The sequence below is a fragment of the Solanum lycopersicum genome, chromosome 2, assembly GCF_036512215.1.
Source record: "Solanum lycopersicum chromosome 2, SLM_r2.1".
Classification (NCBI taxonomy): domain Eukaryota; kingdom Viridiplantae; phylum Streptophyta; class Magnoliopsida; order Solanales; family Solanaceae; genus Solanum; species Solanum lycopersicum.
In genome coordinates, this window is record NC_090801.1 from 51270701 (window position 1) to 51327228 (window position 56528).

Below are 56528 nucleotides of genomic sequence, written 5' to 3' on the forward strand. Positions count from 1 at the left end.
ATATTTTTTATGGTTGTTCTTCAATTTTTACATCCAACGAACTTAATTTGGGTGTATTTTACACATTTTGCCAGGTTAGGATCTGAGTGTTTTTGTTTAAGTTTTGGATAATTAAGTTGTCTACCTGTGCACTAACAAAGTTAAAGGTTGAAGTTATAATTTGTAGCGAAGTCAAGGGTCATATATATATATTATGATATTTAATTATTATAAATAATCCGTATTCCAACGAATAAATATTTTAGCTTGTTAAGCTAAAAACTTAGTTGATTAATAGAGAAGTTAATTTATATGAGTATTACTTCGAGTTGGTCTTATTCTAAGGAAAAAATAATGGATTTTGATTAAGCATCAAATTACAAATTGTTCTAATGTAGCTACATTTTAAACATTTTATTTTGGTTATAATCGAAAACAAAGTGCCATCTTTATTAACCCCAAACCAACCCATTTCTTCGGATTTACCCGGACCAAGACCCGGCTAGCCTAATTGAGAGCCGATCCAACTCCCTCGTTAATCCCAAATCCCAATCCCAATCGGCAATCATCTTCCTTCAAACACAAACCCTAATAACCTCTCTCTTAGCAACTCGACGCCGGCCAAATCGGTAAAGGATTCGAGAAAATATCGCATCGTACCACCATTGTTCGCCGAATCCATCAGCTTGTCGTCTCCCTCAAGCACGAGTTCCAAATGGTAATCTCGCCTATCTTATTTTCCTCCTTTTCTTTCAATTTTAGTACGATCACAAGGACGAATACATCTGGATTTCAAGGTTCTTCTAGAATTTGTTGAATTGAAACATGAATTGCATATCCACATGAATTCCTACATGGATGCAAATCTCAAACCCTAGACATTTGGGATATTGACTCACTCTGCTAAGCATATTATTTTATCCACGAGACTAATCATTTTCTCTTTTCATTCAAGTGCCATTTCTGCTGACTCTACTGTGAGATTCGAAGCATCTTCATCTCTCCCTCGCTTTAGTTGGTTGCCCCCGAGAAAGGTAACATTCTTCCCCTTTTGTTTTTTCAGTATTAGAATAGTTCAAATTTTATCATTTGGTAATCCCCTTTTTTTTCCAGTTCTATGTGGTCTTTGGTATTGCTTAGTTCTGCTTCCTGTTTAATTTCGGCATTGGTGATTCAATCTTTGTTATAAGGCTTTGCTTAGCTTCTGTATGAGTAAAAATACAAGTGGATCTTCTTAAGTAATCTTAAGGCTGTCTCTTAGACTTCTTTCTGTTTGTCCAAAATCACGAATTAGTTTTGTTTGTTCGACAGTCATAAGATTTTGTGTGTAAAACATGATGTTCTCTTCCAGTAATCTTTTCTTCCTCTTTTACTTCCTGTTGTCTTTCCTTATTTTCTTTAAATTCAGATTGGTAAATATGTGTTAATTTCGACATCAGTTAGTACTACATGCTCATACACCATTTATCATAAAGAATAGAACTCAAATGCCTTACTTTCCTTAGATTTCAAAAGACGTGTTGAGCAAGAAATTCGTATCTACCTTTTAGAATGTATTGGTTTGGTTTCTTACTTAGTAGTAGATTTTGAAGCAAGTGATTTTGTTTTTTTAGTCACAGCGGTTCTGAATATGAAACTTGTGCCTATGCTCCTTGTCTATAATTAAAGGTTCTCTAAACTGGATGCACTCTCTAGTCATCTTACACTAAGTAAAAAAGGGAACTCCCAGATATTTTCCTTACACTTAATAGAAAATGTTGTTCCGGTAATATTGGACGATCTTTGGCTGCACAGAACCACTTTTCAATGTGTTGTGTTCTCAATCCTTATATTGATACTTTGTAGTTTTTCTTAAATCTAGGGTTTCGACGTGGCTTCAATCTCATCTGTTCCTTCTTCCAATGGCTTCTAGCTCTCATAGAGGTGGTGATTTCTACGGTGCTGCTTCCCACAGATCCAGGTATTTACCGAATAAAATATCATCATCTTCTAAATTTCAATTCGTTATGGTTCTAATTGCTTTCACAAAATGAGTTTTGTAATAGAAAATTACCGGAAGTATCAATCTAATTTGCAGAAAATTAACCGATCTACACCTTTTTTTTTTCTAATTTTTTTTGTTTATTTTTGAGAAATTAAGATGTTTTATGTGTTGGATTTATTAGAGATGGATTGAGTACAAGGGCAGTAGGTGGTTCAGATGAAATACAGTTGCGAATTGATCCCATGCACGGAGACCTGGATGATGAGATCACAGGTCTTCGCAAGCAAGTAAAACAGCTCAAAAATGTATGTTTTTGTAACCACCTTGTTTTGGTTTTCTATTTTGATTAAGTTGGAAAAAAGCTTTTGCATAATTGCTGGCTTTTTAAGGATTTGTGTACACATCAAATTCAGTGACGTGCTATGTCATGGATCCATTTTAGACAAGGTGATCTGTTATTCATTAGAGCGCTGGATAATATTTATTAGAAAACCAATATGAAGCTTACGGTCTTCTTTGAGATAGCTTAAGTCTCTCCCACGGGCAAATAGAAGTTATTTTTCCTCATGATATTAAAGATTGATACTATCACAATGAAATTTAGTGCTTCATTTTGATTCATTTATATCTAAAGACGCAGAATACTTAGTTGTTAACGAAGCAAGACGCCTTAAATTTGTCTTCCATTTGATTTTCTAAAATGGAATCTTGAAATTATATAGAAGATGGGGTTTGACAAAACAAAAAAAGATGTTTTAATACCAATACACTTCTTTTGTGTAATGATCTAAATGTTGATGGTATGTGGAGGGTTCTCTTTTAACTGGCTAAGCAACTGATGGAGAGTGGGGAATGGAAACAAAGATTTATTGTGTTACCTTTAATTGATCAAATCGTAATGGATTAGAAAAATGTTAATTCACTTGTTAATTTTTACATTTTCGCTGGTTAAGACCATTGGACAACGCTGAACTGTCAAGATATTCTGGTTCCCCAGAGGTATTCTTTGCATAAAAGCGCATTGCATTAGAACTCAAAAGCATGTGTTTAAGTGCTTTTTTTGTTCGTTGGTTTCAATTGAATCAATTGCTAGATTAAAAAGATATGAAGTTTGACTGGATATTAAGCAAGTACTGCCTTATTTCTGGTCAGTTATGTCTACCTTCATTTTTGGTATGGGCCTATTATGATGTTCTATCATGCTGACATACTTCAGTCCGGTCTTTGAGTTGGATGCTAGAGAGATATCACCGCATATGTCTAGGTTCTAAATCCATCCCTGTGAAATCTGAAAGTTGGTGTCCAGATGTCGATGTTCTATATCTATGTATGTGTATATATATATATACATAAATATATATATACATACATATAAATATATATATACATACATATATATACATATATATATATATATATATATAGTTATCAAAGGTGAAAAGAGCAAAAAATCTTTAAGGTCTGTGCGGGCTTTAAGCGCAAAGAGCAAATAAAGCGTGGGCTTTAATGGAAAAAGGCGCAAAGGGAGAAAGAAAATATATATATGTTTAGTCCAAGACTAATAATTATAAACATGAATGACAAATATATGACAAATGAAATTGAATATTTTAAATTATAAAGTGAATTGTCAGTTGTTTAGTGTCAATTCTTCATAAGAGGCTCATTGGCAAGGAAAAATTTGTCTTAGAACCTTGATGGTGGCAAATATATGACAAATGAAAATGAATATTTTAAATTAAAAAGTGAATTGTCAGTTGTTTAGTGTCAATTCTTCATAAGAGGCTCATTGGCAAGGAAAAGTTTGTCTTAGAACCTTGATGGTGGCATTGAAGCGCACATGAAGCGAGGTGAAACGCTCAACACGTTTTGAGCCTCACTTCATGGCTTAAGCGCGCCTTTGATATATATATATATATATATTCAAATAGTTTAAAAGACCTACAAAATTTTTTAGGAATAATAAACTACGCTAGACCATTTATTAAACATTTAGATAAACTTGCAAGACCATTATATTCTAAGACAGGATGCAAAGGACAGAAAATTTTTAATATCGAAGATATAAAATTAGTGCAAAAAATAAAAGACAAAATAAAAAATATTCCTGATCTTAATATGCCTTTAAAATCAGATTATTTAATCATTGAAACAGATGGTAGTTCAGAAGGATGGGGGCAATATTAAAAGCTAGACCGCATAAATATAGTCTTAATAAAAAAGAAAGAATATGCGCCTACCAAAGCGGAAAATATAAAGAAAAAAGAAATAAAGCTAGTATAGACATTGAAATCCTAACTGTAATATATGGCTTGAAAAGTTTTAGAATATACATTTTAAACGAACTAGATTTATTAGTAAGGACAGACTGTGAGACCATAGTAAAATTTCATGAGAAATTAAGGAGAAAAGCAGTAGTAGAAGACGATGGTTACTATATCTATTTATCAATCTATAGTATTTGAGCATATAAAAGGAAATGATAATCATATAGCTAATCAATTAAGTAGATTGCTAATAAAAATTTAAATTTTACAAAATGAGACCATTACTACCAAACAAGGGTAAAAGAGTTCAACCTTCAACCCTAGAGTACGCAGACTCTTACAAAGACTACAGTTTGGACAACAAAACTTAATAGCATATGAACCGTCTAACTAGACATTCAGACATTTGCCTAATTGCCAACTAGATAAACCGCAAACATGCCTCATAGATAATATATGGATAACACATAATAAAAAAGACACTAAATATGCAATTGCTGTTAATGTTTTCGAATATTATTTTACTAACAAAAATAAAGAAGATAAATCTAAATATTATGTTGTAATAATGGCAAAACAAACGGTGTTTTCTAGACATGGATAGAAGTTTTAGACTCTATAAAAGGTTTTCAAAAATCTTTTTTTAAAGGTTTTAATGAATTTACAGAAGCTTTAGTCTATGCTAGAGGGATATTAGGACCAAATTACTATATTTCTCTAGCCCTCAGACAAAACCCAGATAAAACTCCAAAATACAACATCCAAAAAGACACAGACAAAGTAATATTCTGCGACCATTGCTCATCTATGATTGAAGCATTTAAAAGGCAAAACCTCAAAAACGAAGCTTTAATGCAATAAAATGCCAAGTTCAGGGAAAAACTTCGAAAAATGGAAAGCAAAGGCCAGACTACACAAGATGTACAAACTCAGACAAAAATACAGGGTTTTCTATCCCTAATAAAAATGGATGAGATGGATGTGCATTCCCTACTGAATGTTAAGAAATCCACTGTATCGGATGAAGATACAGCTATTCCGGTTCAAACGGTAGCCGGTAAAGACTTATCAAATCCGTGTATGGCTGTCATTTTGCCAAAAAGTGAAAATGAAGAAAGTTAATCTTCTTCCCAGAATAGACAAAGACTACCACTCTCTTTCACCCAGACACTGTGATAGAAAACTAAAAAAAACCCAAAAAACTAAAGGCAAAGAATTTTTTCATTACCAAGACAGTAGGAAAATTACTTAAACAAAAGCAGGAACAAGATAAACATATAATTAAAGACCCAAGCCCAATTCGAAGCCAGAGAAGTAGTCTAGATAACTCAGAAAACTAAAGACATAGAATTGCATTGTTTCTAAGAAATCTTGTGAGTTATCTCGACTTCTTCTCTGGCTTGGAATTGGGCTTGGGTCTCTAATTATAATGTTTATCTTGTTTCTGTTTTTGTTTGAGTAATTTTTCTACTGTCTCGGTAATGAGAAATTCTATGTCTTTAGTTTTTTGGGTTTTCTTTTAGTTTTCTGTCACAGTGTCTGGGGTGAAAGAGAGTGGTAGTCTTCGTCTATTCTGGGATGAAGATGAACTTTCTTCATTTTCACTTTTTGGCAAAGTGATGGCCATAAACGGATTTGATAAGTCTTTACCGGCTACCGTTTGAACCGGACTAGCTGTATCTTCATCCGATACAGTGGATTTCTTAACATTCAGTGGGGAATGCACACCCATTTCATCCATTTTTATTAGGGATGGAAAATCATGTATTTCTGTCTGAGTTTGTACATCTTGTGTAGTCTAGCATTTGCTTTCCATTTTTTGAAGTTTTTCCCTGAACTTGGCATTTTATTGCATTAAAGCTTCGTTTTTGAGGTTTAGTCTTTTAAATGCTTCAGTCATAGATGAGCAATGATCGCAGAATATTACTTTGTCTGTGTCTTTTTGAATGCTGTATTTTGGAGTTTTGTCTGAGGGCTGGAGAAATATAGTAATTTTGGTCCTAATATCTCTCTAGCATAGTCTAAAGCTTCTGTAAATTCGTTAAAACCTTTAAAAAAAGATTTTTGAAAACCTTTAATAAAGTCTAAAACTTCTATCCATGTCTGAAAAACACCGTTTGTTTTGCCATGAATTACCACATAATATTTAAATTTATTTTTGTTAGTAAAATAATATCCCAAAGCATTTAAAACAACAATTACATATTTAGTGTCTTTTTTATTATGTGTTATCCATATATTATCTATGAGGCATGTTTGTTGTTTATCTAGTTGGCAATTAGGCAAATGTCTAAATGAATGTCCAGTTAGACGGTTCATATGCTATTAAGTTTTGTTGTCCAAACTGTAGTCTTTTTATTTTGACATCGTCAATTCTGTTTATAGGTCTAAAATGTAAATTTGATAACATTTTCTGTTTATAAGAGTCTGCGTAATCTAGGGTTGAAGGTTGAACTCTTTTACCCTTGTCTGGTAGTTTTGGTCTCATTCTGTAAAATTTAAACTTTTATTAGCAATCCACTTAATTGATCAGTTATACGATTATCATTTTCTTTTATATGCTCAAATACTATTGATTGATAAATATATATAGTATCTAAAAAATTTAACCATCGTCTTCTACTACTGCTTTTATCATTAATTTTCTGATGAAATTTTACTATGGCCTCACAGTCTGTTCTTACTAATAGTTCTGGTTTGTTTAAAATGTATATTCTAAAACTATTCAGGCCATATATTACAGTTAGGATTTCAATGTCTATACTAGCTTTATTTCTTTTTTTCTTTATATTTTCCGCTTTGGTAGGCGCATATTCTTTCTTCTTTATTAGGACTATATTAATTATCTTCTATATTAAAATTTCTTTGTCCTTTGCATCATGTCTTAGAATATAATGGTCCTGCAAGTTTTCATAAATTTTTAATAAATGGTTTAGCGTAGTTTATTATTCCTAAAATTTTTTGTAGGTCTTTTAAACTATTTAATTTATTTGGCATATCTAGGGCTTTTTTTTCTATATGAGGTTGTAGTTTAATTTTTTCTTCTCCTAATGTAATTCCTAAAAAATTTATGTAGTTCTTACATAGTTTCATTTTCTTTTTACTAATTATTATTCCATTATATATATATATATATATATATATGGACCAGTAATCGCAAGACGAAATCCCTTTTCTGGTTTAAATCAACTTGCCCAAAAGAATACTGATTTCTGAACTTGGGCTCAGCTTGGGGTTAAATCTTCTACTTCTGCATTGATGTAATACAACTGTCCATTTGTTTAGTCCACTGCCAACCTATTCCTCTTCATCTCTTTGCTATCTAGTATGTACATTGATATCTGGACCACACTAATAATAAAGAGCTGCAAATGGTACCAAAAAGATATGGCAAGTGCTTTGATCCTTATGTCTCCAGTTCAAGATGGATCCAACGTATGTTTTCACGGTTGCGATTCCCAATGTTGAGGTATTAAGAAGGATCACTTTTTGAGCTGATAATCACTGGTTGTTGGCTTCCTTATGCATCAGAAACAGGACTAAAGTTTTATATTTCTAATTGAACATTGCTTGTGGTGAAAGTCCTGTCGTCGGAGTTCAGGAAGATCTTTATCCCGAATGTCACATTATTCGATGCATCTTTTCCAACCTCTATTCTCTCATTTGTTGGCCCTACTTGTTATATCATATTTGTCACGGTTTCAGATTTCTATTCTTACTTACCCTTTTGCTAGTACTTAAAAATATTTCATGTTGCAGGTAGCACAAGAAATTGAGTCGGAAGCAAAGTATCAGAATGATTTTATTAACCAACTGGTATGTCATGAACTTGTTCTCCCTTTTCCCGCATGTATGACATCCTTTGAGACCCTTTTTTGTCTTTTTTCCGTATATTTCATTTGCTTTGACAATTAAATTTGTATATTTGAGCTTTACTGATATTTATTTTCCTATATATTAATGGATAACTATCTAACATGCGCCAATAAGTTAGGAGATATGGGAAAATGAATCATATTTAATCTAATAAATGAGTAAAAGTTTCCAATTGCTAACTTGTATTTACAGCTCCCACGATCCTCTGTCTTTTATTCCTCTTCCTCTATAATCTGGAAATTGCAATTGTTATTACTGTATATATCTTTTGGAAATGACAGTGTACTTGTTACCTTCCTTTGCCTTTTCTTAGGGATTACCATGCAAGTCTGCCTGAATGCTTTCGTTTTCTCTGTGCTTTCTCATGTTCTTTGAAGATATATGTCCTTGACTCCTTGTCAGATCTCCATCAATTGACTATGATAAGCCCAAACTTGATTGCATTTTTCCTTTGTTCTTGAGGATAATGTGTGCAGAGATATTGGAAAATAAACATTAATGCTTAATCTGAATGATGTATTTCTAAGAGCTATCCATTCTTGTATAACTGAATTAAAGAAGATACTTTAGATTGCTTCAAGCCGTTAGAATTTAGAACTATTAATCTTCCTAGAGTTAACTTGTCATTGTTTTATCAACGTGTTGATTGGTGAGCCTGTCTGGGTTATTCACAATGTATACTTTTTTTATTGTTATGGGATCATTCTTACTTTTAAAGTTACACGACTTCTCCATTTTCTTAATACTCACGACTTCCCTTTTATCACAGCAAATGACGTTGATCAAAGCTCAAGCAGGAGTAAAGAACAACATGAGACGGTTGAACAGGAGTATCATCCGGGAAGGATCTAACCATGTGATGCATGTGGTTCTTTTTGCACTATTTTGCTTCTTTGTGATATATTGGTTGGCCAAGTTCTCAAGGAGATAAGGGCAACCCTATCTTTCTATGCTGGTTTGCTGTTTCCTGACAAAGATCTGATGAAGACGCAATCTATTCAAACCGTCAAACATATGCTTGGCAGGTTTTTAGTGATTGTGGAGTAAGAGTGCAGCTTTAGAAACTCCGAATATTTAGTCTTTATGTAAAGTTTCCTAATATGTAGAAGCACTGTGGGACAAAAAATCCCGGTGAAAGAAGAAATATCATATCTTGTAATATACATTGTTTGCGACCTTGTTAAAAATCTCTATAGATGAACTCAGTGAGACAAAATCTCTCTTAAGTAGAATTTTACTTCTCTGATAAAAACGTCATTTAATATTCCGTAGATGACAATTGACACATTTGGATATTGTATATCAGTTTCTCAAATGTTGGGTTTGACAATGCCTTTAGTTAATAAATTTGCTATACTGTTTATTTGAACTTCTTTTACATCTTTAACCGGTTTTTGAAGATCACATGTGAATAACTTACATTGAAATGTGTTTTACTTTTATTCCATCTTCAACATATCAATTATAATAATTCGAGTTTATTCATTCCGTTTTTTCTTTATGAATTTTGAGAATTTATGGATAAAAGAAACATGATAAAAATCAATATGAATATTATAAAGACAATAAAAAAAATTGTTAGTTCTTTCGTTTACATCCCTTATCAGTGCAAGGACAACTATCTCTTGAGCACAGGTTTAGGTTCGGCTTCAATGGAAAAATAAAATGGAGCACCTAACAACATCTTCACAGACCAAGAACTACGACATCATTCCTTTCATTCTGGGGTGACGGAGGGATCGTACCATTAGCATAAGGTTTGTCTCCTACTACTAAATCATAAGCATCTAGATTTTTTTATTAATATTAACGACGAGATCTGTTATCGCTTTTTGCATGTTCTCTAAAATTTAATGTAGGTGCAAATTCTCCCAATTTGTGGCCTACCATACTATTCGTTATATAAATAGGCAATGCTCTTTTTCATTATGGATAACAATAGTATGACCGATCATTGTGGGTATAATGGTAGATACCAGGGATCAAGTTACTATTATTTATTTTTTTGCTTTTGTGTTAAGCTTATCAATTTTTTTTTAAAAATAAATGATTGGCTACAAAGGGATTTTTTTAAGTGAACATGTTACAAGCTTACTCCTATTTTTTTTGTAAAGTTTTTGTAAAAACGAAGAATTAAATTCTATTTTCTCTCCTATTTACTACGGCAATGAAGAATATTATCACTATATTTATTCTTTGTTATAGTATATATAATCGCTTCCGATTTAGGTGGACAACCTGACAAATATACAGGAATTAGCTTATCGACTCCTCGAACAGTACTATAAGAATCAGTACTGAACATCTCGCTTGTAATTGTACAGACTCCCATAGCAATAACATATTTTGATCCGGGCATTTGCTCATATAATCTCACTAAAGAGGGGGGCCATTTTTATTGTTACTGTTTCGGTTGTTAAAATTAGATCCGATTATCTAAGACTCGATCTTGGTACGAGTCCATAACGATCAAAGTCGAAGCGTGAGCCTATTAGTAAAGCAAATTCAATGAAGCAATAACTGGCTGGTATCATAGAAAAACGACCATAAACAAGAGAGTCTTAACCAATTTGAAAGATCATTTCATATAATTAAAATAACTGAATTTGAGGCTTACAAATAGATTTTTCTAATGATAGAAAATGGGATCAACTCCCCCATTGCATATTGGTACTTATCGAGAATGATGTGGTCTAATCTTATATGCCAATTGTTCAAATGTTGATATTGAAAATGACCAAAAACACATTTATGAAGACGTTGATTTCTTGAGCTCATAATACCAATATATGGTTTGTTTGCTTCATAATTATTATTATCTTTGCATGATTTGCATAATTAGCCAATATTTGATTGTATATACGAGTTGTTTGCTTCATGATTATTATTATCTTGACATGATTTGCATAAATTGCAATTAAAGCGATTGCTTACTAGAATATCACAAGTATAGCGACACTCCCATATGCAAACAAAATGTTGTGTGTGATTGAGCGTTTTGTAAATTGAATATTTTTTCTGAATATGTATAACGAAACAATTCTTTAACAGTATTAATAAAATAATAAATTCATATTAATTATTTGGTTTCCCTCTAGTATCTCTTTAGTAAAGTCAAATTTATCTTAAATGCATATTAATAAATAAAATATCATTTCGCGGATAGTAATAGTATGATATATAAGTATAATAATGTCATTTCGAGCATAAAAAGAACCATCAAAACTTTAAGCCTTGTCTCATAGTGATCAATGCTTATGGTTACATAGGGAGAGGATGCACAAGTGCTCTTAATGAAAATATCAAATCTCTGAGATAATAGGGACATACAATATTTTTACCTATGTATATAAATATAAAAGTGGTATCGCTTTAGCAAGTATTCTTAAGATGTACTCTAGTAAGTATTTATTAATTGAAACCAGTACATCATCTTTCAAGCACCTGAGCAAATTAACATCTTAAATAATTGGATAATATCGTGCGTGTGACATTTTTGATTTAGACAAATTGTGATTCAATTCTTAGTAGTACCCAACTACTTGTCTGAACTTCACAATATTTATACTAATAATACTTGGGTTTTGAAAAAAAAGATACATTTAGTGCTTTTGTATGTTTCGAATCAAATTTAGTAGAAGTTTCTAATAATACTTGGTGGCTTGATGCTGGTGCAACTACTCATGTATCCACTATGTTGCAAGGATTCATTACAATCCAAACCACAAATTCAAATAAGGACTTTGTATTCATGGGAGATCACATGAAGCCTCAAATTGATGGCATAGGGACTTATCGATTGATCTTGGAGACTGGACATCACCTTGATCTATTACGGATTCTTTATGTTCCTTCAGTTTTTAGAAATTTGATTTCCCTTTTAAGACTTGCTGTTTCTGAATTGGGATAATGCCCAAGTACCCCCTCAACCTATGCCCGAAATCTCAGAGACACACTTATACTATACTAAGGTCTTATTACCCCCTGAACTTATTTTATTAATAATTTTTTATCCCTTTTTAGCCTACGTGACACTATCTTGTGGGCCCAACGATGGTTGACTTTTTTTTTCAAACTAGTGCCACATAGGCTTAAAAGGGGTAGAAAATTACTTATAAAATAAGTTAAGGGGAGTAATATGACCTTAGTATAGTATAAGTGTGTCTCTGAGATTTCGAGCATAGGTTGAGGGGGTACTTGTGCATTTTCCCTTTCTGAATTTGATTTTAAGTTTGGACATGGATGTTTCAATATATATAAGAATACTATTTTTTTATGGTTCTGGTGTTCTTATTGATGGTTTATATAGATTGAAACTTGATAATAATTTTTCTAAATCTTTACTTACTATTCATCAACATGTTGGAATTAAATGTAGTTCACTAAATGAAAGTTCTGCTTATTTGTGGCATAAACGTTTGGGTCATGTATCCAAAGAACGATTAAAAGGATTGGTAAAGAATGAATTCTTTCGAATTTTAATTTTGCTGATCTTGATATATGTTTGGATTGCATCAAAGGAAAGCAAACAAAACATACCAAGAAAGGTGCCACAAGGAGCACTCAGCTTCTTGAAATTATACACACTGATATATGCGGACCCTTTGATGTTCCATCTTTAAATAGATTTTATCACCTTTATCGATGAATTTTCACATTATGGACTATCTATTTATTGAAAGAAAAATCTCAAACAGAGGTCGCTCTCAAAGTGTACGTCAATGAGGTTGAAAGACAATTAGATAAAAAGGTGAAAATCATTAGGTCAGATAGAGGTGGTGAATATTATGAAACTTATTACGAATCAGGACAATATCCAGGTCCATTTGCAAAATTTCTTAAAGAACATGGCATATGTGCATAATATACTATGCCACGAACACCTCAACAAAATGGCGTTGCAGAAAGGCGCAATCGAACACCTATGGATATGGTTAGGAGTATGATAAGTAATTTTCTCATTACCCAAATCATTGTAGATGTATGATCTTAAAACCGTTGTATATTTATTAAACATGATCCCTAGTAAGGCAGTTCCAAAGACCCCTTTTGAAATGTGGACGGGAAGGAAGCCTAGTTTAAGACACCTGCATGTTTGGGGTTGTCAAGCGGAAGCTAGAGTTTATAATCCACATGAAAAGAAATTAGATTCTCGAACTGTAAGTGGATACTTTATTGGTTATCCAGAGAAATGGGTATAGGTTTTACTGTCTAAATCATAGTTCGAGAATTATTAAAATTGGTAATGCAAAATTCATTGAGAATGGTGAAGTTAGTGGGAGCGTTAAACGACAAAGTGTGAAAATTAATGAGGTAAGGGTACATATTTCATTACCCATAAATGTACCTACTTCCACATTAACAACAATTATTGTTCCTCCTGTTGAAAACACTTTAACAATGTTGAACAATATTTTTGGTGAAACACTTCAAGAAGGAACTAACTCACAAACATCTGACGCAAATGAACCACAAACAGTGCCATTAAGAAAATCTCAAAGAGAAAGAAAATCGGCATTTCAAATGATTATGTGATTTATTTGCATGAGTCAGATTTTGACATTGGAATTAATAAAGATCTGATTTCATTTTCACAGGTCATAAAAAGCAATGAATCTGACAAATGGATTAATGCAATGAATGAAGAGTTAAAATTCATGGAATACAATAAAGTCTGAAATTTTGTTCAATTACCAGAAAATTATAAAAGAATCGGGTGTAGATGGATTTTCAAGACCAAACGCGATTCTAATGGTAATATTGAACAATACAAAGCAAGATTTGTTGCCAAGGATACACCCAAAAGGAGGCATTGATTATAAAGAGACCTTTTAACCGGTCTCAAAGAAAGACTCATTAAGAATTATTTTGGCTTTGGTAGCTCATTATGATTTAGAGTCACATCAAATGGATGTGAAAACTGTCTTTCTTAATGGAGACCTCGAGGAGGATGTTTATATGGACCAACCAGAGGGTTTTTAAATCTAAGGGAAAGATCAAATGACGTATAAGCTAAAGAAATCAATATATGGACTCAAACAAGCCTCACGACAATGGTATATAAAGTTTAATGATACCATAACATCTTTTGAATTTAAAGAAATTACCGTTGATTGGTGCATATAACAAAAGATCAGTGGGAGTAAGTTTATATTTTTAGTCTTGTATGTTGATGACAATTTACTTGCTGATAATGCTTTAGGCATATTACATGAGACGTAAGATTTTCTCTCTATGAACTTTGAAATGAAAGATATAGGTGAGACATCCAATATGATAGGAATAGAAATATTCCGTGATAGATCACAAGGATTATTTGGACTGTCTCAAAAGGGCTATATCGAAAGAGTTCTAGAGAGATTTAATATGAACAATTGTTCAGCATGAATAGTTCCTATTCAAAAAGGGGACAAATTTAATCTCATGCAATGCCGAAAGAATGATAGAGAACGAAAAGAAATGAAAACGTTTCTTACTCTTCTACTGTTGGAAGTTTGATGTATATTTTTGAACTTGCACAACACCGAATATTAGTTTTGTGGTCGAAATGTTAGGAATATATCAATGTAATCCTGGAATTGATCACTGGAAAGTTGCAAAAAAGTCTTTAAGTACCTGAAAGAAACGAAAAATTATATGCTCATGTATAGGAGATCCAATCACTTAGAAGCTATTGGATATTCGGATTCAAATTTTGCTGGATGTGTTGAAACTAGAAAATCCACATTTGGTTACTTGTTCCTATTAGCTGAATAAGCAATATCATGTATTATGGTTGTGAAACTTTATTTCAGGACTTGGGGTTGTCGACACCATTACCAGCCGTTGAAAATTTATTGTGATAATACTGCAGCAGTATTCTTCTCCAAGAATGATAAGTACTCCAAAGGTGCCAAACATATGGAATTAAAATACTTTACTGTCAAGGATGAATTTCGGAAACAAAGAGTGTTACTTGAGAATATTAGAACTGATCTCATTATTGCAGATCCGTTAACACAAGGCTTACAACCAAAGACATTTAAAGAACATTTTCAATGAATGGGTCTTGGTTGTACTTATGATTGATATATTTATGATGTTTTTACACTCTAAGCTCAAATTATGTGTTCCTTATATACATTAATGAATATCTTGTTTTTCATAATGTTGTATACATTATTGTTCTGAGATATTACAAGATTAGTCTCTATAAGACATTATTGTTGACCGTAATGTTATATGTTTTATATCTTATGGACCTAGTATGATAAATTGCTAATGTAGTAATATTTGGAAGGAAGTATGTAGCTTAAAATTTATGTACAACCGCCATAACTCACATTAGTAGTTTGTTATATTGTGGTATGTATGATGTACATTATATTATATAAGAGATTGTTATACGCGCAACTAATGTTTATTAAATATTAATAACATATGGTCATTGGGCTAAGTAGGAGAATGTAAGAATTATTATTTAGTTATTACTAGTTTCTGGGTACGCGCCACGCGCGTGTGGCCATATAAATAAAAATATTTTTGTGAAAATCGTATATTTTAAAGTTATATTATGTGTTATAAAATAAAAAATACAAATTAATGTTCTTAAAATTGATAAGTATCCTATATGGTGTTTTTGTTTCTAAGATCCAAAATCCAAAAAACTATACAACTACAATATTTAAATGTTATGTGCTTTGTTTATGAAATATGTGTAAAATCAGTAACATATAGAAATATTTTACCGTAAAATTAATGTTGTGCGTTGCACATATTAAGCCCTAGCAAGGAAATTAAATAATAAGTGACATGAGTGTATTCTTCACTAAGAAATTTCTTTGACGAATCCAACAACATCCATATATGAAATTCTTGGACAAATCCAACAACTTTCGTAGCGTATTTGAATAGCCTTTAACTTTGACATTGATTGAGAAAAAACTGCTCAGAGAATTGATATACTCTTCTTTAGAGCCCATAAAAATGGAGAGGGAACTTGAGGAAAGTGAAAACTGTTCTTGGCTTTATATAATACTTTCACTTTAAATGATTAATTAGTCTCTTTAGCTTCTTTCCATGTATTTATTACTGGAAATAACATATATTAATTATGGGATTCATTGTATTGAAATCTACAACTTTTAAGATTCTAGCAATGTAAAGGTAACTGCTTTTATATTTTAGTTAATGTGCAACTTAAATCTCTACCTATTTGCTCTCATTAACCAACATTTGTCTCTTCATTTTCTTTAACATTTAGATTATTTAATTTTCATAAATGTTCAAATATTCTCAATTTATTAATAATAATAAAAAGTTTGCTGCTCAATATTTTTCAAAAATAAAATAATCAAATATGAATAGAACATTTTTATTTAGTATAGGGATAAAATGGTAATTCAACTTTACAACTTGGAGCTTCCCACTTATAATATAATATGATTAATTATTTCTTACTTATAGCACAAGTTTACTTGTAATCCAAGTAATACCATAAATAGTATTTAATAAAGAATAGATCTCGTCCGTACATTGGTTACTTGATCGACGTACTATATTAAATCATAACCTCTATAAATTGGTCTTCCCTCCACCCATTAGGGTTATCACATATTCTCTACATTAATTCCTTCGTTGACGGTTGTGATAACATAAAGTTAGGGTAAGGAGGTAGAAATCCAATTTACAACTAACGATTTCGCTTTTCTCTGTGATGATGTCTTCCTCATCAGGTATGTGCCCTTAACGATCTCTATGTAAGATTATCGTGTTCAAGATCCTGACATTATGTATTCAACTATTTAATCTTACAAGATCCACATGAACGATGAATACTTTAATCGAACTTATTCCACTATAATTATAAATTAACAACAAAAGATTATAAGTTATGAGAGGATGAAAAAGTTCTTTGTAGTTGTAGGAAGATATAAAAAGAAGACACTATTAAATTTCTTAAAAATAAAATAAACTGAAACCAATTTGAAAGGAACTAAATCAATAAATACGTACTTCCTTCCTCTCAAAATAATTTTCACAATTTTCTAAGGGCCCGTTTGCCCATGCGATAAAGTATCATGAGATGAAATTGAAGTTTTGTTTGGACATGCGATATGAAATCTTGGTGTTGTATAATTTCTCACAAACATAAAAATTTCATAAGTTCTAAAACTATTAAAATAGCCCAACTGTTTATTCAATCTTATCAAATAAACAAAAAATTATAAAATCGTATTATAAATTATTATAAAGTTATTTGTTCTCTACTTAAGTAATTGTTTCATCAATATATTTGACTAAAAATGAAATACCTTTCACGGGCTCTTCAAGATTTTATTTTTCAACAATCGTGAAGTGTAAGTTAAAGTGACTATTTGTCGGTGAGAATAATAAATTTTAAAAAGTAATGATTTGATTTTAAATTTTATTTACATGTGAAATAAATAGTTAGTAGATATAAATGTGGGGTTGTTTTAACAAAATATAAACTCGTGAATCAATTTTTGCATTAAAATAACTCAAATCATGATATGATATTCTCATATGATTCCATATCATGATTTTTGGAGAATATAGAATCATATCCCATGATATGAAATCATGAGATGGAGCCAGCGTAAAATCGCATGTCCAAACGCTGATTCCATCTCACGATACCATATCTTGATATGGTATTACATAGTCAAACACCTACTAAGGGCCCGTTTGGCCATGCGATATGGTATCATGATATGAAATCATGAGATGAAATTGAAGTTTTGTTTGGACATGTAATATGAAATTTTTGTGTTGTATATTTTTTCATAAACATAAAAATACCATAAATTCTAAAACTATTAAAATAACTCCAATTGTTTATCCAATATTATCAAATAAATAAAAAATCATAAAATTGTATAATGAATTATAACAAAGTTATTTGTTCTCCACTTAACTAATTATTTCATAAATATATTTGAGTAAAAATGAAACACCTTTCACGGACTCTTTAAGATTTTATTACTCAACGATTGTGAAATGTGAATTAAAGTGATTATATATTGGTGAAAATAATAAATTTTAAAAAGTAATGCTGTGATTATAAATTTTATTTACATGTGAAATAAATGCTTAGTAGATATATATGTGAGGTTGTTTTAACAAAATATAAACTCGTGAATCAATTTTGTATTAAAATAACTCAAATCATGATATGATATTCTAAGATTCCATATTATATTTTTTAGAGAATATGATATCACATCTCATGATATGAAATCAGCGTAAAATCGCATGTCCAAACGCTGATTCCATCTACGATCATATCGTGATATGGTATCACATGGTCAAACGCCCTACTAAGAGTTAAAAAATAAATGATATAAACTTTAATCAATATTTTAAGATGTATTTTATATTATATGATAAAATTTATCAATAATTTTTTATCCAAAATTTAATTTTTAAAATACTAAAATAATTTAATTCAACTTCTCTAAAAAATAAAATCTTAAAAACTATTTTGAAATGAAGAAGATTTTTGACATATTAAATTATAGGGAAAAGGGTCAAATATGCCCCTAAACTATTTGAAAAGGTTTAGATATACCCTCCATTTAAAGTTTGGTCCATTTATACCCTCGCCGTCCAACTTTTGGTCTACATATGCCCTTTTGGCCGTTAGTTGGCCAACTCGGAATATTCAACTCATTTTACTTTTATTTAAATGCCAAATGGATATTCCACGTCATTTTTATGTATTATCCCTTGACATTTATATTCAAGGGAAAAGGATCAAATATGCCCCTAAACTATTCGAAAGGTCTAGATATACCCCGTTTAAAGTTTGGTCCATTTATACCCTCGCGTCCAACTTTTGGTCTACATATGCCCTTATGGATGTTAGTTGGTCAACTCAAAATATCCAACTCAATTTACTTTTCTTTAAATGCCAAATGGAATTTTACATCATTTATATATATTATCACTTGACATTTATATTAAAAGAGAAAGGGGTCACTTATGCCCTAACTATCCGACCCAATTTTAAAACACATATACGACCGTCTTTTAAATGGTTCAATTATGCCCCTAATCCGACTCATATATGTGTGAATTATTTTGTTATTTACATCATCATCGCCTGCTGCAGCTTGCAGTTGTGTCTGTAACGTTGTTGCGGTGAATTCCTCTGCTCTAGCCCTTGCCTGCCAAATTTGCGCCTCCAGCTCTGCGTTGCGCCTAAACGCTTTTCAAACCTCGACTTCCTTTTTCTTTAGTTGTCATGCCATTGATTCCTCGACAGTTCCAATCAGAGCACGATAGTGTTCGCCATTTAAATGGTTCAATTATGCCCTAATCCGACCCATATAGGGTATTTAAAAAAAAGGGTCAGGTTGTATAGATTACTTAAAAGACGGATCATATATGTGTTTTAAAATTAGGTTGGATAGTTAGGGGCATAAAAGGCTCCTTTCTCTTTTAATATAAATGTCAAGTAATAATATATAAAAATGATGTGGAAAATCCATTTGACATTTAAATAAAAGTAAAATGAGTTGGATATATCGATTTGACCAACTAACATCCATAAGGGCATATGTAGACCAAAAGTTTGGACGCGAGGGTATAAATTGACCAAACTTTAAACAGGGGTATATCTAGACCTTTTGAATAGTTTAAGGGCATATTTGACCCTTTTCTCTTGAATATAAATGTCAAGTGATAATAATAAAAATGATGTGGAAAATCCATTTGGCATTTAAATAAAAGTAAAATGAGTTGGATATTTCGAGTTGGCCAACTAACGCTCAAAAGGGCATATGTAGACCAAAAGTTGGACGGCGAGGGTATAAATGGACCAATCTTTAAGCGGAGGGTATATCTAAACCTTTTCAAATAGTTTAGGGGCATATTTGACCCTTCTCCCTAAATTATAATAAATATTTTGGACCAACAATACTTTTAAATGAAAATATTAACATAAAGTCATTACATGAATATTTGTTTTAATCCTTTCCCGGTTTCATTTTTATATAAATTATTAATATTCGGTAAACAAAATACATACAGATTCATAACAAAGTGAGGTTTTAGGGTTTAGGGTGTTGGAGAAGAGAGGAGTTGTGAAGAGTTGAAGTATCAGTTCGTAATGGGATACGTGCAAGAAGCCAGAGAAAATCACGTCAAAAAGAAGGTTGAAGAAGGTATATTCTCTAAACCCTAGATGTCAATTCCTCAATTTCACCATTAAAATTAGGAAAATTGTTCATACTCTCATCTTCATTTTGGAGTTTACTTCTCATTGAACTAATTGAGTGCCTCTTTAGATTGGTGGTTCGTGATTTTAAAATAAAATAGCTTTTATACACTTTTTGTAGTATTTGGGTACAACTACCTTGAATTTTAACCTACATTAGTATTAGAAGTATTGCAGCTTATAGTATTTTTTTTTGTGTAGTTTTAAGAAATCTGTACGAAATAAGTCAAATTGAAATGTGACAAGTAAGGGTGAAGGAGGTAGGACATTTTATTTCTTTATGCAAGGGGAAAAGAGAAGTTTTTACAACTTTCCGTTCATTTCTGAGGTATTAATGATTGTTGGGTAGTTGGTTGAAAGATGGTTAACTTTATTATTGGGAGGAAGAAACTGCGGTTTTAGACAAATGAAGATTTAACAAGATAAGATGTTTCATATTGGATTAGCTTAATGGTGGTGTAGAAACAAGTGCTGGGAAAATTATGGTTCTTCTTGCAAGTCTGTTCGATTATCAGACTTTCATGTCCTGTTTATTGGATTCTTAAGGAAGATATATGATGTCTTCATTTCTAAGGGTTAAAACATGACTATTGGATATGAAAATTATATTTATTATTTTGCCTACGACATGTTATTAAATATTCAGCAAGGACTCATTAAAGAAAATAAAACAAAATGGCATCAATCTCATCCTTTATCCTGTATTTTAGTACTAATTGAATGTGGATTGGTATAATGTATACAATTTGAATTCTTCCTACTCTAAGAGTATTTTTCTGAACAATTGTTTCCTCTATAAACTTCAAGGATGTTTCTGCATTAAGAAGGTCATCACCATTTTGCTTTAGGATTCTTTCTCTTATCTGATTTTCCAGAATGGAGATAGACCAAGGGCTTGTATAGGCGACTGGAAATTATGTGGTATATTCCGATGCCACTTATGTTTTGGCAGTTGAAATGTATAATGAAGGGCTGAATTTAGTAGGTGGATGGGAATTATTTGGTATATTGTGTTGGCTTTTTCGGTTTTGATGTCTAAATGGGAATCAAGGGGTGTATTCCACGGGAAACATTTTGGTTATCAAAAGAATTCCACGTGAAACATTTAGAGATAAGATCAAATAGGTTTTTGTGATTGTTTCGAGGCTGAAAGTTTTTAAGTAACTAGTATATTGAAAAGAAAAAAAAGGGAGCTTCACACCAGCTAGGCAGTACAAGAATCAACAATCCTTCTGAACAAAAATCAAAAGGAGGAGGATATCCGTGATGGTCCTAAACTTGCAAGTAGTCAATGAAGTACTATCTACCTCCTTTACATCCGGTTGATTACACCAAAAAAACAAAAGCAACAGACATCTGTATGTTAAGTAGAAATTTCTTTCCTTCTATAAACACCTGCAAGTAGGCAGGAATGGTATACCAAACCTTCTTAAGAATTTGCTAACAGTAGTCATCTTTAATAAATTTAAACAAAGAGAGCCCAAATCTGGCCAGCCACTGGACATTGCTAAAAGAGATGACTTGATAAGAATCGGGTATCTGAATAAACAAGAAACTAATGCGGAAGCAAAATTATAAAGATTAAAGACCGAAATGAGAAATGTGAAATTCGAGAATAAAATCCCTTAATTTCAAGAGAAGTGCTAAGAACCGTAATTGATCTTAGTATTTCAAGAACTTAGATCAAAAGTGATCTAGACCCGACTACAATTAGTATAAGTATAATTACCTTCAGTAATTTACGAATAAAAAGCAAATATATCAAGTTAAAATTAATCTTTTCTCTTAAGAATCGTTTTTAAAGGTTGTAAGATAAATCCCAAGTAGCCTCACCCAAGGCCCAGGGGTGTAGCCTAATGAAGTGGTTGAGAACCCTGAGGTCTCGGATTCGAAGCTCAGTGGTGACAAAAAACACTAGGTGATTCTTCCCATTTGTCTTAGCCTTGGTGGATAGAGTTACATGGTACCTGTTGTTCATAAGAGGTAGGTATTTTGTGAAGTTAGTCGAGGTGCGCGAGAGTTGGTCCGAACACCATGGTCATCAAAACAAATCAAGTTGCAACACAAAAAGGTGTAAAGGAGAAAAACTCTCAATTAGTAATAATGTTGTTCAAAGTGAAACAATCTGAAATAGAATGGGATTAGAATATATTTTTATGGAAATAATAAAATCTAAGTAGGAAACTTAAACTAGGAAAACATATAAAAATAACACCAAACATTCTTCCCTAAGGAATAAGACAGTTTCCAGCTTAAACCAGAATATGTGGGCCCTTCCCAAGTCATTTGCACATGACTTTTTCCTCCATTTGGATGAGGATTTTAAGCTCCTTTTTTGTTAGCTCATGTGGGCCGCGATCTTCTTTCATTTGGACTTGGACTTGAACCATAATATATGTGTAGCACTTAATTCATTCTTCTCCACAATTTCTGGGCTTTTCTTTCATGATGATATCTTTTTAATTTCCCATTGAAGCGCAACAATCTTGGCTTGTAACTGCTTATCTTGAGACCTGGATGATTGTTTTCTTAGGGCTTCTAAAGCATTATCCTTGATTGTGGAGCGATATCCCTCTCTTCTTGAAAAGAATTCGTCCTCGAATTTGACCCTACATCAAACAAGGACAAGTCGGCAACATGAAAGTAGCACTTACTTAGTACTCATTGGGAAAATTCAATTTGTAAGCATTGTCTCCAATTTGCTCCAGAACTTTGAAGGGTCCATCACCTAAAGGATGCAATTCAGACTTCTTTTTGGAACCGTTCTTTGCACATGTGAATCCAAATTAAGTCCCCAGACTCAAAAATGACTTGTTTTCGCCATTTGTTTCTGCTCAAGGAAACTTGTTTATCCTCAAAGATGGGCATTGAAAGACGAAATAAACAAGTTGCCTTGAGGAAACAAAGGGTGAATTTTGAGTACGGGGAATTAGTTCGGATTCACATGCGCAAACTTCGGTTTTCTTCCAATAGAAAGTCTAAATTGCATCTTAGAGATGATGGATCGTTCAAAGTTCTTGAGCGAATTGGAGATGATGTTTATGAATTGAATCTACCTGATGAGGTATTAAGTAAGTGCTACTTTCATGTTGCTGGGCTTGTCCAATTCTTTTCAAGAAAAGGATGGTGCTATAGAAGCTGTAAGAAGACAATCATCAACGTCTCAAGATAAGGAGTTGCAAGTCAAGATTGTTGGGCTTCAATGGGAAATCAAGAAGAAGCATTGAAGAAAAAACCATTATTGCTAAACATATTTTATAGTCCATGTCTAAATGAAAGAATACGGAGACCCACATGAGGCTGAATTTCTACCAATCCTCGCCCAAATGCTTTCCCAGTTTAAAGTTTTCTCGTTAGATTTTATTATTTCAATCAAAGTAAAATTCTAATCCATTCTATGTGGGATAGTTTTCTCCCTATATAGGGTAGATTTTATTATTTTTGTTAGACAACATTATTAGTAATTGAGAGTTTCTCTTCTTTACACCTTCGTTTGTGGCTACTTGAGATTTATCTTACAACCTTATGAATGATCTTGAAGAGTTAAAAAATTAAATCTTTAACTTGTTATCTGGTTCTTATTTGTAAATTTGATGACCTTACTGCTGAAAAATAAAGGAACAAATACTACTGTTTCACACTAAATTCACTGATATTACAACAATCACGAGTACACTACTAATATAATAAATCACATCCTAAGACAATAATGAACTTACTTATATAATCAAAAAGATCACAACCTTTCTAGACATTCGAGAGGCTAGAAACTCTCCCAGAATTCCCTTTCCTTTATTTTCTGAATAACCTTCTTTTTAACTGCCCTGTCCCTATTTCTACAGGAAAAGCCACCCATTACATGTGTAACTGTCTCATGACAGTTACCAAGTTTCGTAATTGTTTATTTTGGCCTCCTGGAATAAGTTTTTATAACTTGAGGCACATCAAAATTAAACAAGGTAATTAGTCTTATACTAATTGTTGTTTCTAATTTCTTCGAAATAGGGGTCTAGATCACTTATGATCTTAGTTCTTGAATTGACTCTATTAGTATCATAATTTGTTTTAATCCGCTAATTTTGAATACTAAGATCAATTAAGTTTCTTACCACTTTTCTTGAAATTTGGGATGTTATTCTCAAGTTTCACATATGTTTCAATTTTTGTCTTTGTAATATCGCTTCCGCATTTGTTTATTCAAGTAACCCGATTCTTATTATGACTACTGCACTCCACCTTACTAAAGACCAAATGAAAAGACCTCCCATCTTTATTCCCCTCCCATGAAAAAAATTCTCCTTATTGTATCTAGCTTCTTTCACACTTGCAGGCATTGGAAATAGAAACATGAGATAAATGGGTAGCAGTCGAGGACACTATTAATGAGAATAAGTCTACCTCCCAATGATAGATGTTTGCATTAAATTTTTTTGATGAATTTCGCATTTCAACATATATATATGGTGTGCCTCTTTATTATGCCTTTTCCTGTCGCATAGTCTCATGTAAGCGTATTTACTCAGACTTGAAGAGAAGTTCATATCATGCTTTTGTGGAACAGTCCATGTGGATTTGGCTTTTTTGTGTCCGACTGTCTGTTCTCTTCCTTACAAAGTCACTTATGTTTACGTTGTGCAAGTCTTTGTGATCACATATGCTATCTGATATATGTGAATATCTGTCATGAAACTTTGATAAATATCTGTAATGCTTTACTTGTTTCATCAGTTTTGCTTTCAACTTAAGTTTTTTTTTTTTTGTGTCAAATATTTTAGCTCTGCGCAGTAAAATGAAGCAGAAAGCACTCAAAGAATGTGATCGATATACTACAAAATACGCTGAGTGTGCCTCAGGAAGAACAATATCTGTTGTTTGGCAGTGTCGCAAACAAGCCAAGGAATTAAATGAGTGTCTTCATCAGTAGTAAGTCCCTTATCTTGATTTAACTTAACAGTTCTCTGGACTTGTTTATCAGTAAAAAGTTTCTTTATCCTTGAGGTTGTCATGGTAATTTTTTTCTTATACGTTCTTGGTTATTTACTCACAAAATAGGATGCTTTTGTTATTTTTCTTTTGATTGCTGAAAGTGGACAACAAATGATAAGAACAGCAATGTAGGCTAAAGAGAAACTGTGGGGGCGAAATGAAATCATGGACTGCAGTTTGGGGATGCTTTTGTTATTTTACAGGCTTACATGCAGTTGTTTTGCAGAAACCTTCTCATTCACAGCTCCTGCTACAAGGAGTAAGATAGGAAGTTACTACTGTTGAATTTTCTTGAACAATTTTACCACGGAATAAAGTTTTTTTTTTATAACCGAGAAATCCGTCTGTGACCCGCCCTTTGGACCAATCACAACATTCTAAACTCGGTGGATAATGATCTTTAAAGTATGATCTTAAAAGTGCCATGCCGTCCTCCAGCTACCTAATTGCTTCCGCCTTCCACCTTCCACCTTCCACCTTCAAGTGTTTATGTGGCAAGTTCCCACCATTTATTATCCTTTTCTTTTTCTTGACCTTATCATCTTCCGTACTCACCCCACCCCCAAATTCTTTCTCCTATTCCACTGCCACCTCTCCCTCCTCCAAAAAAAATCTTCCTCCTTCCACCAATCTTTCCGCCTAGCAGCAGGAGCTCCACCTCATCCTCATCCTCCTTTACCTTCTGCCTTGCCCTTACTCTGATTTTACTTCTCCTTTACGGGTTAGCCACCACTCTTCTCAACGCCGCCCATACCGTCCTTCTTCTCCCCTCTTGCTCTTTTTCTACTACTTCATTCTCAACTTCTCAATCACATCACCACCTCTCCCTCCTCCTTCCCACCCATTTCCTCTTATGCGAGCCACTAATGCTATTCCCTCTTCTCCTTTCCTATTTTTTTACCTTTTTTCTACAATTAGGGGTATTTTATTAAGTATTGAAGTAGATAGATGGAAAACTTGCCATAAATAATTGAAAGGGGACTACAAATCAATTACTTGGAGGGGCATTAACAATACTTTGACACTCGATCCTCTTAACAGAAGATTCTAATTAATAGTACAAGCTACACTGTAAATGCATTGAAAACCGGTGATCTCTTGTTTGTTCTTGCTTAGTTTGGCTTTTAGAAGTGTCATAAAAGGTGTCCTTCTAATGACATGTAGGTATCAGAAGGTGGTATCTGTTGAACTTATACCCAATACAACCAACCCCTTGCAAAAATGAATTTTAAATTTCTTGCTGATGAGCCCAATTATCTGGTTTGGTGGCTCTTTATTTTACTGACCTTTAAAGTGTGGTTCAACTATTTTTTCTCACACTCTAGTGAGAAATTCTCTCAACTAGTCCTCCAGAGAAACTGGCTAAACTGCAAGTTTCAAATACTCGAGGTACTAGAAAGTATACAAATATATGGATGCTGTCAGCTGTATACTAATTTACAGTTGGTGATGGGTGAACTGTCAATCCTAAATATTTTTTGGCTGTCGAGGTTGTAGTGGTTTTATCATATTTTACTTTGGTATCTAGTTATGGGCTAGTTGTCCAGGAAATTTCTGGCAGATAAGCTGTTGTTATTGTTCCTTATTTGCGAGCAAAGGTGAAATTTGTCAAGTCCTTATCATATGATCATTTGATCATATACAATGCGTTTTGATGTATAAATATCATCCATAACATAAAAATCAGGGGCCGATTCAGGGTGTTGGGCGAAGGTTCACAGAGTCCAGTAACTTTTGCATAGATCCTATTTAAGAACTACGAGTTGGAACCCATACACAGTATTTTGTTTATCTACTGGTAGAAAAGGATTTTTTAAAGCTCTACTACCCTCTTTGATTGGGGCTTGAACCTGTAGGCTTTTATTTGCCTCTTTTTGTTTTTTCTTTTCTAATTTGAGATGGATGGGAACCCATAAATTTCAATCGTGGATCCGCCTCTTCCTAAAAGGAATATGGGTTGAGCAATTATAGTCCCTTCTTCTCTTAGAAAAAGGTTATGCATCCAGGGGGATAAAATTGCACATGCAAGTTCTGCTTTTTTCTCACCAAACGTCCATCTAATTCGACCTCTTTAGACACAAACCAAATGTAGGATAAATGAATATGGGGACTGTAACCTTATTCATCCTTTGTTGTGCCTGTGAACAAAATAACCACTTTTGACTGAAATTCCCAGTACTATAAATTTTATGACGTCCTCTAAAGCTGCATTGTTTTTCTCTGTCCTTTCGTGCAGCACGAATGACTCTGTTTTGGAAGAAATGAAGAAAGCATACACGCTCCAACAGAATGAACAGGGATCACTTAGAGTTTGAGTATGCCTTTCATGGTTCTTCGAGTTAAGTTGTCTCCACATTGTCTGCAGTTCAGAAGGCCTTCACTTTCTTATCAGGATTTGGCTGTGATTTGTGATCGAGCAGTACGTTTTTGCCTTGTTGGGTGCATTTAGTTCTTGGTGGAACTCACAGAAAATTGAATAAATTTGTGGTTCTCAAGTTATACATGCTACACTTGGTCACTAATTTTCAAATTGGGTGAGGAGTGAACTTCTTTTTCCCCTTGTTTCAGTTATGCAAGTCATTTTGAGACGAGTTCATTTATTTTCTGAAGTCTGTTGGTACTCTATATTGCGATATTAGAGGTGAGAGGTATCTTGTGGAATTAGTCAAGGTACGAACAAGCTGATCCGGATATCCAAATTATGGAAAAAAAAAAGAGGAAAAAGGACTTATTTGTCAATAGATAACATAGTTTTCCAAAAAAACAGTTTTTATTCCGTCTTCAAATATAATATGAGATAAGTCTTCTTTACACTTTACAGTGAAGAATATTAAGACAATTTAGTTTTTCAAATCAGAACGCAAGGGGTGGGGGGATCTAATGGAAAGAAACCCATTTTTGTTTGTTTGGTAAACCGGCACCAAAAGTAATTGAACTGAATTAACACAAAATTATCCCCTAACAGTGAACTTGAAAAACACACACTATATTTATGAAAGTTAATATTCATAAACAATTCTAACTATTCAATTAAAGCTTCATTGGCACATTGACTATAAAGTCCATATATAACCTGAGTCAATTTTGCCATAATAATATTTGTCTACGTATTTGTTCGCAAAAAGGAATTGTTTAAACAAACATATCAATCGATTTTTACAGAGAAAATGCATCTATATGGAGCTTAATATGGATATCAAATTCAAATTTTAACTTTGATATGAAGTATGTTTAGTATCATCTACTTTATTTTCTTTTGTCATCAAGTATCTTCTCACCTTTTTATCTTTTTGTTCACTTGCTTAGTGTTTACGTATTATATTTTTATCGTTTTATCTCTGCCTCTTGCTTCATATATATATATATATATGTGTGTGTGTTACAATAGTAAAAAATATATTTTTGATTTAAACGTTCAAAACATTTTATTACGTATATGTTTGCTTGTTAATTCAGGGCGGACCGTTTTAAAATCTTAAACCGGGCGGCCCGGTCGAGTTATTTAGCTCACTCCAAAGAAAAATAAGAACCCTTCCACTTCCACAAAGCCCTTAAACCCTCAGTTCAAAAACTTGTTCGTTTTCTCTGTAAACTCTCCATTATCGATCTGGGATCTGGTGTAGCTTCCATTTCTTTTGGCGAAGATGTCTGTTAAGGTTCTGAATCCAAATGCAGAGGTGCTCAATAAATCTGCGGCGCTTCACATGAACATCAACGCCGCCAAGGGTTTACAGGATGTTCTAAAGACAAATCTTGGTCCTAAAGGAACCATCAAGATGTAAGTTTCGCTAATTGATGGTTATACTTTGTTTCGAAGTCTTCGATTCTAATTTTACTAATAATTGACAGGCTTGTTGGTGGTGCTGGTGACATTAAGCTTACCAAGGATGGTAATACATTGTTGAAAGAGATGGTCAGTTCTTCCTACGCTCAACAATTTATAATATTATTTTTGTCCTCGGTATATGCTGCAAATGACGAAAATGATGCATACATTAGGGGTGCAGAATGAGAACAAGTTAAAAATTCACGAGTTGTAATATATGGTCTTGAGAATTACTTACCTTCTAGCTAGTGATAGGCCCAAGGTGTATCTTTTCCACATAGTATAGCTACGAAACTTAATTGTGGTGTTTCAATATTCAATGTTGGGTTACCCATGTTAACTCGAAGCTCCATATGTCTAGTCCCTGACATGCGAGGACAGTTGGAAGTCTGCATCGGTTAAGTGTATGAGCTTTTGTATCCTTATATGATCAACGGCAGTTCTCACCAGTTTAGCTAATTTCGTGGTCGGCTTAGGCCTATAGTAACTTTTTCCAACAAGAACTCTACCTGTTTTATCTATTTTATTTCTAGTTTCGTGGATGTTGCTTCTTGATTTTACCTTTTGTTATCGAACGTGTTGGGTTGATGTTGATTGTGGAATCAGATTCTGTGTTGATGTTTGTCACTTGGCAGTGTCCTGCAAACTTGGCTACACATTTAGATGCAGGGATAAGTCTGAAATTTAGGGAATTCCAAATTTTAGAGGACTCCTAGTTTTTTTTAGGAGAAAAATGATTGCGTAGTGAGTACTGTAGCGAAATGGGCTCAAAAGGATATAGAGGATTTGTATAGCCAACCTCAACCAGTTTGGTATTAAGGTGTCTATGTTCCTATTTTGTGTTTTCAGAAATCAAGTACACGAATTGACCTTTTCAAGGAAGTGGAAATTGTCTTGTAACAAAATTTATGTACTTCTTAATAACCTAAGCTTGTCTTAATCTCATGAGCATATCACAAATGACTTAGTTAATTCTTCTAATTTAAGAATATCTATCTGAAGATCAGATTTTGTCCTTGTGGAGGATAAATGGAAAATAAATCTTGTTGCTCTGAGGTAATTGATTTATTTTTCTTTGAACCTAAAAACTGCAGCAAATTCAGAACCCAACTGCAGTAATGATTGCTAGGACTGCTGTAGCTCAAGATGATACTAGTGGGGATGGTACTACGTCTACTGTGCTTTTCATTGGGGAGCTCATGAAACAATCTGAACGATGCATAGATGAAGGTTTGACACATATATATGTATATACTTTCTTCAAGCAACTTTATTGCCTTATATTTTGGTGCACTCTACATCCATGACACTAGAAAAGAAAAGCAAAACAAGGAACTGTGCCGCTCTTGTTCATAAAAGTAGCCCTCGAGCTTATGGGTTTAAGCATTCCCTTGGAAAAATAGATAGAACTATAATTGGAAGAGAACTCTCACGAAAGCAAAAACATTCAATGAAAAATTTCACTCTTTTTTACTTACTATTTCAGTGTGTTAAGTATGCGATCCTTAAAAAAAATCTTATGCATAAGTATCTCCTTTGGGTTAAATTAGGTAATCATTTCTTGTTCCTTTCTTGCAGGGATGCATCCTCGTGTGCTAGTGGATGGTTTTGAAATTGCAAAAAGAGCAACTCTACAATTTCTTGAAAAATTTAAGACTCCTGTAGTAATGGGTAACGAGCCAGATAAAGAGATATTGAAGATGGTTGCAAGAACGACATTGAGAACAAAGGTTTCTTCTGCAATATTTATTAAATAAAGATTTTGATTCTGCTGTTGATATGTTCTTCCTTTCCTACTGGTGCTAATGCAAATTTATTGTTTTGGTGCAGTTGTATGAGTCACTGGCTGATCAGCTGACTGACATTGTTGCAAATTCTGTGAGCACCCACTCTTATTAGTTCTTATTATTTGGCTAGTTCATTTTTTTCTCTTTGTGACATGGTGTTCTGGGGAAGGAGGGAGTAGGGACCAGCTGATGCTGATCTTTATTGTGTTTGAAAGTTTTAGATATATCAGCAGTCTCCTCTGAAAGGAGAGAATTTTTTCATTGATCTATTCAGACACAAGTCCGACCTTTTTTGTTTTGGAGAAATGATGCATGATGAACTATATTGGTTGTTTTGTGGCATCATCATTCATTACATACTTTGCAATTTGTCTATGGGGGTTTTTATGACCAATCTGGCAATAAATTCATTATTTACAACTTTGTACCACAGGTGCTCTGCATTCGCAAGCCTGATGAAGCTATTGATCTTTTTATGGTTGAGATAATGCACATGCGTCACAAATTCGATGTAGACACTCGTTTGGTATGTGGAATGCTATTCTTGGCCTTTCTACATTTTGGTTAACATTTTTTTAATAAAATGACTGGTATTGAAGATAGTTGTCAGCTACTGACAATGACCACATAGAATAACGAATATCCTATTCTGATCTGTCAACTTCTGGACTGGAGAATACAATTTTACAAATTTCAAAATTGTTGGCGATTCTGGAGCAGATACTACTTTTCACATAAAATTTTAAATGCATGAAAATCAGTTCAATGTAACCTCATTATAAGTTTAGGCGATAGTAAAATAAAGAATGCTGTCTACCGAAAATATTTCACTCTTGAGGTACACTTGTAGATTTTTTCTCCTTCCAGGTTTTATTTAGGATGGTGTAGAAGGAAAGTATGATTGGACTGATTTAAAAAATGAAAAAAGAGAAAGTAGTTCAGTGCTTAGGGTAAAGAGTGAAAAATTAACCTTACAATACACAGTGAAAGATGCCTATAATTCTGACCATGTTGGAGGTCTTGAAGATATATTATCATGTGGGTTTAGAAACCTTCATGCAAATTTTAATGTGTCACCTCATTAATTCTTACTGCTGTTAGGTGGAGGGCCTTGTACTTGATCATGGTTCAAGACATCCAGACATGAAAAGGCGAGCAGAGAACTGTTACATTTTGACTGCTAACGTCTCTCTTGAATATGAGAAGAGGTAATAGTGTTAATCCAGATTCACATTGCTTAGATTTGCTTGGTCGTGATAAGTTCTTACCATTGATCAATCTTCTCCTTTCTCAGTGAAGTGAATGCAGGTTTTTTCTACTCAAATGCAGAGCAGAGAGAGGCGATGGTTGCTGCAGAACGGCGTTCTGTTGATGAGAGGGTGCAAAAGATAATTGACCTAAAGAACCAGGTATGCTGTGCAGGTGGTTGTTTCCCATTACTCTTGTAGTGTAAGAAATCATTATAATGTTCAATGCTGCTGGTTCTTTGTAGGTCTGCGCTGGAAATGACAAGAATTTTGTTGTTATCAATCAGAAGGGGATTGATCCTCCATCTCTAGATCAACTTGCTCGGGCAGGAGTAAGTTGTTGCTCTCTTTATTCAGTTTCTAGTAGCTGAATGGTTCAACAGCCAAGCTTGCACCTTTTGCATTTTGGTTTCTTTGGTTGCTGTGTTAGCAACTTTTGAACTAATTAGTCTGATTATGGCTAAAACTTGGGTTTGTCTTGGTAAAATAGAAAGAACTGCATAGAACCCATGTAATCCCCCCTCTCTTTGTTCTTTAATTAGTACAAGAGAAAGGCTGGGGGGACAGGAGCTTAATGGTGATAAAATGCACAAATGGATCCTGAAGATTCCAAATATCTTCATGAAAAGATCAACAGACACATTTTGGAACTTGTGAAACTCATCATAAACTGCTTAGTACAACGGATCAGTTGGATGGAGCCTTCTTGTCTCTTCTATTGTTCTTAGTTAGAACTCAGAACTAGTTTATTCCATAAGCTCTGTGCCTTTTCAAATCACTTGTTTACAACACTCAAAAAAGTTTCTTTGAGACCATATGCGGATGAACTTTCTTTATTGCACAAGTTCTCTGCCTTTTGAATAATTTGTTTTCAGCACTTAGTCAAAGTCCGCCGATCCCAGCTTGTTTGGGACTAAGGTGTAGTAGTTGTTGTAGCACTCAATCAAGGATCCATGAGAACATATGCGATAAGCTGTCTCTCCATATTATCATGTGCAAGAGCTCGAGTTGGTAGAAATATTGAGGAAAGAAAATGTGATGTATAGTAACCTTTCATCTAAGGTTCTTGTTTCCTGAAGTACACTGCTGAAGTACCTGAATGCTTTTACACCTTAACCTCTTACGATTAACAATTCCTCTTTTGGTTTAATGACAAATCGTAGAGTTTTACACTTCTCTTTGATGCGTTGTCACAACTCACAAAATAAAGTTCTCATTTTGTTTGGACGTTGTAACTATTTAGTACTTCTGGATCTTCTTTCCCAAAGTATTTTTCCCCTTGTTACTAAGATTGCAATATGAGCAGTTAAAAGGGAGGTTGCATGACTTAAATGGGTTACATGAACTTGAGGGCTTGTCTCCTTTTGACCTCCCTAAACGTTTTATGTAATCATACTTGTTTCATGATCCAGATAATCGCACTCCGGAGGGCAAAGAGGAGAAATATGGAACGTTTGGTTTTGGCTTGTGGCGGGGAGGCAGTTAACTCTGTTGATGATTTGACTCCTGAGTGCCTTGGCTGGGCTGGGCTGGTCTATGAGCATGTTCTGGGTGAAGAGAAGTATACCTTTGTAGAAAATGTTAAAAATCCTCATTCTTGTACAATTCTTATCAAAGGTACTTTAGGTGCTTAATGTTCGTCAAATTGTTTTGTTTGGTCTCCTGTTGCTTATCATTGTAGTGAGCTGGAGAAGTCGATCTCAACCTTCAGTGCTGTTTTCTTTACAGGGCCTAATGACCACACAATAGCTCAAATCAAGGATGCAGTTCGTGATGGACTAAGGGCAGTAAAAAATACCATTGAAGATGAAGCAGTTATACTTGTATGTTACATTTTTGCCAATATAAAACTACAGTTCTGTTATTTGATCAGCAAGATTTATCTGTGTTTCCACATGGAAGCTCCTTTACATGATGTTTGTTTGTACCCTTTTTACTCTGTTGTTTTTTGCTGCTTGTTTATCTTTGGTGGCCAAGATGTGCATGCATGGGTCTGCTCCTAGGGCTTTAGTTTTGTGATTATGTGGGTTAGGCACATATCTTGGGTTTTTGAACCCTATTTTAGACAGAAGTGTGATATGTAAGTGGAAAAGGGTAGAGGAGCAGGCTGATCATCCACCGAGTTTCAAATCGTTTGCACTGGTGCTCAGGATTTCTCGGTTATGAAGAAAAGTCTATATGCATAGGAACACAGTCTAGTTTATGTGAGGATATTGCTAGATATCATTATAATCCTGTGCATTATTTGGTATCTTCTCTGTTGGGGCTAAGGAATTTTTAGTGTCTTGTGTTGAACATTTACAAAAAATGATGTACATGAGTCAGGACGGGAACACTTTATTGACTTCATAACCCAATTTTCCCTCTGATTAACGGAGGTTACAGCTTCAACTATCAACCAACTCTCGACTCCAAAACTAGATGTGTTACAAGTTACTGAATTATAATTTGCATGCCCATCTGATTATGGAATTTAAGCTTTCTCACTTTTTCAATTGTTGAATCACAATTTACATTTGTATTATGTAAGAACGAGGCCATGACTTTCTTGTTCCTAAGTTGTAGTCTTGAATGCTGGCTTTCAGGGTGCCGGCGCCTTTGAAGTTGCGGCTCGACAACACCTTATTAACGAAGTGAAAAAGACTGTCAAGGGGGTGTGTATATGGCATTATCACTATCCTCTACCTCCATCTATTAAATATTTTCAAGTACCGTATCTGTCTTCTCACTCTCTATATGTTTGTCTCGACAATATATTTACAGCGTGCCCAACTTGGAGTGGAAGCTTTTGCTAATGCCCTCCTTGTTATACCAAAGACACTTGCTGAGAACTCTGGCCTTGATACTCAAGATGTGATCATTGCTCTAACGGTACCTATCTTTTGTGCATGCAACAATGGATACTTTAAATCAGTCTTTCTAACATCTCAACTATTTTCAGGGAGAGCATGACAAAGGAAATGTTGTCGGACTAAATCAACGCACTGGAGAACCTGTAGATCCACAAATGGAGGGGATATTTGATAATTATTCCGTGAAGCGTCAGATTGTTAATTCTGGGTATGTGGGAACTTTTCGTTCATTTTCTGTTTGCTGTGGTGTATGAGCATGTGTGTGTTTTATGTATGTTTACATTGTATCATTTCTGGGAGTTTAATTTCTCTTTTTCTGTTTCTTCTTTACAGGCCTGTTATAGCATCTCAGTTGTTACTTGTTGATGAAGTAATTCGTGCTGGAAGAAACATGAGGAAACCAACTTAGTTGTTTCTGTCTGAAAATACTTCACTGATTTTCCTGTACTTTTCATCTTGCGATTGTTTTGGAATTATCAGAGGAAGGATGAAAAAACGAAGGTGGAGATAGATGAAATAGGCGTTGAGAGTAGGGTGTTTTCATTGGTCAGTTTGACATTGTTCTGAAAGATTTTGCTTGTGTAATTTCTTGGTTTTCCAGTTTTTCTAATTTTCCAATGTCATATTGAAATAAAATTCGATATGGTTTGGTTTTCTATTTTTCAACTTAAGTTTTGTATAACTTTAAGTTGTACTTTTCTCGAGTTATATCTTCTATCAACCAATATCTAAATAGACAATTTAAATCTGGATTTTGTGAATCATGAAATTGATTGTGTTTTAGATATGGTAGCGAACTCAAGCTTCACCACTTATCTTTCTTTACATAAGAACCGGAACGAGACTTTGATAGTCAAGGAGAAGTGAAGCCTATTTATATACTAGTTCCATTGCGTTCATATGAGTGGAGGAAACAAGCCAAATGTGGTGAATTCCATTTCCATCATCGTTAAAAAATGAATTTGTTGTTCATAAATGGGCAATGCTTGCTAATGTGGTGGGCCAAAGGACTAGAAGCTCATTAAACCCAAACCTTTTTAGCTTAAATCATATATTTTTATTTTCTGCCCCTTTCTTTTTATCATATATCTTAGAGCATGAGATTCTTTTGGTAAATTCCCTTCTTTAAGCAAAACAAAGAAGGAAAATATACAACCAAATAAAAGAGATCCAGAAGATGATGACTTCAATATCAACCATTGCTTCTCTGAAGCAAATAGACCGGCGGATAGTCTAGCAATGCTAAGTCATAAAGTTGTAGGAGTGGAGACCTTCAATCTCTTATGTTTACTTCCCAGTAACATAAGAGGTCTGGTCCATATGGACAAATGGTGCTTACCAACATTTTAGGAGTAAACCGGCAAAACTTGCCATCATCATATATGATCCTCCTTGATCTAAGAGGAAGCCACAAAACTCAAGTTCTCAAGGTCTTAATACATGAATCACCCATTATCTCATTTGATCCCAAATAGAAGTACAGGCGGAAATTTTGAAATCGAAAATCGAGTAACATGACAAGATCTGTACTATATCTACTCAAACTGTATTGCATTTCAAACAGAAAGATGAACTATATGCATTATCAAAGCAACGGACCCAAGACCATGAGGACCTGCATGAGACAAAAGGTACAAGAACCATTCTCATCAAAATATACTTTTGATTGCCAAAATTGCTTTCCCCTCTTTGTCATGGATCATATTCAACATTTAAATGAAGAACTCATGCGCATCTTGCTGCACTTAAGCATAGTTTTACGAATGTTGCCACTAACTCCAAACATAAACAACAATTCAATCAGAAAGAATCACTACATAGGTCTGCAACATGTCAAGTCTCTATAACCAACGTTAACAATTTACACCGTTGTGCCCCGATACCACCCTCCCCCTCCCCCTCCCCCCCCCTCGAGGCACCGTTGTGTCCCGAGACCCCCCCTCCCCCGGCCTCGAGGCACCGTCGTGGCATGAGACACCCCCTCTCGGCCTCAAGGCACCGTCGACACCCCCTCGGCCTCGGGGCACCATCGTGCCCCGAGGCACCCCCACTGGGCCTCGAGGCACCGTCGTGCCCCTAGACGACCCCTCCCCCTCCTCCCGACCTCGAGGCACCATCGTGGCCCAAGAAACCCCCTCCCCCTCGAGGCACCATCGTGCCCCGAGACTCCCCCTCCCCTGTCCTGGAGGCACCGTTGTGGCTGAGACACCCCCCTCCCCCGTCCTGGAGGCACCGTTGTGGCCCGAGACACCCCCCCTCGACCCAACCTTGGGGCACCTTCGTGCCCCGACACCACCCTCCCCCCTCGGGACCACGAGGCACCGTCGTGCCCCGAGACCACCCCCCTCCCCGGCCTCGAGGCACCATCGTGCCCCGAGACACCTCCCTTGGCCTCGAGGCATCAACGTGCCCCGAGACACCTCCCCCGGCCTCGAGAAACCGCCGTGCCTCGAGACACCCCGCTCGGCCTCGAGGCACCATCGTGCCCCGAGACTACCCCCCTTGGTTTTGAGGCACCGTCATGCCCCGAGACACCCCCTCCCCCCCCCCTCAATTTTGAGGCACCGTCATGCCCCGAGACACCCCCTCCCTCCCCCCCCCCCCCCCCCCCCCCCCGCCTCGAGGCACCATCGTGCCCCATGACCACCACCCCTACACCACCCTCCCCGGCTTCGAGACCTCCCCCCCCCCCCCCCCCCCCGCACCTCCTCTTCCAAAGCCTCAGGACACCATCGTACACCGAGACACCCCCCTCTCAGCCCCGAGCCACCCCCTCCTCCCCTCGGCCTAGAGTTATCGTCGTGCCCCGAAACCACCTCGAGGCACCATCGTTCCTGAGACCAACCCCTCCACACCTCCCTTCCCCCAACCTCGAGGCACAATCGTGCCCTGAGACATACACACCCCGTCCTCGAGACACCGTCGTGCCCCGAGACACCACCCTTCGACCTCGAGGCACTGTTATGCCCTGAGACACCTCCCCCCCCAGCCTCGAGGAACCATCGTGACCTGAGACCCCCCTACCCCCCAGCCTTGAGGCACCATTGTGCCCGAGACACCCCCACAACCTTGAAGCACCGTCGTGCCCCGAGACACCCTCCTCGACCTCGAGGCACCGTCATTCCTCGAGACACACCCTCTCGGCCTCGAGGCACCGTCGTACCCCGAGATACCCCCCTCTACCCCTCTCGGCTTTAAGGCACCGTCGTGCCCCAAGACACCCTCCCCCGGCCTCGAGGCACCGTAGTGCCCCGAGACACCCCCCTCGCCCTCGAGGCACCATCATGCCCCGAGATACATACACCCTCAGCCTCGAGGCACCGTCGTACCCCGAGACACCCCCCTCTCAGCTTCGAGGCACCTTAGTGCCCCTAGACCTTCCCCCCCTCCCCTGCCTCGAGGCATCGTCGTGCCTCGAGAACACCCTCCCTCCACCGCCTCGAGGCACCATCGTGCCCTGAGACCACCCCCGTCCACCGCCTCGAGGCACCGTCGTTCCCCGGTACCACCCCCTCCCCCTCGAGGCACCGTCGTGCCCCGATGCCCCCCCTGAGGCACCATCGTTCCCCGAGACCCCCATCCCCCCCGGCCTCGAGGCACCGTCGTGCCCCGAGACCCCCTTCTCCTTGAGGCATCATAGAGCCTTGAGGCCCCCACCCCCCGCCTCGAGGCACTATCGTGCGACAAAGCCCTCCTCAGCCCGCCTCAAAGCACTGTCGTGCCTTGAGGCCCCCCAGCCTGCCTGCCTTTAAAAAACAAAGTTAGAAAAATGCACTTAAACGATTTGATTCATTTATTGAACAAAAAGAAGACGCAAAATCTTTGTTGAGCTGAGTAATTATCAAATATTGTGTTTCATACCTAACGAAGGAAGTTGTCTCTCCATTCTTTCACTATGAGAAGATACGAAGCAAGGGTCTCGTTTTATCGAGTTAATCTTGATCCTGAGGCTTGCACGTAGGAGTAAATAAAGCACCATACTAAAAGGACACAAGTCTGAAGTTTCACAAATTAATCAAGAAAAGGTAGATGAGAAAAGGAACACCTATATTCAAGAATTGCAAGGAACGAGCAGAAGAAAAGGCAGATGATGCAGTATTAATATCATTGAAGCTCCTTGCTGATAAACACCTATACCCTCTGCTTTTCTTTCTCATTGAAGCTCCTTGCTGATAAACAAATGGTGCTTATTAATATCGACTAGTAGTTAATTGTCAAATGCAGTGTGTCTGGGACAAGCCTGTACCTCCTTGAAAACCTACCATCAAACAAGTTCCATATCAAACTGACGAATTTCTGAGCTCAACCACATTAATGAAGTCTCTACTCCTGGGCACATTGACATTTCATCAGGGACACAACTTTAGAGAAGAAAGATGTTAGAAATTTACCTCAACATTAACATGCACGCATGCTAGGATTGATGTCTTTCTGTACTTTTTCCATGAAATCTGTGGAAGGCCTTATCTTTGGCAAGTACAATGACCAAAGTTAATAATAAAACATATTCGACAACTGGCAGAAAATGTCAGTAAAACAGCAGTAATGTTAAAGTAATCAGCAACATCCAATTCAAAGAGCCAAAGAGCTGAAAAGAGATAAGAGGGTAATCCAACATTTTATTACCTCTGAGTCAGAGGCCATTATAGCACAAAACTATGGGTCAGCAATATTCTTATCAATGTTGACTATTTTATCCCCCTGATTCCAAGTCCACAAGTATATTTCTCTTACATATACATGGACTAGTTTCTGACAAGAACGTGCGTGCACGTTTATTTTTTACTATTGTTATATAATTTAAAATTAAGCTATCAAATAGAAAATGTTTAAATCAACAATATTAATTTTATCAATTATATTTCATGTATCAACAAAAATAAATAAAAAGGGATTGCACATTTGGCACCAAGTAAAAAGTATGTGAAATTAATTAATATAATATAGTCTCTCATATACTTTTACCTCCATAACTTGTGCAAAAAGCACGGGGGAAGTGTAATTTGATCCAGTAGATGTTGAATTTAATTCTGTGTAGTCTTAAATAGACATGCAGGGAAAGATGGAACATTTTTCTGTTATATCTGGAAATTCTTTCAATACTCCCTATTAATGAAAAAGAAAAGAGCGATGGAGGTGGTGGATATGTTTTCATGAATCTCTGTTGATGCAAGATCTTATCCTTCTACATTCCAAATTTTGCTGAGATACCCATATTGCATAAACATACATACACAAGCTGCTGATGGGGTTTCAATCTTTACTCTTTATCTCCATATTTTCCTGCTAATAGGTTATCTCTTCACTTACTGCTTCTTTGAGGTTTGATGAAGCCCTAAATGTTTATGTCAATGAATTCCAGACCAACCTTGTTCCCTACCCCAGGATTCATTTTATCCTTTCTCATCCGATGCTCCTGTCATTTCAACCGAGAAGGCCTACCATGAGCAGCTGTCACTTGCAGAGATCACCGACAGTGCTTTTGAGCTATCTTCCATGATGGTCAAGTGTGATCCTCACCACGGGAAGTACATGGCTTGCTGCCTTATGTTCCGTGGTGATATTGTGACAAAGGATGTGAATGTTGTTGTGGCTACTAACTAAGCGCACCATAAAATTTGTTGACTGATGCCCTACTGGATTCAAGTGTGGTATAAACTATCAGCCAACATGTTCAAGGTGCAAAGGTATGTTATGTATGATTTCCAACTCAACCAGTGTTGCTGAGGTCTTCTCACGCATTGAGCACAAGTTCCATCTGACGTATGTCAAGCGTGCTTTTGTGCACTGGTATATTGGTGAGTTCAGTGAAGCACGTGAAGATCTAGCAGCTTTGGAAATGGATTACAGGAGGTTTGGTGTTGAACTGGAAGAAGGAGGCTATGACGATCACGAGGAATACTAAAACCCCACACACAAATTTATACAAGAAACCCCATAACCAACATACAGAAACAGAGACCATCATTTCCCTTGCATACACAAATTTTTACAAGAACCCCCATAACCAACCTACACAAACAGAGACCATCACAAAACCCACCTACATTTCCCTTGCGTACACAAATTTATACAGGAAATCCCATAACCAACATACAGAAACAGAGACGGGTAATCAAAAAAATACACAAAAGAAGAAGATAAAACCCATCACTCCAATTATTTTCCTACAGTAGAAAAAAACACATACATATTAAACAAAGACCAAAAACAATGAAACACTCACAAGTTTGGAGGAATGAGAAATTGAGTATGTGAGCAGAGACAGTGTATGATTCGAAAGTGCCCGCCGTCTTCAGCATTCGATTTTCCAGTCTCCAACCCCCCATGAATTCGCAGCCATTTGCTTGTCTTCGAACTCGAAACGTTCAAAAATTCAAAACCCTTATCAAGAAAACAAAGAAGAAGAGAGCCGTTATCTGTAATTGTGAAAAATAGAGTAATATATATAGTATGTTAGTAGCGAACAATGTTTGGGACCCGCTTAAATCATCGTTTCAAAATTTCGTGAATGAGTTTCACAAGACGTTTTCCTTGATTTTTTTTTTTTTTTTTCAAATCAAATATTTTTAAGAATAATATAAATATTATTGTTAATTTTGTCCTTTTTGTTTAAATCTATACTTCACCAATTTTTATATATATAATTGATTTACGTTCTTTTTGAGATATAATTTCTCTTAAAATAATTTTCAAAAAAAAAAAAAATTCTCCATTACTCATATTTTTATTCTTGGAGTTAATTTTCCATCAATTGCATAATAAAATTCCTTTTGTTTCGTGAATGCCAGTTGAGAGAGAAAATTTTTGACGTGTTTAATATTCTTTTGAGAAAAATAAAAATATATGAATGATATTTTTATTCTAAGGAGAAACACAAGTAAATTTTATAGAATATGCGTGAACATCTATACAAATAACTCTTTTAACTTAAAAGCAAAACTTATTTTTTTCATATAGAAGTGATTCTCCCTTAGTCTCAACATATATGATATACTTTAATGTCATATTTTATGCTGATTAAAAATAATTCAATTATTAACCTCTGAAATGATTCATAGTTAAAAAGTTGTCTAAGATTATTTTAGATCATAAATTTTAAAAAAATTCTATTAAAGGAAAAATTATGTTAAATTAAACGATACCACGTAAATTGAGACAGGATAATATTGTACATATAATACAACATTTTGTCATATGATTTGAAGTGATACTTCAAGGGATGGTGAGCAAAGTTTTGTCATTTTTGTTGGTCATTGCTCTTTAGATTGTCAAATAAGAAAATCCATTGATTCTCACTACTTTGAAAAAGTAATGATTCAAACAATGTTGATCCAATAGATTGCTAGTAGTAATTTGTTAAAGCAGTAGATATGTGTTTCAATTAATAATAATTATTTTAAAAAGTCACTCAAATTTCATTTTTTTAAGAACCACTCTACGAGAGAAGAAGTAGGTAAAAGATAAATAATCTAAATGATGTAAGCTTTAGATTTATCAACAGGTGACCATAGATCATAACGTACTCTTCGCACGATAAATCTACTTTGAAGTTGACTTCTTTGCTTGGCCACTCGTCGAAATGTGTACGAGATACCATAGGGGCTTAATATCTCAATAACACCTTTGTCTAAGGATTCGAAGGAGACTTCACCTCCGAAACACACAAACATCTAAATACAAAGTTATTCAACACATGATCGATCCAAGAACTGAGAGTGGTAGAAGTCTTGTCTCAGGGAATGAGCTTGCTTGTTAGTGGTCATACTATCCGTCTGATGGGGAAATGCCTTTCCGGGGCCTATCCCCATTCGTCAATCACTTTCTTGAGTTTGATGTTTAACTTGTACCAATATCCATATCTATGTTCTCTAAACTTGTTTTCTTTTTTTCTTTCTTCAAAATCGACCTTAACAAACATCTCTTCCATTTGCTTCATCGATATTGGCGCTAAAGGCTCTACCCCCGCCCACCAGTCCTTTATGGAGTTAGCCATTGAAATGTTGTTATTACAATTTGAGCATCATAAATGCTCACCTTCTACGACATGAACATTTTGTCAAATAAGTTAGTTATAATAAATCCAGCGAAAACCTTGAAAACAGAATCAGAAAAGAATGGCGTTAGTGAAATTGAGTTGTAACATGTAATTCTTTTCGCAGTTCCTAAAACAATACTCCAAGAATGTAGAAAAGTAATAGCTTTATTGAAGAAAAACCTGAATGCACACTGCATAGTAACGACGTCCATGAATACTAGTTGAGTTTCTTTCCTCTACTTTACTTGTCACTAAGTTACATCAACTCGATCTTCATAAGATTAATAGTATCAAAAGGTTTCCTAATTTTGACATAATAAAGAATCTCCAGATTATTGACAATTGAAGTCTACTTTTGCACAGATATGTTGGATCCTTCGCTTCACTATAGGGGAAAATCTAATGAGTTTGGCCATTTACGCTTATTTGGTACCGACGCTTGTGCACATGTTAATCTATTTTAGGAAAACGATAAAAAAAATGCCCTAAATTTATAGGAAAGTAATAAAAATATCCCTCGTTTATAGTTTGATTCAAAAATGTTATTATGTCAATATTTTGGTTCAAAAAATTAATTCCAACCTAATTATCTATTTTATACTCTAAAAATAAATATGCTTCTCTTTCCTTCCTATTATATAATTATTTCTATTTTGTTATCTCATGATGTAAATTATTTTTTTCAAATAATAATCTATATAAGCTTCATGTAATATATAATTTTTATATTTTTCAATTATTTATTTAATAAAAATTACTTTATTCTAAATAACATAAATGCGACAAATATTACAACAAACAATTCAAATCAAAGTAAAATTCGTGATAAACTTCAAACATAGCATAAATTTTGCATTATCGTAAAAAAATATTTTAAATTTTATATAAATATTTAACTTTCAAAATTGTTACATATCTCCCATTATTATTCTATTAATGCATTACGGGGTTTTTTTTATTAACGATTGCACCATGTAACCAATTGTGTTGTATACTAATATACTTCCTCTATTCCATTTTAAACTATCGCATTAAGTATTTTCATGTTCATTAAAAGTGTAGTCTAATCACTTATCACTATAACATAAAAGAGAATTGCTTGAATTATCATGTAAATACATTCTTCATGGTAAAAAATAATTATAATTTTAAATTACATATTTAAAGTGATAAAAACTTGTAGAAAATCAAATTAAAAGAAATGTTAATTCGAAATAGAAATAATATATTTTTGGATATTATATTATTTAGAAAATAATTACAAATACTAGAGAATTGATTAATAGTCTTGAATAATATAAAAATAATTTTAAAAACACATATTTAAAGTGCTAACTTATTTTATAAAAATAAAAAATTACTAATTCGGAAAAAGGTAGTAACTTTTCAATGACATATTTTTAGATGATATATTACATAAGAAAATAATTACAAATAATGACGACTCAATAAATGATATTGTAAAAACAAAAGTTAAATAGGAAGATCAATAGTATGAATAGATGGAGTACAAAGAGAGTGATATGGAGAGTGGTTAGCAAATGGCGTTCTCTATTTGGGTTGGAGATGGTCTGAGGAAGCATTTGGGAGGAAGAAAGTCCTCCACCTTTTGAGTCAAACAGCTATGTCGAATCTACTCTGTTGGAACAAATCAAAAAACAGAGGAAAGAAAAGGGAAGGAAGAGGCAGATCAAAGTCCCAACTGATGCCAGGGGAGGGAGCATTTCTTAGGAATCTTCAACTCAAACAGCTAGGTCGACTCTATTAGAAATTTAGAACAAATCAAGAAACTGAACGGATGTTAACAAAAACAGCCGAGCAGATGCCATCAGCAGTAGCTGTCAAGCATCGTTAAGTTCAGAAAAGAAAAAGAAAAAACCCTGTAGACAGAACAAAAACACACAACAAAGTATGCACATAACAGGCTTTGCATAATAGAACACGTTATTCTTGCCAAAGCCCAAATAGTTACAACTTAATGGCACTTGAACAAGATGAAAGCTTGCAGGTCCTTAAACTTATATAACATATCCATTAAAGAAAGAGTTTAGATCCAAGACTGTGAATTAGGGCATTGAATTACTCCACATGGCAAGATAGAAAGTATGTCACCCGGATTTAGAAGATAGAAAAAAAACAAAGTATAACGAAAATTCTAAGAGATTGAAGTACACTCTGTTTCATCCATGTCATTCATCAAACTCATGCATGTGATCCAACAGATAGTTTGCAGCCATCTCCTCATTTTTGTTGCATGCAAAATATACTTGCAACACCAAAGCTCGATCGAAACCCATAGCTTCAAGCTGTAAAGATCAACACCAACAAAGCAGAAATGAAGAGCAATATCACATCAGAATAATATTTCATATCTGCTAAAGCTCAGTGAAATATAACATCACAAACTGAAAATGTAGAATTTGGAAGACAGAGCGACATTCATAATAGTTTTGCTTCTTTTTAGGTAGGTAGTGGAAGATCAAAAGACATGTGCAACTATTACTGTTGTATCAGTTTTGTGGATATGATAAATCAGGTGATTTTGCTGAAAACAAACGATAACACAGACCCAGTAGTCCTTCCAGTTAAATTCACATGCAATGCAGCATGAAACTACCAAGTAATGCTCCATCCAAAAAAAAAAAAAAGGTAAATGCTCTATCAAGTTAGAGAAGCCATTCTTGCTTTACCAGTTTGAGAGGATTCTCTGGAGATAACCTCAATCAATCTTTTTTATGAACTTGTGTAAAAAGAATACAAGCAAGAATTTTTCATGGAAACGTGGTAATGAGAAAGTAGAAACATCCCCTCAGGTGTCGGGGGTGGGAAATTGTGTTAAATGGCTTTAGGCACCCAAAGGTCTTGGGTAGTTTGTGATGTGGGATGAAAATCATGGAGAGGCGAGGGTTCAAATCCTGGCAGAGACAAAGAACAATTTCTTCACACTTGCCAGGTCTCGGTGAGCAGAATAACCAAATAGTTACGGCGGTAGAATGTAGCATAGGCACCCGGTCGAATAATAGTGCACATAAATTTGGCCCGACCTCCACCATACTTGAAAAACAAAACAACACATCTTGATAAGTGTAACCTAATGTTTTCCACACAGATTACCATTTGGCTCTTAATATGAGGAAGAAGAGACTGCGAAAAGAGTAATTCCGTATCAGTACGGTATAAGATTAAATGGAGTGCCAATAACTCGTTCACATGGTCATGGGGATTTAAGGCAGGAACTTGTGAATGAAAAGGGAGAACAGAATAATATGGCAAACTATACCTTACATTTGGCAGACAATATGGAAAGGGTAGGAATATTTAGGTGTACTGAAAAAGGGGGAATACAAAAGCAGAATCGAGTATAACAGTTTGTGATAGCTGTGTTTATAGAGAAAGGCAGAATGTAGAGAAGGTTGTGAAATCTCATGGATTCATTTCTGCTCTCTGCATTAAGAATCCGAAAATGCATTTGTTGTGGAATATTACATAAAGTGGTTACTGAGCACAGCATTTAGAAATATAGCGGTACTGGAGATTACTCTTGTCAATAGTGTAAGCACTTTTGAAGCTTAAACACAGATATAGCTGTTGAATATGACATCTAAATATGAAGGATCTGTTTTTTTAAAAAAAAATCAAATATGAAGGATCTGAATGTAAAATAAATTCTCCAAGCTCTGGTATTTTTACACATCAGCACATGAAAATTCATGGACATAAAATGTGCATGCAGACTACCTAATGTTGCATGCAAGAAAAATGAGTTAAGTTTTTTAAAAAAATCTGGTTTGGCACCCTCAGCACTTCAACTATCAAGTAATAATTTGCAAATCTACCGGCGTCGTGTAAAAGGAAGCAGGAACAAGGCGTAGGTTTGTCGTTAACATTCCAGTCTTACAGGAAAAACTGTCATGAAATGAACTAGATCTAACAGAACCTATAACCATGTGGCACAAGCTAAAAGATAAATAAAGAACTTACTCGCTCAATAGCCTCACGCTCTTCAGGTGTGACGGTCACAGCTTGTGGTATAGCCCCTGCTGGCTGCCCAGGCACATTCCTGATAGTACCATATTATGACAAAGTTAGCCTCACATACAGATATGGAGATGTCAAAAAAAAGGATTTTGGATGGCTAGAAGCGTAAGTTGCTGTGCCTCATGCATCCAGCTCCCTAATTCAAAACAAGAAGTTCTCACCCTTCCCCCTCAACGGGTTCATTGATGAGGCGCAAGAAGTCAGCTTGATGCTCTTGAATCAGCCGCATCAATTGAGGATTTTGCTTACCCAACTCCTGGAGCATTGGCTGCAGATAGAAAAAAATGTCACTGTTCCAGTTTCCAGAAACCATTTGTAAAAGCTTTGAGCAAACAAATTAAAAGCCATGTGTGTCCGTCTGTGTGTGAGATACCTGCAATATCTGTGGGTTTGCTTGCACCATTGCTCGGAGGGCTTGAAACTGTAGAGGGGAAAAGAGGTTAAAAAATTATATTTACAAATTAATTACCAATTTTACAAAGGTAGGATGTGCACCTGTGGACTATTGCTTAAGAAATCCAAATTTCCAGCTCCAGCATTTGCACCCACATTTGGAAGGCCCTGATGGTAAATTTGAGAGAATTTTTAGCATTTTGGATAAAATGTGAGAAGCACAAACTTAAATTTTCTGGTGGATTTCACCACCTGAGGAAAGAGATCCAAAGGATTAGCATTTGGCCCACTGGACGGAACAGCTGGCTGTGAAGCCTGAACAGGGGGATTTACAGCCTGTCCGCTAGCAGGAGCAACAGGTGGGATTTCTGCTTGCTCAGGAATACCCTGAATGATAACAGGTGTACTTTAAAGTCAATAAAAAGATGTGATATTAGAAGACAAAAGGAGATACTAGAATCTATCACAACACAAGCACTATCTGCCAACAGAACATGGACATTTTCCTACTTTCTGAACTACTTATATTTTCTGGGGTAAGTAACTTCAAGAGAATATGAAGCTTCAGGAATGATATGCGTTCAATGCACAAAGTAAAGAACCAATTAAGAACTCACAGAGTACAGGTATTCAATAGCTCTCTCTGGATTGTTATATGCAGCCCGTAGAGCACGCACAACCGTATCCCGTTCCCAACTTCCACCACCCATATCAAGAATCTGTTGAACCGTAGTTTCCAAGGTACTTCCAGCAACAAGGTTTGATGCCGCTTGACCATACACGTCTGTCAGGGGACTGTTTGACAAAGACAGCAACATAAAGAATGACCAAACTAATCACATAGCATGACCAAAAAGTAATTTTCTAGTCCAATATGTTATGATGTACTCACTTAGCGGCAGCTGGAGCTGGAGCTGGAGCTGCAGCAGGAGCTGGAGCTGGAGCAGGAGCAGGAGCAGATTGTGCACTAAAAAACCAAATAAGCTTAAGCTAACTAAACCACAAACAAAAGAATTGATTCTAAGCATCTTCCAACTAACAGCAAAAAGTTATGGGGAACAGAAACTCACGGTGCCACACTTGCAGCAGTTGCTTGAGGTGCTACTGTCTGTGTAGGTTGGCCTGTGGATGTTGCAGGCTGGGCCTAGTCAAACAGATATCATCAGCTAACCATTACAAATTCATACAACCATCTTTAGATTGTTCAAAGCACAAGATGGCAGATTTCAAGTACCCCAGAACAGCTCAAGTAATATAATCATTACACAAGCCTAAGCACAATCACTCTCTCAGCTCATAGATCAACTATAAAACTCATAAACCAAACATGTGTCTCCAAATATACAAGTACAAGTGTAGGTTACAAAAACAAACAACATTCATCACATGTTTTTAGCAACAGGAAAACAACGGGACAGATGTCATCACTCATCAGCTCCCAAATAACCATTATAGATTCATACAATCATCTTCAAATGGTTCACAGCATAAGATATTAGGCTCAAGTGCCTCAGAATAGCACAGGTAATATAATCATTTCACAAGACTCGTAAAAATCACTCTCTTTCATCCCATGGTTCAGCTACAAAACTCATAAACCAAACATCCATCTCCACATATACAATTACAGGTGTAGGCTACAAAAACAAGCATCATTCAACACATGTTGCAACAGGCAAACAAAAAATATTAGATGAAGGTAGTAATCACAACAACACTTATACACATTTAATTTAAAGGAAGTTGAATTCAATCTCAATTGTCTCACTAGAAACAGAAAGTGCATTAAAGAAGTCAGCAAGTAAAGCTCTCACCGAATTTGAAGGTGCAGGCTGTGTAGCTGAGGTTCCACTTGTTGAAACCTTATTCTACAATAATCATGGGAGGAAAAAAATTGGAGATGAACCATTATAAGCCAACAGAAACAGATAATATATATTCACACAGTTCATGGAAGCATGAAATACCCTTAAAATCATCTGGGAAGAACAGCTATTTCATTCCAAACTATAGACATACCCTTTATAAAGCACATGCTTAAATAGTTAAATTACTTTGAAGAATAGGTACCTTGGAAAGCATTATAACGACAAAACTATTTTCAGCAACTTTGTTTTCCTCCAATGTTGTAGGGTCCTTGAGAACTTTACCCTGGTGGATAAGCATCTGTTGTGCAGCGGGGTAGACATCTTGACCTTGAACTGTTTCTATGCTTTTCTTCACGTCAGCAACCTAAATATTTATTATGTGGAGCAAATCAGTTTGTACGACAGAGGAAAAAGAGAGAGAGAAATCATTGACAAAGAAGTTACAAACATGATTACTTTTGGGACTTTGTTTAAAAGTAAAATGACGAGATCAACATTTGCAATGCTGTTCTGATTTTGTTTTTATTGCTATATTTACTCTATTTTCAAACAAGAAAGGGTGTAAACATGCGAATGTACACAAAGAGGACTTCAACTATGGAATAAGAATAAACAGGAAGAAGGCAAATTAGGAAGGTGAAGTAGCTGTAAATGCCGCACAAGCTCTTCAACCCTGTCTGCACAATATTCTTAGCACCAAAACAACGGAACGAAAACCACTAAGAGGCCAAAAGAAAAAAAACAAAGCAGTATCAACGAAAGCCAACAGAAAAGAAAAAAAACATAGAAGTTTGTCTCCTAATTCGCCGTATGCAGGACCATCACATACAATGTAATTTCAATTCTTGTCTTTTACCTCTAGAAAAATTGGCTTGAGCAGTTGTAGCTTCAAGAACATCCGGGTCAAGACAGAATTGCACTCATGAGGGTCTTATAGGGAAGTGGGTCCTATGACGTGCTTAATAAAGAGGCAGTATCCCTAATTCAACCCTAAAAACTACCAGTACAAGATTTGGACCGTACTACATCCTCAGAAATAGAGAAACTCCATTAACAAATCAAATGGCTCCGCTAACATTAAACAAAACAACTAAAATCACCCCCAAGACCAAACTCAATTGAAAACTAGAAGTCACTCCAAACTCTTCCCAAGAAAAAAACAAGAAATTGTTTCCTTAAAAGTTTAGGGACTTGCAATAAAGCTTCCACCAGTTTAACTTATGTAGAAACTAATTTATTTGCTTATTTTCATAATCGCGGTGTCCATACCAGCCTTCGGACACCTCAACTAAGTCTACCTGATAAATGCCACCTCACACTAAGGCTTAGAACAACTCATCATAGTACTAGATATATAGCAGGACACTACAAAATCTACTCAGCAATAAATAATCATTCAGCTGAATCCAAATTCAATTCGACTTGAAGAATTCACATAAAATCACTCAGCAGCATTAAATACCATCAATTCACGAATCAAAACAAATCAATAATACTTGAAACAACCCCTCCCAAACCATGTACCATTAGAACCCTAAAATTCACAAACAAAGTCGCCACTGTCATTGATTGGAACTATATATAGAGTTCTTTTTGTTACAACTCTACATTCATACTCCAGAGGAGCAGTTCAGTGGTCGATGACTTAAAACCCTGAATCTACATCAGCCGCTAGGAAACCCTAATCAGAGCTCAATCGCCGCTTAAAACAACTCAATTTGATAATTGAACACAATTCACAAACAAAAACACATGAAAGCATGTATACCATACAAAACAAAAAGATAAATAGAGATCGATAGTTACCGTGTCTTCGGGTTTCACTTCGATCTCGAAGTGCGTGCCTTTCAAAGTCTTCACAAAAATCTTCATCTTCAAAAGCTTGTTTGCACGTCCTTCCACTTACGACGCCGGCGCCCTGCAACTTCCGGTCACTGCCGGCGATGAATTTGTAAAGTTAACGAATGTGTTTATAGAAAATTTAGCAGATAGAAGAAAGGCTTAAGCAGAAAGTTTACACTGAAAAGGGTTTTTTAATGTCTTTAACACGCTTTATATACCTGGAAAAAAAAAGAGGGTAGTGATTTGGTTACCGCTGGGTTTCGTGACAGCTCAGAACGAACCAATAATGTGAAGCCACGTCAGGTACAGCGGTGTTGGTAAATTATCTCTTAATATCATTTTTATTTCTATTAAGGACTATAATATTACCCTACTATCTTTATTTTATTGACAAATATACTTGATATAATAAATAAAAAAATTAAATCTCTTCTATTTGGACAATAATATTGTACTTTTAAAATAATACATTTATTAACCCTTTAACCCAATCAAATTTTATATTGGGTAAAAAAATAATACAATGAGATTTTCTTTTTTTTCTATGAAAATAATTCATTATAAACTCATCCAAATACTTTTATATTTCTTGCACAGACAACATTTATTTGATGTACATGAAGAATTAAATATTGAAAAAATAATAATTTTATAGCAAATTTTTATACTACATTAATATTCATGAGTATTTGCTTGAAAAAAAAAAGAGTATTTGCTTATATGTCAACTTCTCTTCCTACAAAAATTTAGTTTTGCTCTATTGATGGAATAATTAGTTTTGTTCCTTGAGATGGTGCCTTCTCCCTAAGGACTCGGACTGTTTCATTGTCTTAAATCTTTGATATACTTGTCTCTGTTTCTTTATGTTGATACGGTTAAAATATATATAATAATTCGTATAATAGGTTTATTTGTCATAAAATGTGAATATCTCTTTTTCAAAACATTAAAATAGATTTTCGACAGATATCGAAAAAGAAGACGAAATTAATTTATTTATTATGGCTCTATCTACTCATTAGAAAAAGAATAAAGAGTTTTCCATATGGGGTGAACATATAGTCCGGAGAAGAGTGAGAGGGGGCCAACGAGCCTTCTCTCGTTGTTATTGTTGGACCACCCATCTCATCTTTCTCCTTCGCTAATCTGGTGAGATCAAATTTCTAGAATAAAGTGAAGTGATAGGACTTCTTCCAAGTCCTTTCTCATAAGAATCTCAAGTCTCTCTCGACGCTGAGTGTAGCAGTTGGGAATAAGAATTTAGTATATAGTTACAACTCAGTATAAGAAAAACATATTAATCTTGGAGTTGTGAATGATTGAGACAACTAGATGTAAGATATTTTTAGTATATTTTCTTTAACAAGTTGTAATCATTGATTATGTTGATAAATGAGAGAAGGATAATACATTATCCATCAATTCAAATGTACTATATTTGTATGCCCTCATCCAATCAAGTAAGAAGGTAATCTTTATTCAATAAAAATGCTATCCTAAAAGAGAATTGATTAGCACTCGAAAATAGATGACTTTATCCTTTTGAAAAGATCCTCATTTTCTGGTGGTCAAATCTTTCTTGAAGCAACCATCAACCCCTTGAAGATCCTATCGATCAATTGTGACTCTTTCAATCATATATATATCATTAATGAAAATTCAAATAACAAGGTATCAATTTTAATATTATTATTATTTGTTTTGAGATTGACTTAGAGAGTGTTCGCTCAACTTTAAGTAGTTTTTGTTTCTCAAGAGTGTTTGAATATTTTTAAAACGACTTAAAAAAAAGTTAAAATTAGGAATCCCCTGCTATTCATTTTTTAACTTGAAAGTTACGAAAAATTTGATTTTTTAAGAATTATTTTTTTTACAGTAAGCCAAATGGGTCCTAGGTTTTTCGTTTACCCTAATGAAACCTAAAATCTCACTCCCTTGCTTCCTTCTTTTGATAGACTAATTCGCACATCTTTTCATTTGACGCTCATTCCTGATTAGGGGAGTGCCCACTTTCTTCTATGTCAGCAATAAGTTGATAAACTTTACTAATTATAAATGAATTATCAAATCTAGAGTAACATAGGAAAATAAACGGATCTTTTTGTATTATTTTTTATCGGATGAAAATTTCAATTAGGTTAAAGGGTTAATAAATGTATTGTTTTTTTAAAAAAAGTTTAATGGGACATGAAATCTAACTATGATAGCAAATTTTTTTTACTATGTCAATATATTTTGATAAATGTAGGGATAATTGGATGAAATTATAATCCTAAAAAAAAATCAAAAACAATAGTAGGGGCAATTTTTCAAATATGGGTTATCATTTTAAAATTTACTCTCGTCATACAAATGTATTTATTTGATACAAGTGTTACATTTGATACAAGTGTGTGCGGATTTTATTTGAATTAAATAAAAAAATCAAATAGAATAGATTACTTTTGTCGCAATTTCAACTATATTTTTGGATGACTATTATGTATTGTTATTTTTCTTTCATATTTTATCATATTGTTTTGTATTATATTATATTAAAAAAATAGGTATAAATTTTTTTAAAAATTTGTCCCAAGAAATCAGTTATATGTTTAAGCTATTATGATGGTCTATTACATACATTTACTATTTAAAATGAATTTAATATCACCCTAGAACATGTAGCACCACTCTCACAGTATATGATGTATTACACGTGTCGCCACATCAACACTAATCAGAGCTACATCGAATTTATAATTTTTTATACTCTTTTTGTTTTGCTTTCTTCATTAATTAACTTTTCTTTTGTCAACTCTATTTTACACTAACTAATCCAATAATCTCTAATTAATTAATTAAATTCTCTAATTATTATATCTTCTTTATCGCTAAATCTCACTCACTTTATCTCAATCTCATCATAAAAAATCATCCCTTTAAATTTATATCACTATTCACTTTGTCTTCTCCGACGAAGAACAATTAACCCATCACCACCACAAACCCACCTCCACAATACCCTTCCCTCTTATTTTTCGAAACCATTAGCCACCTACGATCCACCTTAACCACCACAAAACAGCCATTCAAAACCCCAAATCAATCACCGACAAATACGAATTAAATTTCTCTTTATCTTTCCAATTTTATTAGTTGGATTTCTTTTAGAGGTGTTTCGGCAAGCTCAATGCTTCAATCATTGCTCTGATGACTTTTCAATGAGCTCCACACTTTCAAATCTGAACAAACAACAAACAACACCAGTATTATACTCACATTGATGTGATACTTTGAGGTTGTGATGGAAAATAAAATAAATATAAAAAAAAATTGTGAAGAAGAGTTTTTTATTTTTTATTTTATTTTTTGTCACGTTTAGGTGGTAAATAAATTCATTTTTTAGTAGTAAATGTATGTAATAAGTCGCTATTAATTTCAGTTCTGAATTATTGATAGTTTTAAAAGTACAAGTTACTTCACTAACTGAACTTAAATACACTTCTGAATCTTGCAACATGAATGAAATACTGTGCTAAGTTTTCATTTTGTTTAAGGGTACTTTTAACATTTCTCTCGACTTTTTATGAAGAGGTTCATTTTCCTACGAGAATTTGAGCCCACTTATTATATAATTGGGTGTATCTAAATTTAATTAGTCAAGTAGACCAATAGAGAAATGCTTGTAAGCTGTCAAACTAAAATTGCATCAAATTTCGACGTGTTTTCAATACTTTCCTCTTTTTAAAAAAAAACTAAGGATAGTAAGAGTCTAACCAAAAAAAATAAAATACAAAAGCTGCCCTAAATATAATTGACTTGGAAAATAAAAATACGTGTAACGTATATCATGTTAAACCAAAAATATACCATTAAAAAAAGTTGAAATTAAACCTGCTAAGATGAAAATTTTAGGTGCTTATATTGTTTGTAAATTATAGATACTTTATTTATTATATGAGACAAATGATATGTTATTTGTTGTACTGACGCACTGACCTCGTATATTTTGTGCCTGATCTTTTTTACTTTTAGTGTATGGTTTGATTAAATTAAAATAATACGATTTAAATTAAATGTCTAGTTATTTTTTTTGTTATAAATTGCAATGGTAAAAGTAATTTATACAAAAAATTATAAATAAGCCAAATATTAAAAATTTCACGCATAAAGTATTACATGATTAAGTAAATTTGTACTAGCTAATTAGTTATTATAGCTAGGATTTATTTTTATTACCACTCGCCCCTAATTCTTGATTATAATTATGTCGCTTACCTTTTCGATTTGTATATGTATGTGTAGTTGTCCCTTTTCCATATACACAAATGATTCCTTCTCTTTCTCATAATCCTTTATCTTATTTTCTCCTTAAATCCCTCAACACAAATTGATTTCAAAATTTAAAAAAAATCAAGTTATTTTTATCAAATCAGGCTTCCTGATTTTCAGGGCAATATGCTGTTAAGTTTCTTCCTTTTTTATGGTTTCATTCTTGTCCTTTAGATTTGTATTTGTATATGACTGCAATTTCATGTGATTTTTCTGATTTATAATTAGATATAATCAAATTTGTGGATGAAGAATCATCCAAAATAGCTTTGAAAGATATTATGACACATATATAAGTACAAATCAGTTGTGAATTATACACATACATATATTTAAATACAAATCAATTGTTACTACACCTTTTATACAATTACAGATAAAAATAGCTCATTAATAAAGACAATAATGTCACGTTATCAATTATACATATACAAGCACTAATTTCGCAAAAAAAATATATGTGAATTATACAAAATACAAAATATACAAATATAAATCAGGCATGCCACTACTCATTTTATACAATTACAATAAATAGCTAAATTATACAAACTCTATTCCATATAAGCTACCCATCATCAATCAATTACACATATACAAACACTAATTCCATCAAAATAAAACTGACCTATACATATACAAATACAAACCACCTTTGAAGAATTTGTTTATATAATTACGTACAGAAATAATTAACTTGTACAATCACCAATTCCACATAAACTATAGTTATCAATGAGTTGAATCAATCAATAATAATTTATACAATAACAAATAGAAATCAATTAATATATTTATGTAAGGAAAGAAAGTCATATTTGATATAAAAGTCTAAAGAGATATTGTTGCAAGAATTAAGGCATGGTTTACCTTCTCCCAATTACCATTAAAAGATTGAATTTTCACTTTGTATAAAAATAATTGCAAATTACACAATTATATATTTGCCTATAATCATTAAAACTGTAGTTATAACCTGTAATGTAAATAGCTAACAAGCCTAATTAAATTTAT

At 34.6% G+C, this 56528-nt stretch overlaps 5 protein-coding genes across 18 annotated transcripts; 3 read left to right on the plus strand and 2 right to left on the minus strand.

Annotated features, from left to right (window-relative positions):
• Window positions 1–346: 346 nt before the first annotated feature.
• On the plus strand, window positions 347–9475 carry LOC101259211 (bet1-like protein At4g14600). 2 transcript variants are annotated; one of them, XM_004233451.5, is made up of 6 exons: window positions 347–697; window positions 935–1013; window positions 1841–1939; window positions 2145–2268; window positions 7990–8046; window positions 8876–9475. In XM_004233451.5, exons 3-6 carry the CDS (start codon window positions 1881–1883, stop codon window positions 9035–9037), a joined length of 402 nt encoding a protein of 133 aa, XP_004233499.2. In that variant the 5' UTR covers window positions 347–697; window positions 935–1013; window positions 1841–1880; the 3' UTR covers window positions 9038–9475. The 2 variants fall into 2 exon arrangements, with proteins under 2 accessions (XP_004233499.2, XP_069149482.1); XM_069293381.1 differs by having other exon boundaries at window positions 543–697; window positions 1825–1939.
• Window positions 9476–20033: 10558 nt separating this feature from the next.
• LOC101258915 (uncharacterized) lies at window positions 20034–27912 on the plus strand. Of its 2 annotated transcripts, XM_004233450.4 has the most exons (4): window positions 20105–20273; window positions 24169–24285; window positions 25102–25249; window positions 27549–27912. In XM_004233450.4, exons 1-4 carry the CDS (start codon window positions 20219–20221, stop codon window positions 27625–27627), a joined length of 399 nt encoding a protein of 132 aa, XP_004233498.2. In that variant the 5' UTR covers window positions 20105–20218; the 3' UTR covers window positions 27628–27912. The 2 variants fall into 2 exon arrangements, with proteins under 2 accessions (XP_010317193.2, XP_004233498.2); XM_010318891.4 differs by lacking the exon at window positions 24169–24285 and having other exon boundaries at window positions 20034–20273.
• A 672-nt stretch (window positions 27913–28584) lies between these two features.
• Window positions 28585–35793, plus strand: LOC101258617 (T-complex protein 1 subunit zeta 1). The gene is made up of 15 exons (XM_004233449.5): window positions 28585–29090; window positions 29162–29225; window positions 30233–30368; window positions 30717–30868; window positions 30969–31016; window positions 31359–31451; window positions 32027–32133; window positions 32220–32334; window positions 32418–32504; window positions 33585–33789; window positions 33901–33995; window positions 34758–34826; window positions 34936–35043; window positions 35114–35232; window positions 35358–35793. The coding sequence occupies exons 1-15, from the start codon at window positions 28957–28959 to the stop codon at window positions 35431–35433; spliced, it is 1608 nt and encodes a 535-aa protein (XP_004233497.1). The 5' UTR covers window positions 28585–28956; the 3' UTR covers window positions 35434–35793.
• A 575-nt stretch (window positions 35794–36368) lies between these two features.
• On the minus strand, window positions 36369–41498 carry LOC104645965 (uncharacterized). Of its 10 annotated transcripts, none has more exons than XR_011214613.1 (6): window positions 41251–41498; window positions 39416–39486; window positions 39271–39282; window positions 39070–39193; window positions 38886–38968; window positions 36369–36639 (listed from the first exon to the last, which is right to left on the minus strand). XR_011214613.1 is itself a non-coding variant. In XM_019212187.3 (5 exons), exons 1-5 carry the CDS (start codon window positions 41351–41353, stop codon window positions 38949–38951), a joined length of 330 nt encoding a protein of 109 aa, XP_019067732.2. In that variant the 5' UTR covers window positions 41354–41498; the 3' UTR covers window positions 38817–38948. The 10 variants fall into 10 exon arrangements, 2 of the variants coding, with proteins under 2 accessions (XP_019067732.2, XP_019067731.2); XR_011214616.1 differs by having other exon boundaries at window positions 39271–39353; window positions 41251–41390; XR_011214615.1 differs by having other exon boundaries at window positions 39416–39491; window positions 41251–41390.
• A 3566-nt stretch (window positions 41499–45064) lies between these two features.
• On the minus strand, window positions 45065–51421 carry LOC101258124 (ubiquitin receptor RAD23c). 3 transcript variants are annotated; one of them, XM_010318890.3, is made up of 12 exons: window positions 51168–51421; window positions 49564–49725; window positions 49308–49361; window positions 48564–48631; window positions 48386–48460; window positions 48111–48288; window positions 47746–47880; window positions 47596–47661; window positions 47474–47521; window positions 47262–47368; window positions 47044–47122; window positions 45065–45368 (listed from the first exon to the last, which is right to left on the minus strand). In XM_010318890.3, exons 1-12 carry the CDS (start codon window positions 51231–51233, stop codon window positions 45252–45254), a joined length of 1155 nt encoding a protein of 384 aa, XP_010317192.2. In that variant the 5' UTR covers window positions 51234–51421; the 3' UTR covers window positions 45065–45251. The 3 variants fall into 3 exon arrangements, with proteins under 3 accessions (XP_010317192.2, XP_004233495.2, XP_004233496.2); XM_004233447.4 differs by having other exon boundaries at window positions 48564–48637; window positions 51168–51390; XM_004233448.5 differs by lacking the exon at window positions 49308–49361 and having other exon boundaries at window positions 48564–48637; window positions 51168–51388.
• Window positions 51422–56528: the final 5107 nt, after the last annotated feature.

Bases quoted from the DNA above. Each gene is read 5' to 3' on its own strand.
- LOC101259211 (XM_004233451.5), top strand. From the start codon at position 1,881: ATGGCTTCTAGCTCTCATAGAGGTGGTGATTTCTACGGTGCTGCTTCC. The intron at 2,269-7,989 runs GTATGTTTTTGT...TTCATGTTGCAG, and splicing joins AAGTAAAACAGCTCAAAAAT to GTAGCACAAGAAATTGAGTC. The intron at 8,047-8,875 runs GTATGTCATGAA...CTTTTATCACAG, and splicing joins ATGATTTTATTAACCAACTG to CAAATGACGTTGATCAAAGC.
- LOC101258915 (XM_004233450.4), top strand. From the start codon at position 20,219: ATGGGATACGTGCAAGAAGCCAGAGAAAATCACGTCAAAAAGAAGGTT. The intron at 20,274-24,168 runs GTATATTCTCTA...CTATTTCTACAG, and splicing joins CAAAAAGAAGGTTGAAGAAG to GAAAAGCCACCCATTACATG. The intron at 24,286-25,101 runs GTAATTAGTCTT...CAAATATTTTAG, and splicing joins GCACATCAAAATTAAACAAG to CTCTGCGCAGTAAAATGAAG.
- LOC101258617 (XM_004233449.5), top strand. From the start codon at position 28,957: ATGTCTGTTAAGGTTCTGAATCCAAATGCAGAGGTGCTCAATAAATCT. The intron at 29,226-30,232 runs GTCAGTTCTTCC...TAAAAACTGCAG, and splicing joins ATACATTGTTGAAAGAGATG to CAAATTCAGAACCCAACTGC. The intron at 31,452-32,026 runs GTATGTGGAATG...TACTGCTGTTAG, and splicing joins TCGATGTAGACACTCGTTTG to GTGGAGGGCCTTGTACTTGA.
- LOC104645965 (XM_019212186.3), bottom strand. From the start codon at position 41,353: ATGGGGGGTTGGAGACTGGAAAATCGAATGCTGAAGACGGCGGGCACT. The intron at 39,487-41,250 runs GTGAGTGTTTCA...GCCAAAGATAAG, and splicing joins TTTCTCATTCCTCCAAACTT to GCCTTCCACAGATTTCATGG.
- LOC101258124 (XM_004233447.4), bottom strand. From the start codon at position 51,233: ATGAAGATTTTTGTGAAGACTTTGAAAGGCACGCACTTCGAGATCGAA. The intron at 49,726-51,167 runs GTAACTATCGAT...ATAAATATTTAG, and splicing joins AAGTGAAACCCGAAGACACG to GTTGCTGACGTGAAGAAAAG. The intron at 48,638-49,307 runs GTGAGAGCTTTA...CTGTTTGACTAG, and splicing joins AGCCTGCACCTTCAAATTCG to GCCCAGCCTGCAACATCCAC.